Raw genomic sequence first — 72,089 nt, 5'->3', positions numbered from 1 at the left:
ATACTGATTATCAATCCGCATTTCAAAGATTCATAAATATAGAAAATAATTCATTTCAACATTTTAGTAATTCGTATTATTTGGATTCATCGGACTACTGTTCTCATCTTGAGCGTGATTTTCACAATGTTTCGGTCGATATAACCCTCGACCTTCTTCAGGTGTATCTTGTCAAACTCAAGAATGTTTCTGTCGAACTCTGGCATCTGGCATCAATTGTGATGGATGGCTCTCGTCTGGGAGAGGCCCCGTGTTTTGACAAGCTTCTGGGTTTGACCTTTACTCCTGATCTGAAATGGAACACGTACATCAAGTCTGTTGCCATGGTCGCTGGAAAGATGGTGGGATCCTTCTACCGCTCCAGAAGATATCTCACTACTGATGCAATTCTCTATCTATATAAAAGCCAAGTATGTCCAAGGATGGAATACTGCTGCCATATCTGGGCAGGAGCTGCAAAAAACAGCCTATCCTGCCTTGACAGAGTACAAAATAGACTTTGTGGCTTAGTGGGGGATGCCCTTTTCTCTACCCTGCAACCTCTCTCCCACAGAAGAGACGTTGCGAGCCTATCCTTGTTTTATCGTTATTTCCATGGCAGATGCTCATCTGAAGTCCAATCTCTGGTCCCCCCCTCGCCAATCTTTCACGAAAAACACCCGTCTAGCCAAATCCACTGTGAAAAATTTCCCCCGCTCTTTATCTGTGCCTAAATCAAAACGTGGATTCCATGAACAAAGCTTCTTTCTTAGAACTGCACGCCTGTGGAACTCTGTTCCATCTGCCTGCTTCCCACCAGACTACAACTTGGATGTGTTCAAGTCCAATGTTAACAAGTTCCTAATGAACCGCCCCCTTAAGTAAACACTTCATCAAATCTCCACACTAACGTAATGTACTTGCAATAACCCTTATCCCTGAGTGGCTTCCGAGCCTTGATAAGTGGTGATCACTATGTAGAAAAAAAAAAAAAAAAAAACTCGAGAATTTGGACGGAATTTCGAGCAGAACCCTTTACCACCGAAACGTTGTGAAAATCACACTCAAGATGAGAATAGTAGTCCGATGAATTCAAATAATACAAATAACCAATCCTCATCTCAAAAATTCAAAAACGTCAACACTTTCATAGTATAAATATTCAAGATACGTTTCTAAATACTATGTATATATATATATATATATATATATATATATATATATATATATATATATATAAATATATTTTCTAAATACTATAATCCTATTGATCGAATATTTTTTAAAACAGTTGTGAAATTTGAATTTTTCATCTAATTCTTATATATTTGCTGCAGTCGGTCATTCAAATGTGCTTTTCAGTTTATATAATTTCTGAATCGTCTTTTGTCTCTGGTCTATGATATATACACACTGACAGCGAGTAAAACACAACACAGCTGATCTATAAAATAATAACATAAACATCACATGGCCTTGAACCCCTTTTTTCGGGTGAGGATGCTGGCCCCACATCCAACCTTCCCAGAAGGTATATACAGTACCTCGCCTTCCCAAATGGTCACCCATCTGGTACAGACCAGGCTCAACGTTGCTTAACTTTGGTGATCTGACAAGAACCGGTGTGTCAACATGATTGTGCTGTACCTATAATTGTTTTTATTTCACACCAACAAACAATTTTGGATTTAAAATTAAAACTTAAGACATTTAATCCATAGATATGTTTTGCTAATCGTACATTGTGGTGGAAACTGATAACGTACGTATGGGCATAAAATTGTCTTAACATATTATTATGTTATTAGACTTGGGTATTATTTTGGAATACGCAACGAAAGGATTTATTTAATACATCCGATGCCCATCATGCCATAATTGAAATGAATGCCTCTCGGATTGAGGAAGCTCCTTGTCTTGACAAGCTTTTGGGACTGACCTTCACTTCTGATCTGAAATGAAACACATACATCAAATCTGTTGCCAAGATCGCTGAGAAAATGGTTGCATCACTCTATCGCTCCAGTAGGTATCTCACTGGAAAATACTGTTCTGAAACAGGCATGCAAAACGTGCATGACCCTAAGTCTATGTGGCAACTCTTATCTTCAACTGGCCGTTTATCGTCAGATGCTGTGGTTGGGTTCATTCTTCATAGATGTTCTGATGAATGGCTTGTATGCCACTCTTCTCGGCTGCAAGTTGATGTCAGTGCTGTAACAAACTGTGTTACAAACCATGTTACAAACCATGTTTCAAATCAACAATTCAAAAATAACAATTTCTTATGAACAAAAATAATTATTTAAAAGATTTTCGCGGTAAACTTTGTATAAGGAAAGCTAAGTTGTTTGAGTTCTCAACAACTTCCTGATGCAGGTTGTTACAACTAGGTTCGTTTAGACAATCTCCCAGCTAGAAACAAGAGCTTTTCAACTTTTCTGCAGGTATCTGGCCCTTAGGGCCAGGGCCCAGAGCGGTGCATTCTCTCCAACGCCAGTAAGCCAAAGTCTCTTATTTCTAAAAACACAATCGTTTTTATCAAATCAGCTTCTTCCCCCCTCCGTCATTTGAAGATTACTTTTCCTTTCTCTTTATTTCATTTTCTTTTTTCTTGTGAATCTCTTCTTTTTCTTTCGTAACTATATCTCTCTTTTTTCCTTTTCTTTCTTTCCTTTTTCTTTCTTTCTCTTCAACTCAAATTACTCAAAGAAACTGTATTATCTTCCAAGGTTCAATTCTCATCACTTTCTTGATGGTCTAGCACTTAAATATAACAGATGGACCAAATGACAACATTTCCCAGATACTAAAGCAGACTTTTTGAATCTAAGTTACTGTACTTGTCTGCCCTCAATTAGTTATTTAAAATCAATTTTTACCAAACCCAACTAGAAAAGCAATTCCTTATTCCAAAGAATCCCATTATCAGATTCATGTTTTCCTTTCATTGAAACAGATATTATTTTTCTGATGGATAGAATTTCATCTGCTTTTCCTTGACCAAGTGTCAGCATAACCTCCGTTACCATACCTCATCCTCTCTCATCTTCATCTATCTGAGCGGTCCCTGGCTTCATCTTAAACCCTGTTACATATGTATGGTCTGTTCTTTTGTACGAGGAAGAGACTGGAGGCAACTGAAACTTGGTTCCTGAAGAGAATTTTGAAGATATCCTGGACAGAAGAGAAAACAACTCCAGATGTGTTAGAAACGGCAAATACAGAAAGGTCTCTAAGAAGAACAGTACAAAAAAAGACAAATGAAAAGGGCATCCCCCACTAAACTACGAGGTCTATTTTGAACTCTGTCAAGGCAGGATAAACTGCTTCTAGCAGCTCCTGTGGCAACAGAACTCTATCGTTGGTCGTACCTAGCTTTTATATAGGTAGAGAATTGCATCAGGAGTGAGATATCTACTGGAGCCGTAGAAGGATCCGACCATTTTTCTAGCAGTTAACACCTTATGCAGCCTAACATCACAAGTGCATTTGAGAAGTTTTATTACTGCACAAAAAGAAAACATTGCTAGCTACACATGTGCATATATGTTACAGCTGCGATCCCATTCGAAATCAGGCTGATGTCTAAGCAAGTTTTATCCTGAAATGGATCACAGCTGAAACATGCATGCACACGTGTAGCCAATAAAAAAGAACATAAAAGAGAAATAAAAAAAAATATTCATTGCAGCATAATTATACTTTTAACTTTAAACAAGTAAAAATAGTTCAATTTATTTCCAATAAACTGCATAGAAGTTGTCTTGAATTAGCGATTAATGCAAATTTAAATTAAACAATGTAAAGTATTATCTAATTTATCGCTATCAATAAGTAAACTCATATTAAAAGAACATAATTTAATTTTAAACACAGGTTAAATCTCTCACACCATAGACAACACCACCAATAAAAATTAACACATCTAATATATAACAATCAATACAAATAATCAGTCAATAAATTACACGAGAAAAATACACTCATTTCGTTTCGGTCACATTTGAATTGTACCTATTTACTATGCCTCTCCACGGGACAGAGTTAGACACCAGGGTCGTATTTTAACGTGGAGAAAAGGTACAAAAATAAAAAATTGTCTCAGTCGTGAAGGACTGCTCCTCCACCGAAAGAGAACAAGAAATGGAAGTGCAGCATCTGAAGAACAGATACTACACTTTGATCTTGGCTAAAAGGTGTAACGGACATATTTGTTCCAAAAAGAATATAAATTGCATCATAGCTTTTTAAATATATTAACGGCTATGTGACGTCATTAAAAAAAGTTTTACTTTCTTTCACAACGCCGTTATGCCCCCCCCCCCCACCTTCTTGAATTTCTGACTTTTTCGTTTCCGAATTGGAACAATGTCATACATTTCATTACATCAAAAATATATTTTCAAACATTTGTACTGGTGTTTTGTTTTCTTAATTTCATTCATCCTGAGGAAGTCTTAAAATAAAGGCAAAACGTTGATAAATGCATAACTTGGTTCCATTTTTATTTCGCTCTCTCTCTCTCTCTCTCTCTCTCTCTCTCTCTCTTTCTTTCTCTCTCTCTCTCTCTCTCTCTCTCTCATATATATATATATATATATATATATATATATATATATATATATAGTAAGTTATAAAATATATATTTTATAAACTACTAACTAGCTCTACCTATGTATTGAGCACTTTTGAAGTAAATACTTAAAGTTTATGCATAAATTTATACTTTCGTATATTAATTTTATGTGAGTAAATGAAGTAGTTATATATTTTGTTTTTTTAATTTTTATTACATTTTCACCCCAAACAAGGCACATTGCCACTATGGTGTAGGGGGCTACTATCAGGGGTAACAACTACTGGGGTACTATGTAGGGATTTGGGCAGCAAGATGTTGGTTCACATTGCACTTGAACTTCTGCACTTCAGTACAGTTGAGGAAGCAGGGACCTGGAATGGAATTCCAAAGGCTAGCGGTTCTGGGCAAGAAACTACTGGAGTAGAAAGATCTTTTACATCTAGGGATCTCTACAGTGTGGGAGTGGGATTTAGCTGCCTGTCAGGTTTGTCGAGGGTGTTCACGTCGTGGGGGCACAAGTGCTTGCAGTTTGTCAGAGCATTGACCATTAAAATACTTGTAGAATAGGCAGAGGGATGCAACATTTCGTCGATGGGACAGAGGCTGAACCTTAGATGCAAGTTCAGGGCCTATCAGATTTGTGACTCTCTTTTAAACCTTGCAAAGGAGCGAGAGACTAGTAGCAGATGCACCAGCCCAAATATGACAGCAATACTCCATACATGGGCGAATGGTGGCCTTATAGAGGTATAGGATACTTTCGGGTGTTAGTAGTTTTCTAGCACGGTAGAGAGAGCCCACCTTCCTTGCAGCGGCCCTGGCAATGCCTTCAATGTAATTGTTCCAACTCATGTTTCCTGTGAACGTTAGGCCAAGGAGTTTGAAAGATGTACTCTCAGATAAAGGGTCGTTGGCCATTGCTATAGGTGGTAGAGAAGGTTTCTTGTAATTATTGAATGAAACTAGGTTAGTCTTGGCAGCATTGAACGGGATCATCCATTTTTATCCCCATTCCACTACAGATTGGAGGTCATCCTCTAGTGTTTCTGCCATTTCTTTAGATATGTGTTCATTTGTTTTCCTGTCATGCCTGTTATAGAGTGTGGTGTCATCAGCATATATACCCATCTCAGAGGCAATTTTGTCGGGGAGGTCATTTATGAATATCAGGAGCAGTAGAGGTCCAAGGATAGACCCCTAGGGCACTCCCGCATTTATATCATATTGTTTAGATGTACGACCGTCGAGGACAACCTGGATTTAATTATGTTAAACACCTACGCATATGAAAACTGCGTAGGTACATGATGTAGTAATGCGACCACTGCACACATAAAACAAAAGGAACTATGTTATGCTCCCTCACATATAGACACAATAAACAGGCTTGAAAGTTCGAAAACACATGTATATAAAGATTTGCCCGCCAAAAATCCATTTTGTCCAAATTACACTGGACCATACCAAGTTTTGGACAGAAGTGAAAAATATTTTACTGTCCAACGGAAAGATAGGAAAGACAACATCGCGATCGACCAAATTAAACCAGCATACATTGAGGAATACCCTCAGACAATTTCCCCACCAGAACAAATTCCCTTAGAACATGGTCACTGGTCTACGATGTATACACACTGACAGCAAATAAAACACTGAAATGAGATAAACTAATAAATACTAATAAATACACATCAAGTAATATTGTGCTACATAGTTCAATGCAAATAATAAAGCCACATCGTGAGATACAATTTTTAATTTACTCCTTCAGGCAGTGTTCTTTTTATTCTGCCCTATTTTTTTCAAATGTTCCCTTTTTTACATAACGCTTTGATGACTTCATCTTTGAAATATTGTTGAACGTCTATATTACTACGAGTTCTTTTCTTGCACTATTACAACAGTGATCATACATTATTATAATGATATTCAAAAACAAAAAGAGACACCCCTTATATTCTTGTCCAGTTGGCAGATTGGCCCTTTTAAAGCCAAATTTTGCAGAATTTGCCCTTTTTTTTTTTTAAAGCAATTTGGCTTTTTTCAAAATGTAACGTACAAACTAAGGAAGAAACTAACAGAATATTATACTGATTATCAATCCGCATTTCAAAGATTCATAAATATAAAAAATAATTCATTTCAACATTTTAGTAATTCGTATTATTTGGATTCATCGGACTACTGTTCTCATCTTGAGCGTGATTTTCACAATGTTTCGGTCGATATAACCCTCGACCTTCTTCAGGTGTATCTTGTCAAACTCAAGAATGTTTCTGTCGAACTCTGGCATCTGGCATCAATTGTGATGGATGGCTCTCGTCTGGGAGAGGCCCCGTGTTTTGACAAGCTTCTGGGTTTGACCTTTACTCCTGATCTGAAATGGAACACGTACATCAAGTCTGTTGCCAAGGTCGCTGGAAAGATGGTGGGATCCTTCTACCGCTCCAGAAGATATCTCACTACTGATGCAATTCTCTATCTATATAAAAGCCAAGTACGTCAAAGGATGGAATCTGGGCAGGAGCTGCTAAAAATAGCCTATCCTGCCTTGACAGAGTACAAAATAGACTTCGTGGCTTAGTGGGAGATGCCCTTTTCTCTACCCTACAACCTCTCTCCCACAGAAGACGTTGCGAGCCTATCCTTGTTTTATCGTTATTTCCATGGCAGGTGCTCGTCTGAACTCCAATCTATGGTCCCCCCTCGCCAATCTTTCACGAAAAACACCCGTCTAGCCGAATCCACTGTGAAAAATTTCCCCCACTCTATATCTGTGCCTAAATCAAAACGTGGATTCCATGAACAAAGCTTCTTTCTTAGAACTGCACGCCTGTGGAACTCTGTTCCATCTGCCTGCTTCCCACCAGACTACAACTTGGATGTGTTCAAGTCCAATGTTAACAAGTTCCTAATGAACCGCCCCCTTAAGTAAACACTTCATCAAATCTCCACACTAACGTAATGTACTTGCAATAACCCTTATCCCTGAGTGGCTTCCGAGCCTTGATAAGTGGTGATCACTATGTAGAAAAAAAAAAAAAAAAAACTCGAGAATTTGGACGGAATTTCGAGCAGAACCCTTTACCACCGAAACGTTGTGAAAATCACACTCAAGATGAGAATAGTAGTCCGATGAATTCAAATAATACAAATAACCAATCCTCATCTCAAAAATTCAAAAACGTCAACACTTTCATAGTATAAATATTCAAGATACGTTTCTAAATACTATGTATATATATATATATATATATATATATATATATATATATATATATATATATATATAAATATATATATATATATATATAAATATATTTTCTAAATACTATAATCCTATTGATCGAATATTTTTTAAAACAGTTGTGAAATTTGAATTTTTCATCTAATTCTTATATATTTGCTGCAGTCGGTCATTCAAATGTGCTTTTCAGTTTATATAATTTCTGAATCGTCTTTTGTCTCTGGTCTATGATATATACGCACTGACAGCGAGTAAAACACAACACAGCTGATCTATAAAATAATAACATAAACATCACATGGCCTTGAACCCCTTTTTTCGGGTGAGGATGCTGGCCCCACATCCAACCTTCCCAGAAGGTATATACAGTACCTCGCCTTCCCAAATGGTCACCCATCTGGTACAGACCAGGCTCAACGTTGCTTAACTTTGGTGATCTGACAAGAACCGGTGTGTCAACATGATTGTGCTGTACCTATAATTGTTTTTATTTCACACCAACAAACAATTTTGGATTTAAAATTAAAACTTAAGACATTTAATCCATAGATATGTTTTGCTAATCGTACATTGTGGTGGAAACTGATAACGTACGTATGGGCATAAAATTGTCTTAACATATTATTATGTTATTAGACTTGGGTATTATTTTGGAATACGCAACGAAAGGATTTATTTAATACATCCGATGCCCATCATGCCATAATTGAAATGAATGCCTCTCGGATTGAGGAAGCTCCTTGTCTTGACAAGCTTTTGAGACTGACCTTCACTTCTGATCTGAAATGAAACACATACATCAAATCTGTTGCCAAGATCGCTGAGAAAATGGTTGCATCACTCTATCGCTCCAGTAGGTATCTCACTGGAAAATACTGTTCTGAAACAGGCATGCAAAACGTGCATGACCCTAAGTCTATGTGGCAACTCTTATCTTCAACTGGCCGTTTATCGTCAGATGCTGTGGTTGGGTTCATTCTTCATAGATGTTCTGATGAATGGCTTGTATGCCACTCTTCTCGGCTGCAAGTTGATGTCAGTGCTGTAACAAACTGTGTTACAAACCATGTTACAAACCATGTTTCAAATCAACAATTCAAAAATAACAATTTCTTATGAACAAAAATAATTATTTAAAAGATTTTCGCGGTAAACTTTGTATAAGGAAAGCTAAGTTGTTTGAGTTCTCAACAACTTCCTGATGCAGGTTGTTACAACTAGGTTCGTTTAGACAATCTCCCAGCTAGAAACAAGAGCTTTTCAACTTTTCTGCAGGTATCTGGCCCTTAGGGCCAGGGCCCAGAGCGGTGCATTCTCTCCAACGCCAGTAAGCCAAAGTCTCTTATTTCTAAAAACACAATCGTTTTTATCAAATCAGCTTCTTCCCCCCTCCGTCATTTGAAGATTACTTTTCCTTTCTCTTTATTTCATTTTCTTTTTTCTTGTGAATCTCTTCTTTTTCTTTCGTAACTATATCTCTCTTTTTTCCTTTTCTTTCTTTCCTTTTTCTTTCTTTCTCTTCAACTCAAATTACTCAAAGAAACTGTATTATCTTCCAAGGTTCAATTCTCATCACTTTCTTGATGGTCTAGCACTTAAATATAACAGATGGACCAAATGACAACATTTCCCAGATACTAAAGCAGACTTTTTGAATCTAAGTTACTGTACTTGTCTGCCCTCAATTAGTTATTTAAAATCAATTTTTACCAAACCCAACTAGAAAAGCAATTCCTTATTCCAAAGAATCCCATTATCAGATTCATGTTTTCCTTTCATTGAAACAGATATTATTTTTCTGATGGATAGAATTTCATCTGCTTTTCCTTGACCAAGTGTCAGCATAACCTCCGTTACCATACCTCATCCTCTCTCATCTTCATCTATCTGAGCGGTCCCTGGCTTCATCTTAAACCCTGTTACATATGTATGGTCTGTTCTTTTGTACGAGGAAGAGACTGGAGGCAACTGAAACTTGGTTCCTGAAGAGAATTTTGAAGATATCCTGGACAGAAGAGAAAACAACTCCAGATGTGTTAGAAACGGCAAATACAGAAAGGTCTCTAAGAAGAACAGTACAAAAAAAGACAAATGAAAAGGGCATCCCCCACTAAACTACGAGGTCTATTTTGAACTCTGTCAAGGCAGGATAAACTGCTTCTAGCAGCTCCTGTGGCAACAGAACTCTATCGTTGGTCGTACCTAGCTTTTATATAGGTAGAGAATTGCATCAGGAGTGAGATATCTACTGGAGCCGTAGAAGGATCCGACCATTTTTCTAGCAGTTAACACCTTATGCAGCCTAACATCACAAGTGCATTTGAGAAGTTTTATTACTACACAAAAAGAAAACATTGCTAGCTACACATGTGCATATATGTTACAGCTGCGATCCCATTCGAAATCAGGCTGATGTCTAAGCAAGTTTTATCCTGAAATGGATCACAGCTGAAACATGCATGCACACGTGTAGCCAATAAAAAAGAACATAAAAGAGAAATAAAAAAAAATATTCATTGCAGCATAATTATACTTTTAACTTTAAACAAGTAAAAATAGTTCAATTTATTTCCAATAAACTGCATAGAAGTTGTCTTGAATTAGCGATTAATGCAAATTTAAATTAAACAATGTAAAGTATTATCTAATTTATCGCTATCAATAAGTAAACTCATATTAAAAGAACATAATTTAATTTTAAACACAGGTTAAATCTCTCACACCATAGACAACACCACCAATAAAAATTAACACATCTAATATATAACAATCAATACAAATAATCAGTCAATAAATTACACGAGAAAAATACACTCATTTCGTTTCGGTCACATTTGAATTGTACCTATTTACTATGCCTCTCCACGGGACAGAGTTAGACACCAGGGTCGTATTTTAACGTGGAGAAAAGGTACAAAAATAAAAAATTGTCTCAGTCGTGAAGGACTGCTCCTCCACCGAAAGAGAACAAGAAATGGAAGTGCAGCATCTGAAGAACAGATGGTGTTTATTTGCTCCCCCACTGAGCAAATTAGGCACAAGGCCATTTTTAATGTGAGGTAAAAACCAGCTCCCCTAAAAGAGGTCACTCTGGTTACCAAAAATAATAATTGTCCCAGTATAGAGGGTTTCCCCTCCATTGACTGGTACAAATTATCTTAAGTGCAGCATCTGCCGGAACAGATGGTATTTATTTGCTCCCCCACTGAGCAAATTAGGCACAAGGCCGTTTTTAATGTGAGGTAAAAACCAGCTCCCCTAAAAGTGGTCACTCTGGTTACCAAAAATAATAATTGTCCCAGTATAGAGGGTTTCCCCTCCATTGACTGGTACAAATTATCTTAAGTGCAGCATCTGCCGGAACAGATGGTATTTATTTGCTCCCCCACTGAGCAAATTAGGCACAAGGCCGTTTTTAATGTGAGGTAAAAACCAGCTCCCCTAAAAGGGGTCACTCTGGTTACCAAAAATAATAATTGTCCCAGTATAGAGGGTTTCCCCTCCATTGACTGGTACAAATTATCTTAAGTGCAGTATCTGCCGGAACAGATACTACACTTTGATCTTGGCTAAAAGGTGTAACGGACATATTTGTTCCAAAAAGAATATAAATTGCATCATAGCTTTTTAAATATATTAACGGCTATGTGACGTCATTAAAAAAAGTTTTACTTTCTTTCACAACGCCGTTATGCCCCCCCCCCCCCACCTTCTTGAATTTCTGACTTTTTCGTTTCCGAATTGGAACAATGTCATACATTTCATTACATCAAAAATATATTTTCAAACATTTGTACTGGTGTTTTGTTTTCTTAATTTCATTCATCCTGAGGAAGTCTTAAAATAAAGGCAAAACGTTGATAAATGCATAACTTGGTTCCATTTTTATTTCGCTCTCTCTCTCTCTCTCTCTCTTTCTTTCTCTCTCTCTCTCTCTCTCTCTCTCATATATATATATATATATATATATATATATATATATATATATATATAGTAAGTTATAAAATATATATTTTATAAACTACTAACTAGCTCTACCTATGTATTGAGCACTTTTGAAGTAAATACTTAAAGTTTATGCATAAATTTATACTTTCGTATATTAATTTTATGTGAGTAAATGAAGTAGTTATATATATTTTTTTTTTAATTTTTATTACATTTTCACCCCAAACAAGGCACATTGCCACTATGGTGTAGGGGGCTACTATCAGGGGTAACAACTACTGGGGTACTATGTAGGGATTTGGGCAGCAAGATGTTGGTTCACATTGCACTTGAACTTCTGCACTTCAGTACAGTTGAGGAAGCAGGGACCTGGAATGGAATTCCAAAGGCTAGCGGTTCTGGGCAAGAAACTACTGGAGTAGAAAGATCTTTTACATCTAGGGATCTCTACAGTGTGGGAGTGGGATTTAGCTGCCTGTCAGGTTTGTCGAGGGTGTTCATGTCGTGGGGGCACAAGTGCTTGCAGTTTGTCAGAGCATTGACCATTAAAATACTTGTAGAATAGGCAGAGGGATGCAACATTTCGTCGATGGGACAGAGGCTGAACCTTAGATGCAAGTTCAGGGCCTATCAGATTTGTGACTCTCTTTTAAACCTTGCAAAGGAGCGAGAGACTAGTAGCAGATGCACCAGCCCAAATATGACAGCAATACTCCATACATGGGCGAATGGTGGCCTTATAGAGGTATAGGATACTTTCGGGTGTTAGTAGTTTTCTAGCACGGTAGAGAGAGCCCACCTTCCTTGCAGCGGCCCTGGCAATGCCTTCAATGTAATTGTTCCAACTCATGTTTCCTGTGAACGTTAGGCCAAGGAGTTTGAAAGATGTACTCTCAGATAAAGGGTCGTTGGCCATTGCTATAGGTGGTAGAGAAGGTTTCTTGTAATTATTGAATGAAACTAGGTTAGTCTTGGCAGCATTGAACGGGATCATCCATTTTTATCCCCATTCCACTACAGATTGGAGGTCATCCTCTAGTGTTTCTGCCATTTCTTTAGATATGTGTTCATTTGTTTTCCTGTCATGCCTGTTATAGAGTGTGGTGTCATCAGCATATATACCCATCTCAGAGGCAATTTTGTCGGGGAGGTCATTTATGAATATCAGGAGCAGTAGAGGTCCAAGGATAGACCCCTAGGGCACTCCCGCATTTATATCATATTGTTTAGATGTACGACCGTCGAGGACAACCTGGATTTAATTATGTTAAACACCTACGCATATGAAAACTGCGTAGGTACATGATGTAGTAATGCGACCACTGCACACATAAAACAAAAGGAACTATGTTATGCTCCCTCACATATAGACACAATAAACAGGCTTGAAAGTTCGAAAACACATGTATATAAAGATTTGCCCGCCAAAAATCAAATCAGTTTTTTCTTTAATTTCTCAAGTGTTAATACATGTTTAAGTAAACTCCGTCCCGGAAGACGTACAAACCCCGTCATGATTTCCTTTAAACCATTTTATTTCGAACTACTGTTTTTATGATACGAACACACACCCATGTATTCACTTTTATGGACCGTTCTTCCCCAAAATAGACACATTGGCCTTAAGCCCACATGTAGCACTCTGATCATAAAAAATCAGTAATTTCAAGCCTCGTTCTCACAAAATCCTTACTTCATTAATCCTTCATTACGAATATTCCACACAAGAAAACGCTTATGTTGGAACAATATAAATTAATATTCCTAACACGTAAATATATGTTGTTTATTGCAGCGATAGGTGTATCAGGATTTTTGTAGGAATTTTTGACACCTCTAACACGAAACTGCAAATAAAATATAAAAAAAACTCGTAATTTCTCTTTTAAAGGTGGCTTGTTTATTTTCTTTATGGATTATACTTCCAAAATAAACTATTAAAGTTGTTTTAAAAGTAATAGAAATATTTTTTTTTATTTTTTTAAAAAACAGTAATGAATTTTACGAACTCAATATTTTTCAATTTTTAAACTTTAAAAATCTATAAAAATTTTTGTATTGATTCTATTTTTACGATATTTTCAGGGTCAATGTGAAATTTTATGCTCTTTCCAATAAACCGAATATGATATTTTAGACAAACGTTTTTTTTTTAATTCACGCCCCCCCCATTTTCAAATGTCCATTAAAAAGTAAATAATTAATTCATGTACCAAAGTTTTATATATCACAAATTGAAGATAAAAGATCAATATTCAAATTTAAAACAAAAAGAAAGTAGTGTTTTGTAAAGTCCGAAGTTTTAAACCTTTTAAAAAAAAACAAAAAAAAACACGTTGTTTGTTTATTTTGTTTTTTGTTTTTTAATGAAACCTTGGTCCTTGCTCCTTTAATTGAAAAAAAAATTAGGGCTTGAATTACATTTTTCGATAAGTTATAAGCTTCGAAAGAGAGCGTGTGGAATTATTCAATAGTTTTCACGAAATTTCTGACACTGCTAATGCATGCAGCGATTGCAGCGATTTTGTGTTCTTTGTCGAGAGTGTGCCAGTTGGCACAGTTTAATATTCAAATTTAAAATCGTTAAATACAATTTAGGCACGCAGTGCAATTGATTGTTTCGGCGCGTTAAAAAAATGAAAAATGACACCCACGCAAATTCCGGCGTGACCTTTATATACCACAGGTGCGGACCTAGTGTTATATATTCGTTATCATCTAGGTTATCCTTGAGGGGTACCAAATTGAGCTTTCGTTACATTTGAATATGTTATATAGAGTTCTTCATTTAGGGGCACATTTTACGTTTTCTATATAACATAAGAAAGATTCCGTGTGATTGTCTCTAATATAAATGGTTGTGTGTTTGATTATCATAAAGGGAATCGTGTGTGTGACATGTAATTTTTGAACATACCTCTGCTTCTTCTCGCTGTTGAACCATCTGGAAATTTCTCATCCTGGAGGGAGACTTGATACCTGTTTGACGAAGATTTATCACTCCAAGACGATGAAATGGTTTTATAGTTTTTTATTTCACTATCCCCAGAGGTTCTGCAGAAGTGGAAGTGAAATCGCTTGTGCGGGCTCTTCTTCACACACGTCAGCGTTAGTCTCCCCCCTCCCCAGTTAAGAGGGGGAGACCATGGAAAAACGTCCGTCTTCTTCAAAGCTCAAATCAAATCTCACAGATCTAGCCAACCACGTCACACATACGTAATTTGGTTAGCTGACCTTTGGTTCTGGTAAACGTGTCTACCTCCACGTTTACTCACCTCCCTCTCTCTCTCTCTCTCTCTCTCTCTCTCTCCCTCTCTCCTTCTCCATTCTCTTATAGAGACACAGAGAGAGAAAATAGAAAGAGTAAGAAAGCCAGAGAGGGGGGGAGAGATGCTCGTTAACACTAGTTGAAAGCACCCCATGTGATGTCTTCCATCCAATGGAATTCCTCCTAGGACACATTTTAAAACTGATTTTCTAGAGCTCGTTTGGAGCCGATCAAATCGAATATAAACATGCACAAACACAAAATCTCTCTCTTTAGTCTCTTAGCCTTTCGAGCATTCTTTCGCCAAGCATCAGACGACATGTTTTTCTACATTTTCACAATATGTCGCATCCAGGCAAACGAGCCACCGTAAAAATAATAACAGACCGCTTTGTTTGGCCGAATATGAATGCAGATATTCGAAATTGGACCAAGACGTGTGTATCCTGTCAGAAAAATAAAATACACAGGCACACGAAGTCACCGCTGGGCACTTTCAGTACGCCTGATGCCAGGTTCACCAATATCCATGTTGACTTGGTGGGGCCATTACCGCCCTCAAAAGGACACACCCACATTCTCACCATAGTCAACAGGTTCAGCAGATGGCCAACAGCCATACCCGTGAAAGACACATCGGCGGCGACAGTAGCTGGAACAATACTAAAAGACTGGATAGCAATTTTTGGAGTACCGTCAATACTCACAACGGACAGAGGTTCGCAATTTCAATCGAAACTCTTTGCAGAGTTCAACCAATTGTTGGGAACAACCCACATAAAGACTACTGCTTATAACCCTTGCTCAAACGGCCTCGTCGAACGCTTTCACAGACACTAAAAACTTCTTTGGCTACGAGTCTTAACAACGCGGACTGGTCAGATAATTTACCATTAATCCTATTAATGATCCGAAACACAATAAAAGAAGACTTACAAAGCACACCAGCGGAGCTAGTTTTTGGATCCGTAGTCACACTACCTGGACAGTATTTTAATGCATACACAGATATTTCACCCACGGCTATATTTGTGACGGAATTAAAGAACAAAATGTCTTCTCTCAAATTTACCCCCACCAGGAGGGCTGACAAACAAACATATATACCGAACGACCTTCACACATGCAAATTTGTGTTTATCAGGAATGATACGGTCAAAAAGCCATTTTGTCCAAATTACACTGGACCATACCAAGTTTTGGACAGAAGTGAAAAATATTTTACTGTCCAACGGAAAGATAGGAAAGACAACATCACGATCGACCAAATTAAACCAGCATACATTGAGGAATACCCTCAGACAATTTCCCCACCAGAACAAATTCCCTTAGAACATGGGAGTCCAGCAGAAAATGACGAGGACACCAAACCCACGACAAAAACGGGTAGGAAAGTCCACTGGCCGAAACATTTCAAGGAATACATTACATATTGAAAAAAAATTTTTTTTCCAATCTGGGGGAAGTATTTGTGCCAGTTGGCACAGTTTAATATTCAAATTTTAAATCGTTAAATACAATTTAGGCGCGCAGTGCAATTGATTGTTTCGGCGCGTTAAAAAAATGAAAAATGACACCCACGCAAATTCCGGCGTGACCTTTATATACCAAAGGTGTGTACGTAGTTGAAAGCACCCCATGTGATGTCTTCCGTCCAATGGAATTCCTCCTAGGACATATTTTAAAACTGATTTTCTAGAGCTCGTTTGGAGCCGATCAAATCGAATATAAACATGCGCAAACACAAAATCTACCTCTTTAGTCTCTTAGCCTTTCGAGCATTCTTTTGTCTCTTTAAACTCTTCCGACTCATTCAACGCTTTCTCATTAGAATTTAATAAAAAGGTTTCACCAATCCGCATCCTTACATAAAGAAATAAAAATAAAATCGACACTTGTGGGGGTCGCCTGGCCTTTTTTTGGGAACTGACTTCCTCCACAAATAATAAAAATAAAAATAAGAAATCTTATGTGCAACACAAACGGAGGTTTATTTCTGGAATAGAAATAACAAACAATAACAAGTTAAAACATAGTTCTCAATATTTCAGAGTTCCTTTTTTTGAGTTCATATGAAAGATGGAGAGTCTCTTTTTTGTGTTCTTTGAATGTTCAAATATGTAACAGAGACAATATTAATGTTCGTCTGTTAAAAGAGAGTATTAATGCGCAGAGCAGTGGAAATGACATAATTGATGTTTGCACGCGTGGCAAGTCCTAATGAGAAAGCGTTGAATGAGTCGAAAGAGTTTAAAGAGACGAAAGAATGCTCGAAAGGCTAAGAGACTAAAGAGGTAGATTTTGTGTTTGTGCATGTTTATATTCGATTTGATCGGCTCCAAACGAGCTCTAGAAAATCAGTTTTAAAATATGTCCTAGGAGGAATTCCATTGGACGGAAGACATCACATGGGGTGCTTTCAACTACGTACACACCTTTGGTATATAAAGGTCACGCCGGAATTTGCATGGGTGTCATTTTTCATTTTTTTAACGCGCCAAAACAATCAATTGCACTGCGCGCCTAAATTGTATTTAACGATTTTAAATTTGAATATTAAACTGTGCCAACTGTCACACATCCTACAATATGTATATATATATATATATAAAGGTTTTTATGATACAAAATTTTATCAAAGTTTTAAAAAGGGTAAGTGGAATTATTATTAGAAGTATGAGGAAGATTAATGGGGAAAAAAAAATTAAAAAATTAAAAAGAAAGAACCTCGAGGAACCTTTCGACCGCCCCTAACGAAATGTAAATAGCAGGCAATTAAATGATGTCACAGTATTCCGCCATTTTGGATGAGAAATTACAAAATTACCAAATTCGTTTATCTTCATAATCAATTCATTAAACCAATAATTATTTTAATAGGTTAATGAACGATGTGTCAACACTAACGAGGCATATGTTATCAAGTATATTTTAAATATGACTACGACAGAGAACACAATCAGGGAAGATAACTCATGTAGTGAAAAGTTTCATCAAAGGGAGATAATTGTCTATCCCTATTGACACTTATGCCAACAGAAACTCAAATCTAAGGGAGATAACCAGCATAGACATAGCAAAAATATGTATATTTTCCAAAGTATAATTTGGGACGCTGAAAAAAAAAAACCAATGGAACAGTGAAAGAAATGATTACACGAATAATATAGCCGAGTCCCAGAAATTGCCGAAGCAGCAAAAAAAAAAGGTAAATTTATACAAATACCGTGACAGCGAATTAGTAGAAAAAAATGTACCCTAACCCTAACCCAGTTTTCAGATTCGTGTTCAGCACACCGAAACGTAACAGAATACTACGTAAAAGATTTTACTAATTCGCTGTCACGGTGTTTGTATAATAATACCAAAAAAAAAAAAAAAAAAAATACACGAATACTATATCTGCAAGTGCCGGGTGACGTTAGTCCCTGAAATTTCCGAAAGTTTCAAAAAGAAAATAAGTTAATTAGTGAACTTTAAAAAAAAAAAAAAAATGGTAATTAACAAAATAAACTTATTAATTAACGTACACAAAGAAAAAGTAAACAACCTGTTACAACGAAACAATGTTAATTAATCAACAACAAAAATTGTTAATTAATGAAAATAAAAGATCATATCATATATGACATTAATTATGGGGGAAATACTTCTCCTTTTTCACTTAAGAAACTCCATGAGATGAAGCTGCAACATCCTGGATTCGGCTATAATATTCGAGTAATTTTTATTTTTTTTATTTTTTTAATTTACATTCTTTTTTTGTTCCATTAGTTTACTATTAGTTATTTCATTAACTTGTTTCCTTTTCGTAAACTGCTTCGGCAATTTCCGGGACTCGGCTATAATATTCGTGTAATAATTTTTTTATTTATTTATTTTTTTATTATTTAACATTCTTTCATTGTTCCACTAATTATTTCAGCGTCTCAAATTATACTTTGGAAAATATGCTTATTTTTGCTATGTCTATGCTGGTTATCTCCCTTAGATTGGAGTTTCTATCCACATAAGCACCTTTCTATTGATGTGATGTAGCCGGCAATCGTTATTAGTGTTGCCATCAATTTAAAAGCAAGCATTAGTCAAAACAATGTATTCTGCTTTACTTTCTCGTGTATGACCTAATTGTGTTTTAAAATGATATTTAATTGTAAATATAGTATTTTAAGTTCCGTAATTATTGGTCGTGTGAAAGGCGCTTCTTTTCTAGGACGGGTCATTGGTCTGGGGGAGATAACTATTTTTACTAAGTGATTTGTTCGTTTTTGTTTTCTTTTTGTTTGTTTATCTTGTTTGTTTGTCTGTTTTTGTTTTTTTTTTACTCGAATTTATAACGCTAAAACCAACACAACTTCCGGGAATTGTAAGAAAAAGATGCGACTATTTAAAAAAAAAAAAAAAAAAAAAAAAGGAAGGAAAAAAAAAAAAAAAGGAAAAATTACAAAAGGAAAGAATTTTTGGCGGGCATGTACAATAATGCACACCCTTTTAATTTTTTTTTGGGGGGGGGGGCAATTTTTCAGCAGATTATTATCGATTGGACACTAATTTACCAAATTATCAAAAACAAAAAGCAATAAAATTCAATTGTTAAATCTGCTGCGGACCAGAATATAAATACCCTAACTCGCTACAAGAAAAAATAATGAAACGAATTGAATGAAGGAAACAAAGAACTCAAATGCTGGAATAAAATAAACATGTTGTTTATTTTCTGTTGAGAAATGAAAGTCTTGGGTGTACACGTGTTCATTTAGTTGTTGACGACTACGCGCGTGGAAGGAAAGGGGAATGCAATAGAGAAACGCGAAGTGGCAAGCTGGACTGTAGAAAGAGAGGGTTAAGCTCAGTAGAGAGTCGCGCACATGTCTGTGTTGATGGACCAAAGCCGAAAGGGAGATAGAGTGAGAAAGTCAATCGAGTTCATGGAGAGAGAAAGTGTATAAAGTGTACGTACTGTTTCTTAGCTTTTTGTCCCTTGTCCCACATAGTAGCAAGCGGCGTGAGGCACGCTGTCGGTCTGTAGACCGCCCAGCTAGGAAGCTGGTCTGAAAGAGGCTGGAAACAGCTTGTCTCTTGCTTTTATACTTGTTTCCGGTGGTCTTTTGCACATGTGTGGATTTCTTTTGAAAGGGGAAGTGACGTTGTCCTTGTGTGCGTACGTGTGCGCGTGTGTGAGTACATGTGTGTCCGTTAGCGTGCGTGTGTATACACGTGAATGTGAGTGTATATACGTGAATATATGTACATGTGTGGACGTGGGCGCATATGTTTGTGTGCGCGTATGCATATGACAAGTAATATGGCTTGAAATGTAAACGCGTGTTTTTGTGTGAGACTAGAAAAGGCTCGTGCAAACCTCTACGGTTCAAAGTGAGCATTGTCTGAAAATAGAGGCTTCAATCCTACCCAAAGCCCGCCAGAGGCTTAGTTAGTCAAAACGTGGTGAGACAACAACAACTATGAAAGGCAGTAATTGCTGAGGATGAAGTTAGGAGATTCAGTGCTCCTATCCTGTCGTGGTTAACCGCCTGACGAAGGCCAGAGGAATAGTTGGCCAAAACATCGTAAAACAACAACTAAAAGATTGTAGTCCACAATAAATAAATGGATAAATAATACAAATTACTCATCTAAATAATAAATTCCAATTAATTAAATTTTTTTTTTAATTGCAAAATATTTTATTTTAATTAAGTATTTTCCATGTTACAAAAATAAAATGTTCTTTATTGTTTCTTTATTAAATACAGAAAATTTGTTCATTATAAACGAAGTTAACTTTTTTGAAGTAGGTAAACACATTAGTGCTTTTAAGTTAAATTCAAGTTTTACGATATCTATTTTATTTTAAAGAATTGTTAGATGAAAGTACAGAATAATTACAAAACACCCTACTCTCCTCATGTTAAGAATGGCTTTCTAAATAATATTATTTCAGCACAGTAACATAAGTGCATAACTGCCAACATTTTTCATTGGCTAATCGAAAAACAACTTCTACATCATTAACTATTTGATTTGAGCCAAGATCAAAGTGTAGTGTCTGTTCTGATGCAACACTTCAATTTTTTGTTCTCAGTGGAGGAGAAATCTTTCACAACTGAGACAATTTTTTATTTTTGTTCCTTTCTCCACATTAAAAAACGATCTTCGTGCCTAACTCTGCCCATGTGGGGAGGCAAAATAAATAGGAACTATTCAAAAGATAAACTTTATATATATATACTAGCAGTGCAGCCCAGTTTTGCTCAGGCCCTATGTACTGTTCATCACTTTATGTGCACATATATTAAAAAGTTTGACTCATGTCCAGGTAACCTATATCTAAAATTTCAAGTGTTTAGACCCAAAATTGGCGGAAGAGTTTGGTAGAGTCTGCAAAGGTCAACTCTTTCAACTTTGACCCCTTGGCAGCCAAATTTTCCCCAAAAAACTGCTGCGTGTCTGAATACCTTTATGTAAAATTTCAAATGTTTAGACCCAAAATTGGCTGAATAGTTTGCTAGAGACTGTAAAAGTAAAATCTTTTGAAATTTTGACTCCTTGGCAGCCGAATTTTCGGCCAAAAAACGATTAAAAAGCTTGCCCTATGTCTGAATACACTTTATGTAAAATTTCAAATGTTTAGACAAAAAATTGGCTGAGTAATTTGGTAGAGACCACAGAGGTCAAATTTTGAAAAGCTCTGATCCTAATTTTGACCCCTTAATATTTATTGTTTTGGGCTCAAATCAAATTAAAAAGTTTGATCCATGTCCAAGTAACCTACATCTAAAATATCAAGTGTTTAGACCCAAAATTAGCGAAGGAGTTTGGTAGAGTTTTCAAAAGTTAAAATTATTGAACTGGACAGCGAAATTTCTGGCCGAAAACCAATTAAAAAGATTTCCCCAAATCTCAATATATCTTATGTCAAATCTCGAGTCTGTAGACTGAAAATTGACAGAGTAGTTTGGTAGGGAAATGTGCACACACAGATAATTTCACTTTTATAGATATAAGAAATTAATTTGTAAAACATCCTCACAAAATGGAAATTCTTTTGTACAATAAAAAAGAAATTTGTTTTCTTGTTCTACTGATTATTTCAGCGTCCTAAATTATCTGCAACAAAATAACATTTACTTAGTAAATGCTAATTATCTCCCTTAGATAAAAACCGAATCCCAAATAAGCGCCAATTAACTGCACTATTATAAATTTTCCGGAAATCACGAGTTCTTATTTTCTGCGATTCAATACACTTCCTGGTCATTTTGGTAAGCCTTCTTTTAGCTGTGACTATTTAACTCTTACAATTAAGCTTTTGTCTATTTGTACTTGACTTTTGGCAGATGAATTTGCAGAATGCATGCTGCTTTTGTGCAATGTTACGATACGCCTCATCGAGAGAGTCCAACTTGGATTTTATTCCCAAATACGTATGGTGTTAGGAAAAGAAAAATGTAATTGTTGTGGAATATTACAACCTAAATGGAAAGTTAACCCAAGGTTCTTTGATCAGTACTGTCATGAAATAATCCAGAGCACAATTCGGCAAGACAAGAACAAATGACCAGACATAACAATTCGACAAGACAAGAACAAATGACCAGACATAACTATTCGACAAGACAAGAACAAATGACCAGACATAACAATTCGACAAGACAAGAACAAATGACCAGACATAACTATTCGACAAGACAAGAACAAATGACCAGACATAACTATTCGACAAGACAAGAACAAATGACCAGACATAACAATTCGACAAGACAAGAACAAATGACCAGACATAACTATTCGACAAAACAAGAACAAATGACCAGACATAACAATTCGACAAGACAAGAACAAATGACCAGACATAACTATTCGACAAGACAAGAACAAATGACCAGACATAACTACAAGATTACACATATGAATTTATATATTCATCACTTATTTTATTGTGCAATAAAACTTAATAATCATAAAATAAAATGCAATGTTAACAAATGTCTTTCTTTTCTCTCTTTTTCTTTTCTTTATATTATACTAGCGGGGGGGGGGGGGTACCCGGCATTGCCTGGGTGTGTGTAGGTGGTGCAGTAAGCAACCAGGGGGGGGGGGGTCAAACAACAGTAGGTAGCCGGGTGAAGAGAGGTGTTAAAAAAAAAATAAATAAATAAAAAAAAAAATAAAAAAAGCAGAAGTAGGCAGCCAGGCTCAAACCCATAACGCGAAGGAGGAAAGAAAAAAAAAACAAAAAAACCCAAACGCCTTAGCTGATGTATTCATCGCGCAACTGGAAGTTGAGAGCGTTGAAATTAAGCGTAGTCTAGGACAAACCCGAAGCCCTGAGGCGAAGTTTGAAAATAAAACCGGCCAGCCAGAATGAGTTACTGAAAGATGTTTGAATTTATTTAAGAACCAAATTGACAGGTGCACGCACGGAAGTCGTCGAGCGTTACGACGACGACGGAAGCTATTCAGCAAATGAGGTCGATGACCAGGTTTGTTTTTTATAAGCGAAGTAAAAAAAGAAAACAACGTTAAAACTTAAGCTGGGGGGGGGGGCCAAAACATCGCAAAAAAAAACACAAAACACAAAAGGCAAACGAACGATGTTAAATGTAAAAATCGAAAAAACAAAAAAAGAAAAATGGCTTAAATAAGCCTGTTTCGATATTAAAATTTAAAAAATCAGTGGGTACCCAGGTGTTTTTGGGTGTATGGTCGGGGGTGGATAAGCGAAGTAAATAAAAAAAAAAAACAGAAAAACGAACATTACGTGAAAAATGGCTGGTTCAATATTTAAATTTAAAAAATCAAAAAAAAAACAAAAGATATCTCACACCACGATTCGAACTCAAAACATTTAGATAATGAACCAACGCGCTAACCAACTGAGCTAACGCTACGTATACAAAATTTAGTCAGTTTTTCAACTATTTAAAGTAAATTAGATCATGATGTCATCTGACGCATGCGTAGAACAGGTCGTCGTCACGAGAGGACCGTTTTTGTTGCCCCCCCCTGTCGAAAATTGTCGATTTCGGGGTGAAAAAAAGAATGTTTTGGGCCAATTTTTCGAGCGAAGGATGGAGCTTCAATATGATACCGAGTTTGTGAATTTTTGTTCTGTCTGTTGAAAGTTTTTAGCGGACACACAAACACTCATACAAACATACATTTTCGTTTTTACATATATAGATATATAGATAAAATATTTGGTCAACCAAAAACAAACGTCTGGAGATTTTAGTTCGACTATTCATGAGAGTGGACAGGATCAGGATAAAAAAGGGGAGGGGGTAATCACAGAATATCTCTTGGAAAACGTATAATTCGAATAAAGTGAAAGATCCAATAGAAATAAAATATTCAATAGAAGTCATCGTCCAATTCCAAGCTTCCCGGAATTTTAATAGTTCTTTGAGATTTGGGGTAACACGTCCATTCCTTGATTTGCGGTAAGCATGTTTGTTTGTTTTTTTTTGGGGGGGGGGGGTCATCTGCCTTTTTCTATGTTGAGAAATATATATAGGCGTATTTTCCCTAATGCAGCTTTCTCCAAATTGAGTCAATTCAGGCACCTGACAAATTAGATGATTTCTTCGCCACGGATTCTGGCAGCATCTGCATCATATGGCATTTGAACAAGTTGAAGTGAACCATTGGAGAGAGTGGGGTTTGCTATAGTGTTTCCGTGTGAAAACATGTGCTTCAAAGCCCCCACTTTGCACCATTCAGTTGTCTCATTTACGCACTGTTCAGCATTTCAAGAGAAAAGTTATTAGTTTATTAATGGGGCATCTCTGATGTGTTCTATGATGGCTTCCCAATCAACATTTTTGAAGCATCTTGTCATTTGGAGCAGCGGATCCTCAGCTTGAGGTCAAGAACTAAAAGGTGATGTCTACCGATATCACAAGGTGATCAACTTTCTTGAATGAACTATGAAGAGATAATATTCCATGCATCGATTTTCAGTATTTACTTTAACAATGTTCAACACATGAGTATAGCTAGGTAGTAAAATATGAAAATTATATAGCAATTAAGCTACACAGAATTTTTTGTGTTTCATCCTTGTAGGGAATCATTAGGATAAAAATGCATGGAATTCATGTTACCTGGTTTTGTGTGTGTGTATGTGTGTTTAGCTTAGTTAACCAACCAGATTCATTGTTGTTACTGTCCACAGGTTAATGTTTTCATTAGCCAATAGCTGGACTTCATTCGGACAAAGGTTTGGCTGACTTTCACTTCCTATTCTATTTTGTTTTGTACATGGTGACACACAACTTTTTTGTGAATACCTCAAATTAACAGTTAGGCTTAATTTAAAACGGGCATGCTTGGTGTACATTTGTTTTTACAAGAATGAAATGCGGAAACTTCTGTGTAATTTAATTGCCATATATTTTCACATCTTTGTATATGATTACTTCATTTAATCACATAAAATTATATCTTCGTATATTAATTTATGTGTAAAGTTGTAGTATTTGCTTCAACAGTGCTCAACACATCGATAGAGCTAGGTAGTAATCTATGAAAATATATACGGCAATTAAGCTATACAAAATATTCTGCGTTTTATTCTCATGAGAATTCGTCAAGCTTATCCAAACAGTTGTGGTTATCGCATGTTTATATATACGCACATGCTATTGAATTTTCTAGTTAGCCAATCAGCTTACTAGTTTCCACCACACCCATCTAATCAGCCAATGGGCAGGCACAGTTACCCTCCACTTCATCCTTTCTCTTTGCGTGTTTGTAGTAAGCTGACCTACTTTCAGTTTAGGTATAGTTAGATATGTAATTCTGTGTTTTAGTCTATATTTCAGAGATATATATCTGTCTATATATATATATATATATATATCTATATATATATATATATATATATATATATATACGAGAAAGCTGATTGGCTAACTAATAATCCTCTACATATATAAAAACAAGAAGCAACCACAGAATTCGCGCATAAGCCTGACGAATCCTATAGTTGGATGAAACGCAGAATATTCAGTGTAGCTTAATCGCCATATATATTTTATAAATTACTATCTATATATCTATATCTATATAGATATATATATCTATCTATATATATATATATACGAGAAAGCTGATTGGCTAACTAATAATCCTCTACATATATAAAAACAAGAAGCAACCACAGAATTCGCGCATAAGCCTGACGAATCCTATAGTTGGATGAAACGCAAAATATTCAGTGTAGCTTAATCGCCATATCTATTTTATAAATTACTATGTATATATCTATATATATATATATATATATATATCTATATATATATATACATCTTTATCTATCTATATATATATATACATACATACATCTCTATCTATATATATATATATAAAATATATTTTAGTCATCGACATACAGACCTGTTTCGTTGTATCACAACTCATCAGTGCCGCTAGACTAACACCTCTCCCAAGCCGAGGATCGAACCTAGAACCGTCGTGATGACAGTCGGCAGTCCTACCCACATGACTACGGAATCGGTGGCCGAAATTAACCTATCCGAACGATTATTTAAATAAACATTCGTCCGCTACTCGTAGAGGGCTCAAACGTTTGTTTGTAAACAAATCGCGAGCTTAAATATATATATATATATATATATATATATAAGACGAATATTGGCTGAAGAGAGCTTGATAAGGATACCTTAAACGGGCCTTATTATCGGGCTTGAAACCGACGGTACCAATGACCTGTCTCAACTAACAACTTTCTGTACACAAAATATATATATATATATATATACGTAAAAAAAAAAGTATACACCAATATATCGTCAGAAGAAATCCACATTAAAAAATGTAGAAAATCAGTTCTAGTAAATAACAATAACCAATGGATAAAAAACAAAGATGACAAACTCTTAACTGGGCAATGGGCTCTTTAGACTCTGCAGAGGTATCAGATCTTGTGGGAGTGTTCATTCTACATACCCTCACAAACATATTTGCTACTACAAAGGAGATAAGTTTGAAAATATGGAGACAGACAGACATATAGCCTTTTATATATTAGATTAGAAGGGAAAATTTAGAAAGTTTTTGTAAAAGTATATAAAATTTAATAATGAAGAAATTCGCTGTGCCACAGGCTTGGAAGGCACAGTGGATAGAGGTGAGCACTGTCTGAAGATAGAGATTTCAATCCTACCCAAAGCAGACCAGAGGGTTAGTTGGCCAAAAAGTGGTGAGACAACAACTATGGAAGGCAGTAGTTACAAAACTCAGCATTCGTATTCCGTCGTAGTTAATCATCCCGAAGAAAGCCAGAAACATGGTTTGCAAAAAAAAGATAATGTACAAATTATGAAACCTTATCTCAAAGAATTCCAAAAAATAAAACACAAAATGTTACTTAATTATCTTTATTTTTCTCGTGAAATAAAAAATAATACTGAAGTTTAACGAATTACAAAAACATTAAAAAAGTAAAAAAAAAATGAAAAACAATGAAAAATGTGAAATAATTTAAATAAATTAAAAAAAAAAAAAAAAGTGAAAAAAAAAAAAAAAAAACTTTTTTTTTTGTTAAATGTTAGTATATAATTTGACAATGCATGAATACCAGTTTGAAAATATTCAACTAGAAGTCCAACTCAGGAAGAAACAAAGCACATTATTTTAAATGAAAGTTCATTCCTAAAGTTTCCAAACTTTTAAGAGATTAATCATGGGGGAGGGGTAGTTTATAAAAGCAGGATATCAAATATGGCCTTTCATTATCATCCGTAACACTTTTTTTATATTTTTAATTTATAAAAAATGTTTTTTTAATTTATAAAATGATGTGGTTATTGTCAGCTAATGTACTTAACTTCTGGCATGGCTGCTACCGGAAGTGGTGACAAGACAAATCAGTTACTTCACTTTCCTCTCGCGCTTATATCTCCCCTGTGTATATACTTTTTTTTTTTTTTATTACATTTTTCTCATTTTTTTTTTTTTTTATAATCATTGAAAAGTTTTTCAGCCTTATTTTAATTAAGAATTACTGAAATTAGTTTTATCATTTATTTATTTTCTTTATTTTTTTTTTTTAAGAATTATGGAAAATACTTTTAAAAAAATTTTTAAACTATTGTAGGAATATGTCTTGGATACGTTTTTTTATGTTTAGATTTTGGTTTGAATAATTTCATTTATTATTTTGATTTCAATAATTTTATTTTTATACTTTCATAAACACATTTATTATATAAATTCAAATAAATAAAAAAAAAATTATTTTTATAATTTCATAAATATATATTTATTATAAAATTTCAAATAAAATAAAAACTTTAATTTTTTTTAACTAAAAGTGCAAATAAAGATTAATTGTGTTATTTTTATATTTTTATAATTTTGTTAATTTTTATTGTATTCTTTTCAATAATGCTTTTTTTTTTTAATATTTTATTATTTCAATAAATCGCTTCACAATAGAAATACTGAAGAACAATAAAAGTGAAGGAACTGATTTTCCTTGTCACCGCTTCCGGTAGCAGCCGCACCGGAAGTTAGGAAGTACATTAGATGACTATAACCAATGATGTTTCAATACATTTTGAAATAAAAATGTATCAAAGAGTTGAACATTTAAAGAATATTTGAAATACAGTATCAGTCACATTAAAACACTTTTCTCTTATATATGTATATAAAAAAAATAACACACACAGGACAGTTGAATAAATGTCCTTCTGAACAAAAATAGAATAATAGTGCAGGTTTGAATTATTTGGACTATCCAGACTACTGTTCTCATCTTGTTTTGGCTGATATAACCTCAGACCTTCTTCAGGTGTCAAACTTGAGAATCTTTCTGTCAAACTTATGAATCTGCATGAAATTTCAAATGGAAACTCTTTATTTAATTCACGGGGGTAGCATGTTCTCATTCCGTCAGCCATGATACAAGTAGAAATTCTACATAATTCACAGATATATTTTGTTGCCTGCATTGAGGATTGAACTTTCAATCTTCAGAAGAGTGTGTGGGTTTACATGTGAATTTTAACAAATACTTTATCCACTGCAGACAATTCTGGCATGAATTTTACGAACTTTAAACCTAATAGGTTAGTGCAAAAATAATGTTTTTTGATGTTCAACTATATATATATATATATATATATATATATATATATATATATATAAACAACATTATTTTTGCACCAACCTAATATTTTGTTCCGAGATGTACAATCTTACAACTTAGTGTTGTATATCGCTATTTAGTATTACAACTGATCTTACATTCTTCAGGTGTATCTTGTCAAACTGAGAATCTTTCTGTTGAATTTGGGAATCTGCACAAAATTTAGTTTCTCACATTCCATGAGTGACGTTTTTGAAAAAGGGGGAAGAATTGCTGTTTTCTGGGGTGGAATTTATCCTTACAACACTTATCGTTGGCTACATTTTGACCTTGAAGTGTTTTTGTTTCGTAAACTCCTTACATTAAATAGCTTCATGCATTGACTGGAGCAATTTCAATTAAAAATAAATAAATAAAACAAAAAACTATTTAATCCACAGCAGTGGCATGTACTCATTCCGTCAGCCATGACCAAGTAGAAGTTTTAATTCTTCATACCGTCTGCATTAACGATTGAACTTTCAACCCCTCCAGAAGAGTGTCACTTGGAACTGAAACCTAGTACTTTATCCGTTGCGTCATAAATCCTTGTGGACAAAGATAAAATAAAGGGTTCCATCCGAAATTCAATGCGGTTACCAAGTTCAACAGAAAGATTCCCGAATACGACAAGATATGCCTGAAGAAGGTCAAAGGTTACATCGGTTGAAACGTGCAAGCAACACAGAAGATGAGAACAATAGTCTAAATAATGGAGACACAAATTATCCTCATCTCAAAAATTTAGAAAGATGGTGCACGTTTTTTTTTCATTTCCTTTTCCAGATGTCGTAACGTTGCCACTAATAATAAATAGTTGTCTGGCTCGGCAGATGATTGCATTTGAACGATGCGGATGAAAGGAATTGGAATAGTAGTCAGCCTCCTCATCATTAGCTCGACAGATTATCTTATTCCTGTTTCTTCTGGAACTGTGAAGTCGACTGTTGCTGCTGTTTCGCCCTCAGCTGAAGATGGATGATGAGGCGACAACACAGCAGCAAGGCGAAAACAATGGCCGGACTCATCTTCTCCAGCCCTTCATAGAGGGCGTGATGTGTGTAGATGTCATTCAACACTATCAACAACAATAAGACGTTTGCAAGTTGTTGGAGACTACCTGGAAAACAAAAAGCATTGGTTTAAAATCTTATTGCATGAACACGAAACACTAGTGTATGTACGTATGAAAATAATTGTTAATATGTAATTAAAAAAAATATAGTTATAAAGCTCTTTTAAGAAATAAAAATCGAGCCCACTTTATGGAATTAAGAAAAAGCGGTCAACTAAAAAAAAGAATTACCCGAATTTTCTTTTTCTCTCAAAAATCAAAGAATTTATTTCAAGAAGGCATCAAGAAACTAAATGGTTGGACAAAAGTCATAGAAAATGAGAAAAATTATTGTAAAGATTAAAAATGTTGTAATGTGAACGTTTCAGATGAAACAGATACAAAAACAACATTACTTTCTTTCCAACCCGATTATATATATTTCCCTAAAACGTCTGGCCTTGATGAAGGGGAGACTAAAACTTGCTACTATGGTTTCAAAAGATCTGAAATAACAGCAAGAGGAGACTTGATTCCAAATATTTCTCATATGTTATATCTCCCCTCTTTTAGAAATAGGGTACGATTATGAATATCTTCAATATCAAATAATCTTTATACACTGTGAAATTTACTTTATGTCTGAAAACCAAAGAGGAGAGATATAAAATGTATTCCAGGGTTCAAATATCCTATATATATCCAGTTTCAAGACTTTAGACCAAATATTCAGAGAGGAGTTTGGTAGAGATGTGTTTCTCCACACACAAAGTCACTTATATATATATGTCCATGTGCTAGAACATTTTCATCTTAAATTCTACACAATTATGCACAATGTAAAAACTATGCATAAAAAGGAATCAAGCCTAATCATTAAATGAAAACGATCATCTACTAAGAAACCATAAAAAATTAATGTTTTTCAAAAGAATATGCAAATTAGTTAACCTTCATAAAGTCACTCATATATACATGACCGAATATATTAAGTTTGTTTTAATAATTATTAAATAGAAAACGTAGATTTTATAAAATTTAAATCATATGTACAAACTTTTCTGGAAAAACAATGGAAGTGGTCCTTAATCTCTATGTTCCTTTTATGTGCTTAATGAGATGAGGAATTTCCCGAAGTTGATTTTTTTTTTTTTTTTTTTTTTTACATGGGAGGGGGGGGGTCACCACTTATCAAGGCCCGAGGGCCACTCAGGGATAAAGGTTATTGCGTGTACAGTAATCAATGAGATAGTATTGAAGTAATCATTAGTATTGGGGGTTGTGATAGAGTGTCATACTTAAGGGGCGGTTTGTCAGGAGTTTGTTTATGTTGGACTTGAAGACGTCCAAGTTGTAGTCAGGTGGAAAACAGGCAAGCGGCAGAGTTCCACTGGCGTGCAGTTCTAAGAAAGAAGCTTTACTCATGGAATCTACGTTTGGATTTAGATGTGACTTTTGTAGTTTGATTATATATACATACATATATATATATATATATATATATATAATCATGTTGACACACCAGTTCTTGTCAGATCACCGAAGTTAAGCAATGTTGAGTCTGGCTAGTACCAGATGGGTGACCATTTGAGAATTCTAGGTGCTGTATGTGCTGTCCGCTCATCTTAGCATTGTTTCCAGTCGTCCTGAACCTCCACTTGCCACAGGAGAAGCGTGGTTAGAGATTGTGCAACTCTTGCCACAAAAATTTCATGTGCAGGCAGCCTTACAGTGGGTATGCACAGTCTGTCAAGACTGGCACCCTTACAGTGGGTATGCACAGTCTGTCAAGACTGGCACCCTTACAGTGGGTATGCACAGTCTGTCAAGACTGGCACCCTTACAGTGGGTATGCACAGTCTGTCAAGACAGGCACCTTTACAGTGGGCATGCACAGTCTGTCAAGACAGGCAGCCTTACAGTGGGTATGTACAGTCTGTCAAGACTGAAGGAAGCATATATAAGTGCTGATGAGCCATCCAAACTGGAATGAAAATACACACATATGGAGATCTATATATAAAAATATCAGTATGGGCCGAAACCATTATATGCTTATATAACAAGTAAACTGAACTTTTTTGGACGAACATCACATCCTTGCTTCTGATGCATGTTCATGACAGGAGTTGCATTCTTAAAATCTCACACTGTCAATACCTGCAACAGAGAGATGAAACATTCAGGACATGAATGCATAAATTCAGTCATCATAACAATACAATTTGCAATTCACTCTAATTCATTTAAGCAGAATAAAAAAATAGGAGGCATTGCTTTTGAAATGTGCCTCATAAAAATAAAATTAATATGGCTTTAGCATTGCACTATATTTTTTTTTCTACCCAAATGGATCAGAACGGATTGCAAATTGCATTATGATAACAGCATCTATGCATGCATAACTAAGTTTCTCTCTCGCAGATATTGATGGTGTGAGACTAAGAAAGCAACCAGTCATGGGCGTGCATCAGAAACAGATGCATCAGAAACAGATGCATCATTAAATTCTTCCATGCAGAAAAAAAATTGAACCGATCAACATTCACCGGCACCTGTTACGCATTCACAAAGCTGATGCAGTTGATGTCAGCACGGTTAGGAGACGGGTTTATCGATTGCGGAGTGACGACAGATCCAAGTGACAAAGCACGCTTTGTACAGTCAGGCACAGCAACCACCTTATTGCTGGCAAAAGTGCATCAAGAATGCAGATAAAATTAAGCCAATCAACATTCACCGGTGCCTGCTGAACATTTATGATACAAATGCAATTTATGTCAGCATAGTTAAGAGATGGGTTTGTCGATTTCCAAGTGAGGATATAGATGTGAGTGACAAAGCACGCTCCAGACTTTAACGACCAAGGTTTTTTTTTTTTTTTTTTTTTTTACACAGTGATCACCACTTATCAAGGCCCGGAAGCCACTCAGGGATAAGGGTTATTGCAAGTACATGGCATTAGTGTGGAGATTTGATGAAGTGTTTACTTAAGGGGGCGGTTTATTAGGAATTTGTTAACATTGGACTTGAACACATCCAAGTTGTAGTCCGGTGGGAAGCAGGCAGACGGAACAGAGTTCCACAGACGTGCAGTTCTAAGAAAGAAGAGGTTTCAAAAAAGGCTGGCATAAGTGCATTGAGAATGCTGATGATTATGTAGAAAAAATAAATTCTGGAGCATAAAAGGTCACTCATTTTAATGGTACCAGCCCTGTCTTTGTAGCTTTTCAATGTTTTAGTTTTTGAGTTAAAAAAAAAAAAAAAAAAAATAGGAGGTCTTACTTTTGGAACAATCCTAATAACCCTAAAAAGTAACAAATTATTGAAAAAAGATTAACAACAATAAAAAAAAAGTAGTTTGTGTGAAAGACTGTCTTGCTTGTTTACATTGGTGATTATTTAAACCAACGCATTTCAGGTGAAAACATTACATACTTACATGCCCTGGCAAAATAAGTATAAATTTAAAAAATAATCCAGTCAAAAAATAAAATTTATCAAATGATCAAATTTTAATGCGGAAACAATTCTGTATGACCAACAAGGGAGATAACCCTTGATTTAAATCGACAAATCAAGGGTCTGCCATCTTTAAAGTCAACACATTTCAGAACGTAACTGTAGAGGATTGTTAAAAATACATCTAGCACATTTTCTACCGGATCATATTTTATAATTTTTATTAATTTCACCATGACATGCAAGTATGTAATGTTTTCACCTGAAATGCATTTTTGCCAGCTGGTGGCTGTGCATATACGTCTAAAGCATGTTTTGTCACTTGCATCTTTGTCGCCATTCTGAAATGCATTCAGAATGATGGTGACTATGTAGAAAAATAAATTCTGGAGCACAGAAGACGAGGGTCATACCTGGAATAGCTAATAGTATAAGTCCACAGGTTACTTCCAGGGTTCCGATCAATTTTCTGTAATCGTGAGGATTTGGTTTCCATCCCGTTTGCCGCACTAATGGAAAAACCTTGGCACTTCGTATAAATGTTTTTCGCTGTCAAAAAAAAAAAAAAAAAAAAAATTTGTTGAAAAACACTACAAAACAGCACAACAAAAATTAACACTATTCAATATGTGTTGTATATTATTTGGATTATTTGTGTGAATAGATTAAACAACTAGATATAAAACAAATTGCTAAAGAGGGCTAAAAAAAAAAAAAAAAAATAAGGAAAAAAGCTAAAAGGAAAAAAGCTAAAAGGAAAAAAGCTAAAAGGAAAAAAGGCTAAAAGGTAAAAAAGCTATCAAAAAAAAAGCTATTATAATATAAAAAAAGATATAATATAAAAAAAGATATAATATAAAAAAAGATATAATATAAAAAAGATATAATATAAAAAAGATAAAATATAAAAAAGATATAATATAAAAAAGATATAATATAAAAAAGATATAATATAAAAAAGATATAATATAAAAAAAGATATAATATAAAAAAAGATATAATATAAAAAAAGATATAATATAAAAAAAGATATAATATAACAAAAGATATAATATAAAAAAGATATAATATAAAAAAGATATAATATAAAAAAGATATAATATAAAAAAGATATAATATAAAAAAAGATATAATATAAAAAAAGATATAATATAAAAAAGATATAATATAAAAAAAGATATAATATAAAAAAAGATATAATATAAAAAAGATATAATATAAAAAAAGATATAATATAACAAAAGATATAATATAAAAAAGATATAATATAAAAAAAGATATAATATAAAAAAAGATATAATATAAAAAAAGATATAATATAAAAAAAGATATAATATAAAAAAAGATATAATATAAAAAAAGATATAATATAAAAAAGATATAATATAAAAAAGATATAATATAAAAAAGATATAATATAAAAAAGATATAATATAAAAAAGATATAATATAAAAAAGATATAATATAAAAAAGATATAATATAAAAAAGATATAATATAAAAAAGATATAATATAAAAAAAGATATAATATAACAAAAGATATAATATAAAAAAGATATAATATAAAAAAGATATAATATAAAAAAAGATATAATATAAAAAAGATATAATATAAAAAAGATATAATATAAAAAAGATATAATATAAAAAAGATATAATATAAAAAAGATATAATATAAAAAAGATATAATATAAAAAAGATATAATATAAAAAAAGATATAATATAAAAAAGATATAATATAAAAAAAGATATAATATAAAAAAAGATATAATATAAAAAAGATATAATATAAAAAAGATATAATATAAAAAAGATATAATATAAAAAAGATATAATATAAAAAAGATATAATATAAAAAAAGATATAATATAAAAAAAGATATATAAAAAAAGATATAATATAAAAAAGATATAATATAAAAAAGATATAATATAAAAAGATATAATATAAAAAAGATATAATATAAAAAAGATATAATATAAAAAGATATAATATAAAAAAAGATATAATATAAAAAAGATATAATATAAAAAAAGATATAATATAAAAAAAGATATAATATAAAAAAAGATATAATATAAAAAAAGATATAATATAAAAAAAGATATAATATAAAAAAGATATAATATAAAAAAAGATATAATATAACAAAAGATATAATATAAAAAAGATATAATATAAAAAAAGATATAATATAAAAAAAGATATAATATAAAAAAAGATATAATATAAAAAAAGATATAATATAAAAAAAGATATAATATAACAAAAGATATAATATAAAAAAGATATAATATAAAAAAGATATAATATAAAAAAGATATAATATAAAAAAGATATAATATAAAAAAGATATAATATAAAAAAGATATAATATAAAAAAGATATAATATAAAAAAGATATAATATAAAAAAGATATAATATAAAAAAAGATATAATATAACAAAAGATATAATATAAAAAAGATATAATATAAAAAAGATATAATATAAAAAAAGATATAATATAAAAAAGATATAATATAAAAAAAGATATAATATAACAAAAGATATAATATAAAAAAGATATAATATAAAAAAGATATAATATAAAAAAGATATAATATAAAAAAGATATAATATAAAAAAGATATAATATAAAAAAGATATAATATAAAAAAGATATAATATAAAAAAGATATAATATAAAAAAGATATAATATAAAAAAGATATAATATAAAAAAGATATAATATAAAAAAAGATATAATATAAAAAAGATATAATATAAAAAAAGATATAATATAAAAAAAGATATAATATAAAAAAAGATATAATATAAAAAAAGATATAATATAAAAAAGATATAATATAAAAAAAAGATATAATATAAAAAAAGATATATAAAAAAGATATAATATAAAAAAAGATATAATATAAAAAAAGATATAATATAAAAAAAGATATAATATAAAAAAAGATATAATATAAAAAAAAGATATAATATAAAAAAAGATATATAAAAAAAGATATAATATAAAAAAGATATATAAAAAAGATATAATATAAAAAAAGATATAATATAAAAAAAGATATAATATAAAAAAAGATATAATATAAAAAAGATATAATATAAAAAAAGATATAATATAAAAAAGATATAATATAAAAAAAGATATAATATAAAAAAAGATATATAAAAAAGATATAATATAAAAAAAGATTAAAAAAAAGCTATAAAAAAAAAGCTATAAAAAAAAAAGCTATAATATAAAAAGCTATAAAAGGAAAAGAGGTTAAAAAAGGTCATTTGAAAGGAAAGCTAAAAAGAAGTAGTGTTAGAAAAATTTGTAAATAGAAAAAATACATATCTAAATGAGTTACATTTAGCCTGAAACAGAAAATAGCTCAAAATGGAAAAAGATAGCTAGAAATGATTACAAAATATTCAGCTAAAAATTAAAATATAAAGTTTGCAAAAGAATAGCTTCAAAATAGCTAAAGATGAAAAATAGTTTTAAAAAAAAAAAAAAAAAAAAAAAAAAAGACAAATATTAAAAAAAAATTTTTTTTTTTAAAATTTCTTTTTCATTCTTAGAACTATATAGCTAAAATTGTTTAATATGCAACTGAAAATTAATAGAGTTAAAAAAGAAAAAAAATCTTTATATGGCTAAAAACGGAATTTAAAAATATGACAGTTTTCAGTCCAGATTGTCTGTTCTTTTTGATTTCCGGTTTCTGCTCTTCATTTGGATAATCATTAATCAGAAGGGATCATATCTTGCTAGTCACCATCATCTTATTGGACTGAATAATTAGACATTGTCCAGCAGACAAGAAAGCTGTTCTTAACATGAGGTTATCTGAGAGTAACATAATCATTAATCAGAAGGGACCAAATCTTGCTTGTCATCGTCATCCCATTTGTGAAGCAAACACCGGAAGTCAAAAAAGTAGACAATCTTGACTATAACCAAACTAGTTGAAAAAAGAAAAATGGGAATTCCATGGAATAATTCAAATACACCACAACAAAATGAAAAAATAGATATATTAAAACAGGTTGATAATAAACAGAATTTACAATTTAAAATTCCTACTCATTTATAAATAAAAAAAAAAAAAAAAAAAAAAAAAAAAAAGTCTGTGCATGTGTGAACTGCTTCATTTTTCATTTCAAGTTTTGACAGGCTTCTGGGCTTGACCTTTACTCCTGATCTTAAATGGAATACGTACATCAAATCTGTTGCCAAGGCCGCTGGAAAAATGGTCGGATCCTTCTATCGATCCAGTAGATATCTCACTGCTGATGCAATTCTCTATCTATATAAGAGCCAGATACGTCAAGGATGGAATACTGTTACCACATATGGGCAGGAGCTGCTAGAAAAGACTTGTCCTGCCTTATAGGGTTCAAAATAGACTTCGTGGCCTGGTGAGAGATGTCCTTTTCTCTTCCCTGCAACCTCTATCTCACAGAAGAGATGTTGCGAGTTTGTCTCTGCTTTATCATTATTTTCATGGAAAGTGTTCGACTGAGCTTCAATCTATGGTCCCCCTCGCCAAACTTTCACAAGAAACACTAGACTAGCTGAAAACATTATCAATAATTTTCCCCACTCTTTATCTGTGCCTAAACCTAAACATAGATTCCATGATCAAAGCTTCTTTCTTAGAACTGCACGCCTGTGGAATTGTCTTCCGTTTTCCTGCTTTCCAGCTGTCTATAATATGGTTGTCTTCAAGTCCAACGTGAACAAGTTTTTGATGAGCCGTTCCACTTAAGTTAACAAATTTACCGAACTTCCATTACTATCGATTACTATATTGTCCTTTTGACTACTCTACACTCTTTAACCCTTATCCTTGAGTGGCCTATCGGCCTTGATAACTGGTGACGCCTATGTAGAAAAAAAAAAAAATCTCTCAGATACGTTAAATACATAAATTTAAATAGCCGAATAGGTTAGAGAGTTGTTTCAGAATTATTAGTTTTCGTGTTCGCGCCCACCTTATGGCAGACGTTTTTTGTTTTGTTTTTTAAACATCTTTTTTGTAAACATTATTTCAGTAAGCTTTTGCATTTAAACAAGTTTAAAATATTTTTTGTTTTGTACTTTGTATTATTTACTTCAAAACAAATAATTAGAGGGAATTTCTTTTTGTTGGGTTTTTTTTTTTTTGTTTGTTTAAATCAACGGTCGATTTAGCTAAGGGTTGATTTAAAGATTTGAAAATTAATTTTTTTTTTTTAAATCGTAACAGCTGAATTTTTTTTTTTTTCTTTTTTGCTCACATGCCCCTATTCTGAATTCATAGCAGTGAGCCGACATCATTGGACCTTTTTTTTTTTTTTTTCAAAGTCATAAATTATTACAGTAAAAATAATTAAATTAAAATAAAAATCATGTAGGCAAGTGTACTCAAAAGCAACACCATTTTTTTTTATGGCCCGGGCAATGATGGGTAGCTCTGTTAATCTTCAAATAATAAGTAATCTTTAAATAAATATTTATCCATAGTGTTTGGTCGTTTTAGAGGAAAATTGATGTTTTTTGCTTTGTAGAACATGATTGACTTTTATAAAAGGAAGAGAAAAAAAAAAAACGTTTGGTGCATTTTAGGTCAGGGTTAGGGATATATCTTCAGACATCCTTATATGGTAGCACCAGAAAAAAAAGACAGAAAAACGCTAACAGTAAAACAGACAGAAAAACGCTAATAGTAAAAAAGACAGAAAAACGCTAACAGTAAAAAAGACTGAAAAACGCTAATAGTAAAAAAGACAGAAAAACGCTAACAGTAAAAAAGACTGAAAAACGCTAACAGTAAAAAAGACAGAAAAACGCTAATAGTAAAAAAGACAGAAAAACGCTAACAGTAAAAAAGACAGAAAAACGCTAACAGTAAAAAAGACAGAAAAACGCTAACAGTAAAAAAGGAAAAAACCCTAACAGTAAAAAAGAAAAAAAACGCTAACAGTAAAAAAGAAAAAAGGAAAGCCTAACAGTAAAAAAGAAAAAATGAAAGCCTAACAGTAAAAAGAAAAGCTAACAGTAAAAAAGAAAAAAGGAATAAACTAATAGTAAAAAGAAAAAAAGCTAACTGTAAAAAACTAACAGTAAAAAAATGAAAAAGAAAAAGCTAACAGAAAACAAAAAAAAGATGAAAAAAAAGATGAAAAAAAAGATGAAAAAAAAAGATGAAAAAAAAAGATGAAAAAAAAAGATGAAAAAAAAAGATGAAAAAAAAAGAGATTAGCCTTGTTGCATGCAAAAGTTATAAATAAGTTGATTGACCAATATTGCTGCCTCGTTAAATCCAGTCTTATCTTTGCATCTACGTGTAATGGGATAACAACATCATCATCATTTGTATTTACGTGTAATGGGATTCTGATTTACAATGCATCATTATCATGACGATGATGAAGATAAGGATAATAGGATGAGACGTGCACGGATAATCATCATCCAATACAGTCGCCACAACAATTTCCGTATCACTTTTCGTTCGCATCACTCAATATATTGATCGGGGTTTCGTTCAGATGAGATCATTTCGAAAACCCTACTGGGGTGGAGGGATTATTCCTAATTTAATGTTAAGCAATTCAAACTGTAGTCCTAGAAGCAGGAGATACCTAGATGAAATACTTTCCCAATTTCATGAATCTGCACTAAACACACATGAACCCAGTCATTCTAACTATATTTTATTTGCTATATTTTTGCCGGGTTTGTTTTTCCACTTGAGCATTTGCAAAGTTCTCAAGTCGCTGGTCAAAGTGTTTCTTCTTTGGGGTGCTGACTTTTTGATCCCCTTTCTGACCCCCCCCCCCCACACCTTTTTTTTTTTTTTTTACATAGGAGTCACCACACCTTTTGGGAAATCTGACTTTTCCATTTTTTTTTTTTTTTTTAGAGAGCTCGCAACTTATATTTGTGTGTTTTTTTTTTGTTTTTTTTAAACGCTCACTTATTTTTTTCTTTAGCGTCAGATGTTTCAGGGTCGCCTGATGAAGTCTCATTGACTAAAAGATAGCTGTTTGTATCAACCAAATGTAACTATTTACCTTTTAATAAACGATATATATATATAAACTTGGTTACATCTTCAAAAAAATTATTCCACAAATTTTAATTTGAAAATTTAGTACACTGAATAATGTTATATAATTTATTAAAAACAAATTTTTTTCTGAAACTTTCGTTGTTAAAACAAATTATTTATACTTATTTTTTCTCTTCATTTTGTTGGTGGTATTAACCTGAGGAGTCGGCCACTCCTCGAGAGAAAAAAGGATGTTCAATGCTATTGACAGTTGCTGTAAAGTCTAAAAATCGATGTAGCTTGCGAGGTTAATATGAATTTTGAATATAGAAAATTAGTCACATTTTGAAAACATTATTTCACGAGTTTTGATTTGAACATTTAGAAAACCTGAATATTAATATAATTTGTTTTTATAAAATGATTTATAATGATAATAGAAAAAGCAAGTGAAACATGCCTGGTTCCCTGTGAACGAGGCATTAAAAATAAAAAATTTAAAAAATGAACATTTAGCACCAAAAGTCCCTAGGGGACATCAAATCCTCATGAAAATGAACAAACGGTACAGTTTTAGGCCTTAACATATGTAAATTTGAGTTCTGTACCATATAAAAGAAATGACCACGTCCATCATTTAACCCCCCCCCCGCCCACATTCAGCCCCAAAAGTCGTTATGTCCGAGCATGTGAGCAAACATAACAACCTACTGAGCAAACCAAGCATAGAGCTGAATGCAATTTGGACACCTTTGATAGAGAGAGAAAACCTTGAATAACAACATAGGTTTAACATTAACAAAAACCAACTAAGAATTGTCCTAGTGACATATGGACGAGTGGTCCTAGACGTTGTATCAAAGTTTACAGTTACCCAAAAGGTGCTGAGTTCAATCCTGAACGAAGGCAGTGAAAAAAAGTAATATTGAAAACAGAGAATCAGCAACTATGTCCCAAAGCCTAGCTGAAGTCCGAACACGGTACCCCCGTAATAATAATAAAGGGTTGGGTTCGAGACTCCTAACAAACCGTTCCCCAGTTCGATACAAAATACCTGACGAAGGCCGGAGGGCAAAACAGCCGAAACGTTGTGACAATAACAACCAAGATGAGGAAGTCAGTCCGACAATCTCAATCAATGAAAACACCTCATCTCAAAAATACAGACAATTACTAATAATGAAGACATTTTCGTCTTGGATTATTGACAATTGTTTTTCACGTATCTTTGCTAAGTTCGCGTTATGCCATGCCGTTTTTTTTTTTTTTTTACTATGCAAAGTCTAAAAAACAACCACAAATTATCAATACTTGTGTGATAATATATATCTACAGAAATGTACAAGCGGGTGGATAGTTATTGGCATTGATTCTCAGATCAGCACGCAGTGTGGAAGATGGACTGAAAAAAAAAAAATTCTTTAGTCTCTCTTGAGAATGGTAGGCACAAGGTCAAGTGGGAGTTTGATGAAAGTGCTTCTGTGAAACGAACAGGATTTGAACTTGGAATGCCTAGGTTTCCAGTCCATATTGTTACGAATGAATCACATGCACTCATACATCTCTTCAACGATTTCTAATCTATAGGTTGACTACTATAGTAGACTGGCCCCTCAAACCTTTTGAAGTGAGAAAAAGACACAAACTTTAAAATAACTTGGAGAGAGTGGAGGACGGGGGTAATGTTTACAAGTTACAACATTTGGCATAACCATATTAACACACCCATTCTCGTAAGATTACCAAAGTTAAGCAACATTAACCTGGTCAGTATCAGATTGGTGACCATTTAGGAATACCAGATGCTGTATGTGGAAGGATGTCAACATTTCCGGCAACTCCTGCATTCCACTAACCTCCAGTTATCTCAACCGAGTCCTGCTACTGGGTGAGGCTGATTAGGATGAGAGAGAGGGAGGCTGGCAATGTGAAAACCAGTTTCACTTTAAACAAACACCCAGCACACATCAGCCAGCATCGCTAGGATGATCAGATGGCCTTCATCGTTCCGACGGACAAACAGTACAACATTCTCTGCCGCTGCTTTTTCCAACCAGCGTTGCAATTAAGATTACCTACCTCCTCTCCAGATCATAAACAATGGTTGCATCTTTTTTCTAAATTAGATATCAGACAGGCAGTACATCAGTACAAAGGGTGTTCAATAAGTAATGCCCCTAATGCACTTCCTGTTTGATCTAGCTGAATTTTTGTATACACAATGATTTGTATCTCTATGGGTTATGTGGCAAATTCCAGCTCTGAACAAATTGTGGTTTCTGATTTGCAGGTGTTTGAATTAAATCAGGTGTGAAATAGAGCCTGTTGAGTGTCACAGTGATCTGTTTTTTTTTTTTTTGTATTTGAAAGGATGCACGCCACAGGGAAACTTTCAATGAAATTAAAGAAACATATGATGTCCCAGTATATGAACTTGTAAAACGTTGGCATTGTTAATTCAAACATGACTGAAAATCTATGAAAACAGCTCACAGACATGGATCCAGGGCCACAAAAAAAAAAGTGTCGTCGCCCAACGCTAGTGAAATGTTTTATTTTTTTTCTCCGATAGAGCGTGTATTAAATGTTATTATTTTAGCACAAGTTTTTTGTTGTTAGTATTAGTTAATGCAATGTAATGGCCTCCATTCTGTCTCTGGAGACAATGGATACCCTTTGTAAGAATGCCTGCATATGTAATCATTAAGCAAGAGTTGTGTAATCCTAAATTTCACCTCTCCTAAGTCGGCACTGCATAATTCCAGTGACAAAAAGAAACCCAGAACAACTGGAAACAATACCGAGGTAAACGGAGAGCACAAACAGCAGCTGATATTACCAAATGGTTGAACGCTGCTTAACTTCGGTGATCCAATGAGAACCAGTATGTCAGTCTGATTATGCTGTATTAGTTATTATTGTTAATACTCGGCACCAATTCTGACAGAGCCTCTGTAACAGCGCATATGAGAAAATAGCAGCAGCAGCGAAAGATGGCTGCCTTCTGAAGATATTAGCAGCAGCAGTAACCGAGAAACACGCATATGCAAATTAGGAAGTGCATGAATTGTTGCAACAAGAAAAAGGCACCACGTGCTCAGAGAAAAAGAAAGTTAACGTCAAAGCAAATGGACGTGTAAAGTTGAGAACAAGAATGGGCCGGCTGTAGCTGGCATGCGGTCAGAGGAAGAAGAAAAATGCACACCAGGCGAGATGGATGATGGCGAGACTTTTAAATGGTGTCGAGACAAGAACTTAATGGTAATAAAAACTTTTGTTAAAAAGACAAAATGATTTTTATTTATTTCTTTCCTCTTGTTTGTAACGGCTGCATTACACCTTGGCCATTTTGAGACCGCTTTTTCCCTGTTGACTAAGCTATGTTCCTGGTCTTGTGCAGTTCTAGGAGGTCCACTCTCCCAGAATTTGCCTTCTTCCTTTAAATGATTGATTTATTGCTAATCACCTGAGGCACTCCTCCCAGGCAATACTAATAGAACAGCCCAAGCATTTTTTGTAAGCCAGAGTGCTCTTTCTCTAGGACGTTGGTTTTTAAATCCTACTTTCCAACCCTTGTGTCACATCATCTCGGTGTGAGAGAGAGATATGGGCGACATACACTGTTTTTTTGTGACCCTGGATCCAGTTTGTGTTTAATAATTTGTGGGACCAAGTGTTAGAGAATGGACCAAGAGAGAGAGAGGGAGGTGTTTAAATTATATAGTTAGACACGTAGACCGGAAGTCAAGATCAGCTGATTGGATTGCGTGCGAGTCACATGATCAGGTTAGCTGAATCGTGAAGATTTGGTTGGGACTTGGAAGAGAGCGGACGGCTTCGCCGTTCTCCTCCCCTTGACAGGGGGAGGGGCGAACACTGACGTGGTAGAAATAAGACCTAGAAGAAACCACACAGGCAAATTCACTTTCCATTCTTCTGCGATCGATCTGGAAGGTGAATAAAAAAACTATAGAACCAATTTCTTGTCTTGGAGTGAAATAAATCTTTGTCCCCAAAAACAGGTGCCAGTTTCCCTCTCAGACGAGATGTTCCAGATGGACCAACAAAATGGCAGAAGGTATGTTCAAATGCATGTCGCACACACAACGACATAAACTCTGATAAGATAATCAAACACTCAATCCTTTATGATACGACAACGTAACAATCCTTTATGATACGACAATACAACACAAGTTCCTTCCTCTGAAATCCAGAAATTCCATCACCTCCGTGTGGCTGCTACTGGAAGCGGTTACAAGGCAAATCAGCTTCTTCGCTTTTATTGTGAAGTGATTTATTGAAAAAAAATATGACCCTGATCGTAGGGGGGGGGGTTAAGTGGGTTCTCCATCATGCCCAAGAGTCTCCCATAGACTAGCAGAGGGAAGGAGGCGCCTTACTTTTCTTTTGACAATAATGCTGTCCCATAATGCATGGTTCAAGCATTATATTAAAAATTTTTGAGAACTGATGAGCATCAATATAATGTTTGAATCATTAAAATAAATAAAAGTTCTTGAAATTTTTCAGTATGACCATTTCTGTTTAGCTTGTCTCGTATCCAACAGTTTTTTAACCAAACTACAGCAAGGTCTCCAATAATAAATGTGTATCTATTTGGCACACTCCAAACTTCAAGAGGTCACTCTGCCCATCTCATCAGCGGCTTTCTCTCTATTTTGCTATCCGTCAACTTTAAATTTGAAAGAGACTTTATGTCAACAACTCACAACACATGTCCACCATTCTCAACAACCGTGGATTGCCGTGACAAATAACATCCTACTGGAGAGCTTATCATTCAAACTCCATGGTAACATGAATTGGAACAAATACATAGAAGACATTGCCAAGGCTGCTGCAAATCAGATGGGCTCCCCTCCTACCATGCTAGAAAACTATTCACACCCGAGAGTATCCTATACCTCTACAAAACTACTGTTTGCCCATGCATAGAGTATTATTGCCATATATGGGCTGGTGCATCTTTTCCTCTTAGACAAATTTTAAAAAAAAGTCTCAAATCTAATAGGTCTCACACTATCGACCAAGTTCCAATCTCTGTCCCATCATCGCGGTGTTGTATTCACGTGCCTATTTTACAGATACTTTAATGGAATGTGCTCTGATGAACTCCTGGTATTTGTGCCACCTCAACAAGTAACAAAATCCCACCCCTTCACTCTTGAAAGCCTTCTACTCTAATAGTTTGTTTCCTCAAACTGCTAGACTTTGGAATTCCTTCCCTATTTCTTGCTTCCCTGACTGTACTAACTTGCAGAAGTTTACATGTAATGTGAAAGACATCTTATCACTCAACTCCCCACAATCCCCTGTTAGACATCGTAGCCAATTACTTACATGTAACAATACACCTTTTCTGGGATGAAAAAAAAAAAGTATTTAAAAAAAATTCTTTTTAAGTTGTCCTCGATGAGCACAAAGTCATATCAACACGTTTGAATGTCATTATTACAAATTCTCTTGATGACAAAATCTTTTTTTTTTCCTTTCACTGCCAATAACCATTGTCCAGATTTCAAAACTTGCCCTCACATTTTTTTTCATATTTACTAACAAGTCCTAAGTACCCAAGGCTCAAAGGCCACTCGAGGACAAGGGTTAATGGTCTTGTGTAAGATGGACGGTGAGACAAACATCTTAACAATTGTAGAAGATAATTGAATTTGAACTCAAGAAATTGTTAGGGAAATGCTATAGTTTGCTTGAAGCATTATGTGTAATGTATAAGGAGTTGTGATTCAAAACTATGACAATGCAGTTTTGTAAAAGAAAACGTTGTTGGACACGAGACAAGGTGAACAAAATAAATGACAATATTGAAATATTTCCATAAGTTTTGATTAATTATAATGCGTTCAACTAAGATGGTAAGTTCTTTGAATTTTCGAGGCAAACCTCATCTTAAAGAAGCAAAAACATTTCTATTTACTTTTAAAAGAGTTTTAGAAGCAAATTTAAGAAGTAGGTCAGTTAATAGTTTTTTTTTAGAATGCATCAATTTGCTTCTTTATCTTTTTTTTAAAACTTCTGCTTTCTTTATTTTGTAGATATATTTTAAGAAAAACATTGGATACGAAACAAAGCAAACAGAATAAATGACAAAATTTCAAGATTTCAATAATTTTCGATTATTAATTATTTAATTAGCAACAACATGTGTCAAACCAGGACTGTGTTATTTTTTTTTTTTGTTTTTTTTTAATTTGAGGTAAAATTCATTTTCAGAAAGAAGAAAAGAATTTTATTCGTCCTTTTGTATAAGTTTTTCAAAAATACAAAAACACAATTATGACACAAGGTAAAAAAAAGAAAAATACTAAGAATTTGTTAACATTGAACTTGAAAACAACCAGGTAGTAGTCAGCTGGGAAGCAGCCCTGTAGTATTACATTTCATAGACAGGCAGTCGTGGAGAGGCAAGTAACGACTCGCCCAACACACCATTAATTTTTCAACACACCATTAATTTTTCAACACACCATTAATTTTTCATACTTTTTCAGGCTAAGATCCAAGTGTAGTATTTGCTCTAATTCTGCGCTTAATTTGTTCTTGGTCAATGGAGGGGAAACCCTTCTATACTAAGACAATTTTTATTCTTGCCTACTGCCTTTTTTTTGGGGGGGGGGCTGGTTTTTCTTCCACATTAAAAACGACCTTGTGTCACATTTTGCTTTTATGGCGAAGCAAATAAATACCACTTTTTAAGATAGAAAGCAAGAGTCAGAGTTGGTTTTATTTTCAGATGATTCCTCACTAAGGAATAAACATTGCTGCCAATCCGTCGCGTTCTCTTGTAGGATTTGCGATAAATTTAAACAAACAATTCAAGAATGAAGTTGAAACATACAAATGCTTTCCAGATGAGCGAACTTTTTTAAGATCAAGAACAGATGCCGTATTCCAACGCGCATTGGTAGCTTCCATTAAACCAGATGCCATTAATATCTATTAACGTCACTTAACATTTGAGATAAAGATAATCCGTCGAGAGCAGGTGACCTTGTTTTTCAATTGTTTCTGCAAAAATTGCACAGAAAAGGAATATAAAAAGAAAAAAATCATATCCTTATTGACGAACCTGCATATTGATATTCTCGGAGCCATTTCCGCCCCCATTTTGAACGTTACAGGAAGTAAATGATGTTGGTTAATTTGCCGACCCTGCCCAATTACATTTTATGCTTTCGTTTCATTTTTGTAAAATTTTTTGATAAAAAATATTGTTTTTAAATAATATAAATACTTGTAAGCTAATTCTTTGATAAAAGTAGTTTTTAAATGAAATAATATTTGTAAACTGATTTTTTGATAAAAAATATTGTTTTTAAATAAAATAAATATTTGTTAACCGATTTCATTTTTCAAATAAATGTTTATTTACACACATTTCCACACAAAAAAAATAAATATAACATACTAGCAAGCTGCCCAGCGTTGCCTGGTCATTACACATAAAAGATTATATTTTAATTAATGCAAAATTCATATTTATTATAAACAGAAATACCTTTGGTATTAAACATAACGTTAAATTCCTTAAAAATGAAAGAAATGGAGATATGTGCATGCATGTATTATGATTTTTTTGTGAAACAGTTCATTTCTTGTAAACAAAAACAAAAAATAAAAAAAATAAAATAAAAAAAAATACTCAAGCTGAAACCGAAACCAAAATTAAAGCCTGTGAATCAAGCACAACCAACTTGATATGATTTTTAAATAGTGTTTTCAAACCTACTCATACTTAACATAAGGAAGCTGTCATATTTAACAACCGTGCATGCACAATTGTGAAATAGTTGAAAACAGATATAAAATTTGGTGGCCTTCCACATACTAATTTTGACCCCTTGGCAGCAGTTTTTTTCTGGATGAAAACCAATTAAAAAGTTTTCCACATATCTGAATACTCTATATACCAACTTTCAAGTCTATAGATCAAAAATTTGTTGAGTATATAGGTTGAGAAGTGTCGTCTCTCTCACAAACACACACTTTTATAAATATAAATAGACTACAAACTTTTCCCATGTAATAACTTTAAATATTACAAAGTAAATGAATGTTAACAATTCCAAAACATGAATTTGACATTTTTTTTTTTAAATAAACGGTTATTTACGTAATTTTTACAACGTTTATTTACGTAATTTTTTAACGTTTATTTCCATATTTTTAATGTTTATTCTTATTTCAAGAACAAGAAGCAACCAATTTTAGTTTAGACAAAACTGGCATGTTTTTCATGTAGCAGGGAAGGGGTGGTGTCGCTAAAAATATTTGTAAAAGATAAACAAATTGCCCCCCCACACACACACCGACTGATGGGCCGAAATTGGAGAGAATCAAATAATTTGGAGATAGATCTTTTTTAAGTAAATATAAAAAAAAAAACATTTATTTATATAATTATAAAATCTGTGGACCGTGTAACCTTGCTTGCATCTTGTCTTCAACGAACAGGTGAATTATATAGGAGAATATGTGTGTGAGGATACTTCTCAACCTATATATGAAATGAATTTTTGATTTACAGACTTGAAAATTGGTATATAGTGTATTCAGACATGTGGAAAATTTTTTAATCAGTTTTCATCAAGAAAAAAGAGCTGTTAAGTGGTCAAAATTGAAAAATTGATAAGTGGGGGGGTCATATTTTTATCTGTTTGCTAACTAATTCATAAATGCGCATTACAAATTCCTTATGTTAAGTATAAATAGGTTTGAAAACACTTTTTAAAGATCGTGTCAAGCCGGCCTATGGTTATCGTACTTGACTCCGTTTTAAGCTTTTGGTTTTGATCTCAGCTCGAGCATTTTTTTTTTTTTTTTTTTTTACTTATACAGAGAACTGTTTAAAAAAAAACATAATACTTACATACACGTCTCAGTTTCTGTCCGTTTTTTGCATTTTTTTTTTTTTTACTTTATTTTTTTTTTAAACGGAATTTAACGTTACGTATCTACGGTATTTTTGTTTATAATCAATAAGAATCCTGCATTAATTAAAATATAATATTTATGCATATTTTACAATCGGGCAACACCAGGCGGCCTACTAGTAATATATATATATATGCGCATGGGTGTGGCTCAGAGGTTAAGAAACGAGGGTGGAGAGTTGTAGTTTTGGTTTCAATTCTAGTTGATGGCACTCAAGTAATAAATTATTTTTAGTTTTGATCTCACTATATATTAGGTACAATATAATAACCAATAGAGAATTGTCTGTATAATAATAAATACGAAATCTGCATGAATTAAAATATATTAAGCGCATCTTACGACTGGGCAATGTCGGGTGTCCTGCTAATGATTTTTATAAAAGTAAACCACCAATATTTTTTTTTTCTTTTTAACTTTTTATTTATGTTTGCTGTCATATAATTTTAATATCAGGTAAACAAGAAAGTTCTTTGTATTATTTGGATTTGTCGAATTACTGTTCAAGAAAGTTCTTGCAGTTTTTAACTTTTAAATTCAGATGAACATATCTCGGCTCAAACAAAAATTTATTGATCAAAATAAACACCATCAGAGTCAACAAACTTTTGCCGATGCAAAACAAGTCTATTTATTTTAGTAACAGAAAAATCTGGCATTCTGGTGGCAATGAAGCCACTGAATGCGTTTTTGATATTTCTTAGGGTTTTGAAGCATTTCTCAAGCAGAAAGTTGTTGAGATGCTTGAAAAAGTGGTAGTTGGTAGGCGAGAGGTTTGGAGAGTATGATGGATGAGGCAGAATTTGTAGCCCAATTTGTTCAACTTTTGCAAAGTTGGTTTAGCAACGTGCAGTCAGGCATTGTCGTGAAAGAGAATTGAGCATTTACTGTTGACTAATGCTGGGTGTTGTTGTCGAAGTTTCTGATGCATTTCATCCATTTGTTGACAGTACTTTGCCGCTGTAATGGTTTCGATTGCTTTGCAAAAAACTATAATGGCTGAGACTGGTTGCAGACCATTAAACAGTCAGCATGACCTCCTTTTGGTGCAACTCTGGCTTCGAGAAGCGTCGTGGAGCTTCATCGGCATCTAATCACCGAGTTTGAGCGACACTGGTTGTTGTAAAGAACCCATTTTTCATCTCAAGTCACAACCCAGTCGAAAAACGGGCCCTTCTTGCGTAAAAGAAGAGAAGACACTTCATAACAGCCTTTCCAATGGTTGTCATTCAATTCGTGAGGCACCCATTTATCAAGTTTTTTTGTCTTTCCAATCTCTTTCAAGTGGTTGAAAATCGTTGTACATGTTACGTCTAATTCCGAAGCAAGTTCTCGAACAGTTATGCGTGGATTGGCTTTGACTAATTGATCGTTGTCAACATCCGATGGCCAACCACTACGCTCATCATCTCCAAGACTTTCATTGCTGAGATTTCTTAAACCACCATTGTGCTGTGCATTCAGCAGTGGTTCCTGGGCCAAACGCTTCATTGATATTGCAAGCTGTTTCAGCAGCTTTTCGACCTAGCTTGAATTGAAATAAGAAAATTGTACGAATTTGCTCTTTTCCATCTGCTGATCAACGTTCTGAAAAGATAAGTGTTCTAAAACGGTTCTAATCGAAACAATTAGAGCAAAAAAAAAAACGCTCTTTATAATGATATGCAATAAAGTACAGGTATTACAACAAAAACTTATTTGAAATCAAAATTTTAAAAAAATTTTCTTAACCTATATACTCACCGAATTTTTGATCTACAGAAATTTGGTATATAGAGTATTCAGACATGTTAAAAACTTTTAATTGGTTTTCATCCGGAAAATAGGGCTGCTGAGGGGTCAAAATTTAAAAATTGGTGCTTGAAAAGCATCGGATTTTTATGTTTGTCAACTGTTTCACAATTGCATATGTGCGAATTGTTCACATTATGTTAAGAATAAGTAGGTTTGAAAACACGTTAAATATGTGTCAAGCTGGCCTAATGGTTATTGTACTTGACTCACTGGCTTTAGGTTTCGATCTCAGCTCGAATACCCCCCCCTCGACGTAAATACCCTTGACAAACCCGACAAGCAGCTAAATTCCACCCCTTCACAGTAGAGATCCCTAGATGTAAGAGAGCCTTCTACTCCAGTAGTTTCTTCCCCAGAACCGCTAGACTTTGGAATTCCCTTCCGGGTTCTTGCTTCCCCAACTGTACTAACATGCAGAAGTTCAAGTGTAACATGAACCGACATCTTGCTGCCCAACTCCCTACATAGTACCCCTGTAGATTATGTCCCTGATAGTAGCCTCCTACATCAAAGTGGCAACGTGCCTTGTTTGGGGTGAAAATGTAATAAAAAAAATGAATATAATACAGTAGAACCCTAAGATACGATGGCCCTAGGATGCAGGTTTTTCAGGTTACGATGTGGAATATGTTTTTCCGGCCCCTGATTATTTGCCCCACCTTATAGTGTTATTTATAATGTTATTTGATTATATACATGTGTATTATATATTTATTATAATGTTATTTGATTATATACATGTGTATTATATATTTATTATGTTATTTGATTATATACATGTGTATTATATATTATATTATTATAATTTTATTTGATTATATACATGTGTATTATATTATATTATTATAATGTTATTTGATTATATACATGTGTATTATATATTATATTATTATGTACTGTATTTTGTAACTAATTTTTAATGCCATATCCGCGGTTCTACTGTACTCATATGCACAGGTTTTACTTTTTTTTTTTCTTTTTTTAAAGAAATTTAACATTACATTTAATACCAGAAAACACAGGGTACATCTAGTATATATACATAAACTTAGAAACATGGGGATAGAATAATAATTGAAAATAAGCAGATCAATAGAGTAGACGTTCATCATTTTCCAAGTGTGGGGAAGGGGGTCCTGATGTAAGAATAAATAAAAAAAAAATAAAATAAATAAAAATAAAAAATAGGAAAGGAACAATACTTAATTCAAGGGAGACAATGCATCACTTAAAGATTCACCTTGCAGCAGCCGGTGGGAGGGGGGGGTGCAAGTTAATCGATTTTTGCAATAGTCATTGTTCACTGGTATCTTTAAAGGAGGTCATTGCTCAGGGGGGGGGGGGGTTCATCTCTTGTCTACAAAAAAAAACCCTACCCGTGATCCCTGACACTATTCAATTTTGAGAAAATTCATAAATGATATATTTGTAAAGACATTATTTCTGTATAACTAAAAATAAGTTTCTTTACTTCTTTGGCTTTTTTGTTTTTCTTTTTCATTATTATTGCTTTGGTGGTTTTGTTTTGTGGCATATCAACCCTTTTTTGGTTGTTTAATGCTGAATCTGGCCATTTTGGTGAAAGTATTTTATGCTTCAAGTTTTTTATGCCTTTATTAAATATTTATTTATGGTGTTTGATTTGTTTGTTTCCTTTTACGGCATATCAATCCTTTTTGTTTTATTTAATGCAGAATTTAATAACTTTGTTAAGTTTTTATGTTATTTCATGTCTTCAAATATTTGTTCATGGTGTTTCGTTGTTTGAGGAAAATTGTTATTCTTGCTTTTGACTTTACAGAACATGATAGTTTTGCATAAGAAAAGGTTTTAAAAAAATCCAATAACATCAACGCTTTTGTCAGAAAGCCAAACGTGATGGCACCAATTATCTATATATTAAAATCTACCGCTCCAGAAGATATCTCACTACTGATGCAATTCTCTATCTATATAAAAGCCAAGTACGTCCAAGGATGGAATACTGTTGCCATATCTGGGCAGGAGCTGCTAAAAACAGCCTATCCTGCCTTGACAGAGTACAAAATAGACTTCGTGGCTTAGTGGGGGATGCCCTTTTCTCTCCCACAGAAGAGACGTTGCGAGCCTTTCCTTGTTTTATCGTTATTTCCATGGCAGGTGCTCGTCTGAACTCCAATCTCTGGTCCCCCCCCACTCGCCAATCTTTCACGAAAAACACCCGTCTAGCAGAATCCACTGTGAAAAATTTCCCCCACTCTTTATCTGTGCCTAAATCAAAACGTGGATTCCATGAACAAAGCTTCTTTCTTAGAACTGCACGCCTGTGGAACTCTGTTCCGTCTGCCTGCTTCCCACCTGACTACAACTTGGATGTGTTCAAGTCAAACGTTAACAAATTCCTAATGAACCGCCCCCTTAAGTAAACACTTCATCAAATCTCCACACTAACGTAATGTACTTGCAATAACCCTTATCCCTGAGCGGCTTCCGGGCCTTGATAAGTGGTGACCACTGTGTAAAAAAAAAAAAAATAAAAAATATCACGTCTGATTGAACACGACAGAGTTCTTTTTTTCCGATTTTGTTTGATATCTTTTCAATTTGCCAAGCAGTCTTTTTTATTTCAGCTGACATGTTGTATATTATGGCGCCCAAAAGTTGTTCAACCATATTCTTCTCAAGCAACAACCGCTCTTGATGACGATTAGATGCACCAAGAGAAAGCGCTTAAGAAGAATATGGCTGAACAACAACATTTGGGTGCCATTTTGTACAACATGCCAGCCAAAATAAAAAAAGACCGCTCAGCAAATTGAAAAGATATCCACCAAAATCGGAAAAAAAGAACTCCGTCGTGTTCAATCACACGTGCTTGAATAATGACTTGCTGCCAAAATATACAAATATATATTTTCACCTATCATCCTTTTTTTTTTTAAAAAGTGAAATCACCCGATTGTTGAAGACAAGATTCAAGCAGGCATATTTATATATTCACCTGTCATCCCTTTTTTAAGATAGAATCTAGAATCACCCATCTCGGACACAATATTATCCAGGAGATCGTTTATGAATATCAGGAATAATAGTGGTCCAAGGATCGACCCCTACAGCATTCCCGCATTAATGTTATGCTGTGTGGATGAACGTCCATCAATGACAACCTATATGGTTCTATTGTCTAAGAAGGATCTAATTATATTTATTATACGTCCAGTTGTACTGTATGATTTAATTTTGATTAACAACCCTTTATGCCAGATCTTGTAAAATGCCTTGGATATATCAAGGGTTATAGCCCTGGATTCATCTGCCTTATCCAGAGATGACCATTAAAATATCTGAAGTAAAACAACATTGCCTAAATCCATACTGTTTGTCAGAGAGATTTGCTTTTTAAAAGATGGTGGAATAGTGCTTGATTGGTTAAGGCTTCAAAGATTTTAGCGAAGAGGGGGAGGAGACTAATAGGATGGGAAACAAGATTCAATAAGGCATTTATTGTAGAGCTAGTCTCTCGCTCCTAGACAAGGTTCAAAAGAGAGTCGCAAATCTGATAGGCCCTGAACTGGCATCTAAGCTTCAGCTTCTGTCCCATCGACAAAACGTTGCATCCCTCTGCCTGTTCTACAAGTATTTTAATGGTGAATGCTCTGACAAACTGCAGACACTTGTGCCCCCACAACGTAGACACCCTCGACAAACCCGACAGGCAGCTAAATCCCACCCCCACACAGTAGAGATCCCTAGATGTAAAAACTTCTTTCTACTCCAGTAGTTTCTTCCCCAGAACCGCTAGACTCTGGAATTCCCTTCCAGGTCCCTGCTTCCCTAACTGTACTGACATACAGAAGTTCAAGTGTAACGTGAACCGACATCTTGCTGCCCAAATCCCAACATAGTGCCCCAGTAGTTGCTGCCCCTGATAGTAGCCCCCTACACCAAAGTGGCAATGTGCCTTGTTTGGGGTGAAAATGTAATAAAAAAAAAAAAAAAAAAAAAAAAAGAGTTTGAATAGTACGGGGGCTAGCTTAGTTGAGCATTTCTTAATTAGCATAGTAAGGATGAGATCAGGCCCACGCGCCTTGGAAGTGTCTAAGTTTCTTATGATGTTACAGACATGAGAAGAGGTGCTTTTCACATCATCTAGTGTGGCTTCCGTTCGCATAGGAAATTTGGAAGGGAGTTATTTGTTGGCTTTAAGGTGGAGTTGGAGGCGAATCGTTGAGCAAGCAGCCCCACCTTCTCCATTGCCGTGCGTGCGACCTTCTGGTTGTTAGATAGTGGAGGAATTACTGACTGCCTTTTATTCACTAAACTATTATAGATTTTCTAGAAATCACGAGTTCCGATCTTTTGCGATTCTATGCGTTCCCTGATTATTTCAGCATGCTTTTTTTTGGCTGTCACTATTATTTCCTCTTACAATGATTTCTAGCATCTCTGAATTTTTGCCAATTTGTATTTGACTTATTAAGTTTCTGTATATCAGTACAGCCAGGGAAGCAGGTAGCAGGAAGGGATTTTCAAAATCTAGCTTTTCAAGGGAAGAAATTATTAGAATAGAAAGTTTTCTGGTATTTAGGGTACTCTCGTAAAAAAATACCAAAAAAATTCTAATTCTTTGAACTGTTGAATTAAAAAGAAAAAAAATATATAATCCTAAAATGTTGTCTATAGTAATAAATGTTCAAAAATTCTTTGAACTGCTTCTTCCTTTACTTCTTTAAATTGCTTCGTGTTATTTATTTAGTTTTTGGGGGGTACTAGTGTACTTATTTATCCGTGCTGAAATAACGTTATTTAAAAAGCCATTCTTAACATGGGGAGGGGAGAGTGTTTTGCACCTATTCTGTACTTTAACCTTACAATTGAATAAAAAAAAAAACATATAAAACTTTAATTAAACTTGGAAATACGATTTTTAAAAAATAGCGCGGATCAATAAGTGCATTAGCGCCTTTTTTTGTTTTTTTAACTCATCTTGCCTTTGGTAGAATTTATTAGTTATATATTACACGTTTTCCATTTTCCTGTTGTGATAAAGTTAACAACTTGGCACTTTCAAAGGGGGCTTAGGTTCTGCCTCGACACCGGTGACAGAGTACCACGTAACCCACCTTTCCCCGAACTCAGAACAAGGCTGGATTTTCGGACCCCCCATCTGTGTACCTTAAACTATTTTTTAAATTATTTACTAATGGGTTTTTTTTTTTTTTTTATGCAACTAGTGCAGTTTAACACTGCAAGCAAATGGTTTTCATTTTATGCAAACTCCGTTTGCACAAAATGAGAGTTAACAAAGCCCTCACTCTACCATGTTAAGAATGGCTTTCTAAATTTGTAAATATTAAACTGCAGAAGTGCCGTTTTGTTTGCTTGTTTCTTTAAAACTAAAAACTTCAATATAAAACACACACACACACACAAAATAAATAAATAAATAAATAAAATAAACTGGCCGTGTCATTGGAATAAATAACACCAGAAAAAGAATTAGAAACAAATTACAAGAAATCGGTTATCTTGAACTTGTCAGCTTTAAGATGGCCGCCACTGAAATATCTTCAATTAAATTCTAGTTTTAATTATGGTATTGTTTGGTCATCGAACCAAATTGTTACAAAACTAAGTTGGTTAATTTTGTTTCAGTAACAATATTAAAGCTAAAAAGTTCAAGATGACCACAAATATAATGCATAGTTATAATTAAATTGTTTTTGTACTTATGCATTGCATTATGTTACCGTGTTGAAATAACGTTATTTTAACGTTATTTAGAAAGCCATTCTTAACATAGAGATGGGTGTTCTTTGTAATTATTTTGTACTTTCACCTAACAATTTAATAAACAAAAATATCGTAAAATAAAATTCAATTTAACTTGAAAATACTATTTTTTAAAAATCAGCGTAGTAATATAGATGCATAAGCACACTTTTTTTGGTAAATTTATACAAACACCGTGACAGCGAATTAACCCTAACCCTAACCCTAAACCCTAACCCTAACGCTGTCACGGTGTTTGTATAATAATACCCTTTTTTCTGTATTTTGTTTCAGGAACCCAAGTTTAACTTTGTATAGTCGCATTTCGGCTGTTATAACTCGTTGACAGATTTCACCGAGCAGCCATGGGGACCAATCTATATATGTGTCGTGAGTGATTAGCGGTTGATAAGCTTTTCTTATTGATCGTTGGTATTCGAACATTAGTTTTTGTTTGTTTGTTTTTTGAAAGATTGTAGTAGCAGATTTATATATATATATATATATATATATATCGAACGAACTTTATATTTCTCCACATGCAAAAAAAAAAAAAAAAAATCGAATACTTTATGCATGACGTCAGACGATTGGTACTTAGTTTCGTAATCAATTAATAAATCCGTTTAACTTTGACACATTTTCTTTTTTTAAGTAAAAAAAAAAATATTTAAAAAAGGGGTGGGGGATATTGTTGTGATTATCGTAATTTTGTTGATCTGTACCCACCAGACACTAACCGACGATAACAGATCAATTATAGATTTTATATCATCATCATCAACAACAACAAAAGCATTGGCCCGGAAATCTTGTCTCTTTCTCATCAAAAAAAGAAAGAAAAAAAAAACGATACATTCAAAGGGTAGTCACTATTTCTTACCATTTCCCTGTAGATCTCCGTGTTCAGCGATGGCGTCAGCTTGAGGGTGCCGATAAATATGAAGAAAATCCCTATCGTCATAGAAAGGACCGTCAATACGAAGGAACCCATCTTTGTCGCCGAGAAGAAAACGCACACTTTGCGTGGTGACTTCTTTTCTTCCTCTTTTCCTTTGCAGACGCGAAGGAAACTCCGGATCGAATTTTTCGACGATTCTGATTGGTTGAAAATAAATATTTCTTGTTGTGTGAGACGACGACACGTGACGTGATCTACCAGATCAATAACGGGAGAAAAAGGGAGTACTATGTTGGAATTATTGGAGCCCTGCCACGAACTCCTCTATCTTAATTCGGCACTCAAAAAAAAAAAAAAAATATTAGATTCCCTATTTGGTTTCTTGCCTATTACATATAAAAAGCGTGAACATTTTGACGGTAAAAATAAATGGTGTTTATGTAGAAGAGTGATGTTTTTAACCCAACGCATTTCAGGTGAAAACATTATTACATATTTACATATCATGTCGAAATTAGTACAGAATGGAACGATAAAAGTGTCGCCCTAAAAAACACAGTACAGCTTTATTTAAAAACTATTATTGAAAAAAAAATCAATTCAGGTAACTTGATTATGTAGAAGAGCTGATATCTATTCAATATAACCACCTTCAGCCTCAATCATCGGCGCGCCGCCGCGCCGCCGCGCGGCGCATACGGGTTCTGAACTTGAAGCCTGCCTTTTTCACAAGCACCGGTGGAAACTTGGTGAATACTCGGCGGATGGCAGTGATCAGACTGGCTTTGGTGCTTATGCATCTATTTTACAGCGCTGTCTTTTAAATAGTATTTTCAAGTTAAATTGAATTTTATTTGAGAATATTTTTGTTTATTAAATTGTTAGGTACAGAATTGTTGTACAGAATAATTACAAAGCACCCTCCTCTCGATGTTAAGAATGGCTTTCTAAATAATAATGTTATTTCAGCATGGTAACATAAGTGCATAAGTACCAAAACAATTTATTTATAACTATGCATTATATTTTTGGTTATCTTGAACTTTTTAGCTTTAATATTGTTGCCATTAATCATGCTGATGATGTTCTCGACATATGACCAAACGAAGTAGTCCAATGGGTTCAGGTTGGAGGAGGAGGGGCGGGGGTGTCAGTAAGAAAAGCATACAAAGTCATAGCACCTTTTCTGAAGCCAAGCTTAGGTCTCTTTGGACTTGTGGGCCGGCGCCAAGTCCTGTTGCCACACCCAGGATCTGCCAGCGGCCACCTGATTGCACCAGGGAATCACCTCACTCTTCAGCACATCCAAGTACATTTTGGTGTTGACTTTCAAGCCGACTTCGAAGATGTGAGGTGGCATGATGTGGCCCTCACTTGAAACCACACCAAAGACCGTAACTGTGACCGGAAACTTTGTTTTCATCATCCTGGGCACATCCCTGTTATTCGATCAGTCCAGCGATGCATTTTGAGGGTGCTGGCAATGGTCCTGTTTTCATAACTTGGATCGGTAGAGAGCATGAGTTATACAGCGGTGCATCTCCAATCTCGCCCGTTGAACATTCTATCACTTTCAGACATGATAGAAAGCTCCTATTACTCTTGGCCAACTAGTTTATCTAGGTTATCTACAATAAAAAAAAAAACGGTTTTCATCAAATGGAAATGGAATCATGTTGTCTTTTCTAGGGCAATAATGTTAACGTTCCATCATGTAATTGTCAAAGACAACAACAGAGTAATAACAATATTTTCTTTCATTTCTTGCACTGATAGATCCGTCTTATTCATTAAACTGATGGATCCGTCTCAGTAACTGGAAATTTGAAAATTATGATTTTTCTCTTTTTGTAACGTCGTCGTGTGTGTGTGTACCAATTTTGTCAGTGTACGCGGTGCCTTCAATAAGTTTCTAGACTTATTTCGTATGGGCATTTTCATTGATCGTACACACATGAAACTAGTCCTCTTCAAAGTAATCTTCTCTGGCTGCAATGCACTTGTTGTACCGTTCCAACAACTTCTGGAAGGTCTCATAGAAGTTGTCTTGTGTGAGCATGTCAATGACCATCGTCGCAGCCTCTTTCATCTCCTCACTTGTCTCATAACGACAGCCTCTAAGGTTTTCCTTGAGCTAAACTTTGCGCAAATCTTCCGCATCTTCAGTTCCTCACGAATAATTGTGTGTACAGTTCCCACACTGACATCAAACTGTGCACTTATTATCTCTATAGACAGCCTTATCCATGAAATTTTTTATTTGGTCAATCAACTCTGGTGTTCTGACTTCCTTACTCCTCCCACACCTCTCATCATCCCTCATAGATTTCCTTGAATCTCTTATGCCACTCAAAAACTGATGCACAATTCATGCAAGATGGTCCAAAAGCAGTCTGAAGCATTACATACATTTCTGTGGTTCCAAGTTTAAAACAGAATTTTATTGCATATCATTTTTCTAAAGTGTCCTCACGTCCAGATTGCATTTTTTGAAATTCACCAGTTGTGACAATAAGGCTTTAGTAGGGTGTATTCCAATTCCTGCTGTAGCTGTTCATTTGAACCTGAAATCATAATAATTGCTCAGTCATCTCATAAGATGTATAGCAATAACATATTGAATTTTCAAGAGTCTACAACAATTTTAAATGCCTGTCTGGAAAAAAGTCTGGAAATTTATTGAAGGCACCTCATAGATATAACGAGCCTGTTAACTTATGAGTTGTTCTCTCGCCATAAACCAAAATGGAATTTTGCAATTGATTTTCTCAAAGATTTGAGAAATTTTATTTATTCCATAGTAAAATCATTTTTTGAGGATTCATGATAACTGAATAATGGTTCTTTGTTCAGGCTATATCGAGTGCTCTTCAACCCGGGTTGTCTCCATAGACTTAGCTGTCTTAATTTTTTAAAATGAAAAAAAAAAATTTTTTATAATTTAAAAAAAATTTTTCATTTCTTATTTCTTTTAAATTATTTTTTTTTTTATTATTGGTTGTCTCCATAGACTTAGCTGTCTGTTTTTTTTTTGTTTTTTTTTTATTATTATTATTATTATTATTATTATTATTATTATTATTATTATTATTATTATTATTATTTCTTAATTTTTTTAAATTTAAAAAAAAATTGTTTATAATTTTTAAAAAAATTTCATTCTTTATTTTATTTTTTTTTTTTTTAATTATTTTTTTTTATTATTTTAAAAATTAAAAAATAAATTGTTTTTTGTTATCATAAACCGAATTATGAACTCGACTAATATCAGGAATAAGATGCCATTGGAGACTGCTTGTGAATTTGATATTCTCTAGACACTTCCTCCTTTGGGGTAAGCTAGTTCAATCCATCTAATACCACTGGCTGGCTATTATAAAGATATAAAGTCCAGCCCATATGCCATAATCGTTAGGGTGTTCACTGATGGACCGGGAGATCAGGGTTCAATCTATGTAATGTAGCCGGTGTGTGTATAACAATTGTTGGCATCCTTTAGTCTTAATAGACAATGGAGAATCACACCTGAAGGTTATCATGTTGAGTGATGGCAGCTGCTGTAACTGAGCAGATCAATGTGGAGCAGCAGATTCTGTTGCACTTTCTGCAGGGATACCCTCCATCAGGCTCTGCTGATGCTGCTGCTGCTGCTGCTGATAGTGCCCTTTTGCGTCAGCATCTCCTCATCTCCACTGTTCATTTCTTCTCTCCTCACTCAGTAGGACACACTTCTTGACTTTGACCCTCTAGCAGTCACGGTCGTTAGCTGAGGATTCGAGGTCAGCACGGCTGATGTTGCCCTTTTGCACACATCCTTAAATCTGAGGAGTATCTACCAGTTGGTCTGCTGCTGGCTGAGAGCTCACCATACAGGATGTCTTGGGAGATTTGACCATCCTGCATGCAAATGACATGCTCCAGCCAGCGCAGACGTCTCTGGGAGAGGAAGGCAAACATGCTTGAGAGATTTGCTTTGGCAAGAACGTCTTTGTTTGGAACGCAGTCCTGCCATGTAATGCCTAAGATCTTTCTTAGATTGCGCAGGTGGAAGGTGTTTAGTCTGCGCTCTTGACACGTGTAGAGGGTCCATTTCTCACTGCAGTAGAGTAAGATGCTGAGGACGCAGACTTGATATATCCTTATCTTGGTGTTCATGGTCAGTATGTTGTTATTCCATGTTCTTTTGGTCAGGTGGGCCATAGCTGCTGCTGCTGCTTTCCTGATGCGAGTGTTAAGCTCAGCATCCAGTGAGAGGTTGTTGGAACTAATGGAGCCTAGATAGGTGAAGCCATTCACCACCTCCAGTGTGTGATCGCCAATGGATATGAAAGGGACGTTGCTGACATCTTGGGCCATGACATTTGTTTTCTTGAGGCTTATTGTCAGAACAAACTCATTGCAAGAAGCGGTTTAAGAACTATTGGAGGGCTTCTTCAGAATGGGCAGCTAACGCTGTATCACCTGTGAACAACATTTCCCTGATGAGAACCATGTGTACTTTAGTTTTGGTGCATAGACGGGCCAGGTTGAAAAGGCTTCCATCTCCTCTTGTGCAAATATAAGCGTCAACTTCAGTTTCATTAAAAGTGTATAGTATCAGAAGTGAGAAAAATATGCGAAAAAGAGTTAGGCCAAGAACACAGCCCTGTTTCACACCATTGAGGATGGGGAAAGATTCCGAAAGTGATCTATTTAACTTGACGGGACCCTTCATCTCTTCCTCAGGAGCCTGATTCTGACTTCAGTGGTGTAGTCTTAACTACACTTGGGCTGAAGACCACCTTCAGTCCCTCATACATCCTACGAACGTTTCCATAGTCAGCAGAAAGTTGGATGCTACATAGGTTCAGCCAGTATTCATTAGCACAGCATCTGGCAGTCTTCTGGGCATCACTTTTGGCCTTCCTGAGTGCAGCGAGTGTCTTCTCGGAAGGGTCTCTCTCGTACTCAAACAGTGCAACACATTTAGCTGAGATAATTGGCTCTAGTTCAGTGATCCCTGCCTCAAACCAGTCTGTATTCTTCTTACCCTGCTTGCCAAAGGTATCCATAGCAGAGTTGTAGATGGCCTCATGAATGTGTCCTCATCTCTTTTCTGCCGTATTGGTTGGACAGTCTTCTAAGGTTTCCTGGAGTGAATCTGTGAAGTGTGTGCATGCGTTGGGAAAAGTGATAAAGGCTACATTTATGTAGGTTCATCGTTTTTTGTTGTGGATTCTCTTAGGTTTGAGACAGACTTTAGCTGCAACTAGGGTGTAGTCGGTATCGCAGTCTGCACTGTGGTAGCTGCAAGTATTCTAGACACCTCCTCCTTAAACTACCCTAAGAGCATGGACAAAGAAGATATATAAAAAGGTAAATAAAGGCTTGTGAGTCAGTTACACGGTGAGCATGCTGTTGTTAATACCTATCTGTGTTCTGTTCTCTTTTCTTGCAACCTGACATCTGATGTGATGTTGCTAATCTCAGTCTTTTTTTTATATGTTCTTCAGAATTGTTTGATCTATTCCCGCCTTCCTTTTGTTCCAACTCGTTTGACTTGTTAGTCTAGTGGTCTCCATCAATTCACTGTTTTTATACCTCATTGTAATACAGCCTCCTATTCCAGTACCTTCATCCCATGAACTTCATGCTTGAGGAACTCTCTTCCTCCTGATTGTTTTCTTCCTACCTATTGTCTTGGTCTTTTTGGGCCTTTCACCATGCAAACGAGAATAATTAGAAAATAATCTGAGTAGAATGTTACCTAGAGTCTGTGTCCATCTTTCCTTAAGTTAGAAAGTTGAGTTTAAGAAGTAAATAACTAACTATGATAACATTAGTCTCTCTCACTTAAATAAATTCTTTCCAAATAAAACCTTGAAGAAACTCTCAGTGAACGTCTCCTTGTATTTTTCTTCATGAAAATAGTTTTATTTGTCTTAATTTAACAGACAAGACTATCGATAGCCACTCATGAAGCAGTGACACGATTCAGAGAAGTAAAAAGCACATAAAAATCCAGCATGTAAAAACACCCTGCATGTATTGTGAGAAATTCCATATGCAGTAGCCGTCTTTCTTTTTGTTCAGCTGCTCACGCATTAGTGGACGGCCGTCATTGGTTTGAATTTGAATATGTCAGGGGATTCACTTGGCGTGCTTTTTGTATCATGTTTCCTTTTTCAGTATACACAGAACTCGGTATGGGGATAGACTCAAATCCAGCAGCTCCCACTGGAGGGAGCTAAGACAATTCCTTCATGAACACCAAACATTTGGTGAACGAGGGACCACGTCTCTACAAGCAGAGACAACTTATCCTGCTGAATCTATCCAAATTAAGAATGACATTCAAGAACTGTTCTTCATGTTTATTTACCAAATATTGGATCATATCTCAATTCATCTTGAGTCCTAAGTGGCTCACATTGTGCCTAATTATAGGCACCAACATTCCCGCCGTGTTCTCCATGATTTTCATGGATCCTTCCAAGGAATAACGAACTAACATTCCGACAATAGGAATTCATACTAAAGGCTCCATGCGTATGGAGGCAAATCGGGCCACCGTTTTGCAAAGGGACAATACCGGAACCAATAAACTTTCATTGCTGTTACATTTGAATAAATTTTGAGTTTGAAAGGATTTTGTATTTGTGGATTCTTTTGCTTCTGCAGGAAATTGAGATGTGCGAAATAAAATTCTCACAGTTGAGAGGCTGCAGAAGCGTTTTCTTAAAGAGGCTTTATATGATTGCACATAGTTTGTTTTTTTTGTTTACTGGAAAGATATGATATATAATTACAGGTGTAAAGATATGATATATAATTACAGGTGTAAAGATATGATATATAATTACAGGTGTAAAGATATGATATATAATTACAGGTGTAAAGATATGATATATAATTACAGGTGTAAAGATATGATATATAATTACAGGTGTAAAGATATGATATATAATTACATGTGTAAAGATATGATATATAATTACAGGTGTAAAGATATGATATATAATTACATGTGTAAAGATATGATATATAATTACAGGTGTAAAGATATGATATATAATTACAGGTGTAAAGATATAATATATAATTACAGGTGTAAAGATATAATATATAATTACAGGTGTAAAGATATGATATATAATTACAGGTGTAAAGATATGATATATAATTACAGGTGTAAAGATATGATATATAATTACATGTGTAAAGATATGATATATAATTACAGGTGTAAAGATATGATATATAATTACATGTGTAAAGATATGATATATAATTACAGGTGTAAAGATATGATATATAATTACATGTGTAAAGATATGATATATAATTACATGTGTAAAGATATGATATATAATTACAGGTGTAAAGATATAATATATAATTACAGGTGTAAAGATATAATATATAATTACAGGTGTAAAGATATGATATATAATTACAGGTGTAAAGATATGATATATAATTACAGGTGTAAAGATATGATATATAATTACATGTGTAAAGATATGATATATAATTACAGGTGTAAAGATATGATATATAATTACATGTGTAAAGATATGATATATAATTACAGGTGTAAAGATATGATATATAATTACATGTGTAAAGATATGATATATAATTACATGTGTAAAGATATGATATATAATTACAGGTGTAAAGATATAATATATAATTACAGGTGTAAAGATATGATATATAATTACATGTGTAAAGATATGATATATAATTACAGGTGTAAAGATATGATATATAATTACATGTGTAAAGATATGATATATAATTACAGGTGTAAAGATATGATATATAATTACATGTGTAAAGATATGATATATAATTACATGTGTAAAGATATGATATATAATTACAGGTGTAAAGATATAATATATAATTACAGGTGTAAAGATATAATATATAATTACAGGTGTAAAGATATGATATATAATTACAGGTGTAAAGATATGATATATAATTACAGGTGTAAAGATATGATATATAATTACATGTGTAAAGATATGATATATAATTACATGTGTAAAGATATGATATATAATTACAGGTGTAAAGATATAATATATAATTACAGGTGTAAAGATATGATATATAATTACAGGTGTAAAGATATGATATATAATTACAGGTGTAAAGATATGATATATAATTACATGTGTAAAGATATGATATATAATTACAGGTGTAAAGATATGATATATAATTACATGTGTAAAGATATGATATATAATTACAGGTGTAAAGATATGATATATAATTACATGTGTAAAGATATGATATATAATTACATGTGTAAAGATATGATATATAATTACAGGTGTAAAGATATAATATATAATTACAGGTGTAAAGATATAATATATAATTACAGGTGTAAAGATATGATATATAATTACAGGTGTAAAAATATGATATATAATTACAGGTGTAAAGATATGATATATAATTACATGTGTAAAGATATGATATATAATTACAGGTGTAAAGATATGATATATAATTACATGTGTAAAGATATGATATATAATTACAGGTGTAAAGATATGATATATAATTACATGTGTAAAGATATGATATATAATTACATGTGTAAAGATATGATATATAATTACAGGTGTAAAGATATAATATATAATTACAGGTGTAAAGATATAATATATAATTACAGGTGTAAAGATATGATATATAATTACAGGTGTAAAGATATGATATATAATTACAGGTGTAAAGATATGATATATAATTACATGTGTAAAGATATGATATATAATTACATGTGTAAAGATATGATATATAATTACAGGTGTAAAGATATAATATATAATTACAGGTGTAAAGATATAATATATAATTACAGGTGTAAAGATATGATATATAATTACAGGTGTAAAGATATGATATATAATTACAGGTGTAAAGATATGATATATAATTACAGGTGTAAAGATATAATATATAATTACAGGTGTAAAGATATGATATATAATTACAGGTGTAAAGATATGATATATAATTACATGTGTAAAGATATGATATATAATTACAGGTGTAAAGATATAATATATAATTACAGGTGTAAAGATATAATATATAATTACAGGTGTAAAGATATGATATATAATTACATGTGTAAAGATATGATATATAATTACATGTGTAAAGATATAATATATAATTACAGGTGTAAAGATATAATATATAATTACAGGTGTAAAGATATGATATATAATTACAGGTGTAAAGATATGATATATAATTACATGTGTAAAGATATGATATATAATTACAGGTGTAAAGATATGATATATAATTACAGGTGTAAAGATATGATATATAATTACATGTGTAAAGATATGATATATAATTACATGTGTAAAGATATGATATATAATTACATGTGTAAAGATATGATATATAATTACAGGTGTAAAGATATGATATATAATTACAGGTGTAAAGATATGATATATAATTACAGGTGTAAAGATATGATATATAATTACATGTGTAAAGATATGATATATAATTACAGGTGTAAAGATATGATATATAATTACAGGTGTAAAGATATGATATATAATTACAGGTGTAAAGATATGATATATAATTACAGGTGTAAAGATATGATATATAATTACAGGTGTAAAGATATGATATATAATTACATGTGTAAAGATATGATATATAATTACATGTGTAAAGATATGATATATAATTACAGGTGTAAAGATATGATATATAATTACAGGTGTAAAGATATGATATATAATTACATGTGTAAAGATATGATATATAATTACAGGTGTAAAGATATGATATATAATTACAGGTGTAAAGATATGATATATAATTACAGGTGTAAAGATATGATATATAATTACAGGTGTAAAGATATGATATATAATTACAGGTGTAAAGATATGATATATAATTACAGGTGTAAAGATATGATATATAATTACAGGTGTAAAGATATGATATATAATTACATGTGTAAAGATATGATATATAATTACAGGTGTAAAGATATGATATATAATTACAGGTGTAAAGATATGATATATAATTACAGGTGTAAAGATATGATATATAATTACAGGTGTAAAGATATGATATATAATTACATGTGTAAAGATATGATATATAATTACAGGTGTAAAGATATGATATATAATTACAGGTGTAAAGATATGATATATAATTACAGGTGTAAAGATATGATATATAATTACAGGTGTAAAGATATGATATATAATTACAGGTGTAAAGATATGATATATAATTACAGGTGTAAAGATATGATATATAATTACAGGTGTAAAGATATGATATATAATTACAGGTGTAAAGATATGATATATAATTACAGGTGTAAAGATATGATATATAATTACATGTGTAAAGATATGATATATAATTACAGGTGTAAAGATATAATATATAATTACAGGTGTAAAGATATGATATATAATTACATGTGTAAAGATATAATATATAATTACATGTGTAAAGATATAATATATAATTACATGTGTAAAGATATAATATATAATTACATGTGTAAAGATATAATATATAATTACATGTGTAAAGATATAATATATAATTACATGTGTAAAGATATAATATATAATTACATGTGTAAAGATATAATATATAATTACATGTGTAAAGATATAATATATAATTACAGGTGTAAAGATATGATATATAATTACATGTGTAAAGATATAATATATAATTACATGTGTAAAGATATAATATATAATTACATGTGTAAAGATATAATATATAATTACAGGTGTAAAGATATGATATATAATTACAGGTGTAAAGATATAATATATAATTACAGGTGTAAAGATATAATATATAATTACAGGTGTAAAGATATGATATATAATTACAGGTGTAAAGATATGATATATAATTACAGGTGTAAAGATATGATATATAATTACAGGTGTAAAGATATGATATATAATTACATGTGTAAAGATATAATATATAATTACAGGTGTAAAGATATGATATATAATTACAGGTGTAAAGATATGATATATAATTACAGGTGTAAAGATATATATAATTACAGGTGTAAAGATATGATATATAATTACATGTGTAAAGATATGATATATAATTACAGGTGTAAAGATATGATATATAATTACAGGTGTAAAGATATGATATATAATTACATGTGTAAAGATATGATATATAATTACAGGTGTAAAGATATGATATATAATTACAGGTGTAAAGATATGATATATAATTACAGGTGTAAAGATATGATATATAATTACAGGTGTAAAGATATGATATATAATTACAGGTGTAAAGATATGATATATAATTACAGGTGTAAAGATATGATATATAATTACAGGTGTAAAGATATGATATATAATTACAGGTGTAAAGATATGATATATAATTACATGTGTAAAGATATGATATATAATTACAGGTGTAAAGAGTTTCATGAATAAGAAAATAAAAAAGTCGTACTTGTGCAGTTTAATCAAGACATTAAAAAATGGAAATATCATTGAATAAATTTTGAGTTTGAAAGGTATGGCTTTTGCATTTGTGGATTTTTTTGCTTCTGCCAGGAGGAAATTGGGATGTGAGAATTAATTTCTTACAGTATGTATAAAGTGCGTGTGTTTTAGAGACAAATTGCTCTTAGAGCTAACTAACTCAAAACCTCTGAATTTATCTATCTTATATTCAAATATCACACTCCAATACGCTATTAAAACTATGCACTACAGATCTGTAACAATCATCTCCAAACACAAACAAAAAGAAGCCCTCGGCTGAACAGGTTAGGGTTAGGGTTCGGTGCATGACTGTGATAACCCAGAAACTTATGATATTTAATGTCAAAATCAGCAGAATACCAGCCAATGTTTCTATATCACAACATTCATCATTGTAAACAAGGTATACTGGTATATAATCACTTTTAAGTATAATTATACCAACTGGACAGCTCATCAGCAGGAACTGCAAAGAAAGTGGGCTCTCTCTACCGTGCTATAAAACTACTTACACCTGAAAGTATCCTGTACCTCTATAAGGCCACCATTCGCCTATGTATGGAGTACTGTTGTCACATCTGGGCTGGTGCATCTGCTGCTTGTCTCTCGCTCCTGGACAGGGTTCAAAAGAGAGTTGCCAACCTGATGGGTCCTGAACTGTCATCTAGTCTTCAGCCTCTGTCTCATCGATGAAATGTTGCATTCCTCTGCCTGTTTTACAAGTATTTTAATAGTGGATGCTCTGATGAACTACAAGCCCTTGTACCCCCTCGACGTAAATACCCCCTGACAAACCCAACAAGCAGCTAAATCCCACCCCTTCACAGTAGAGATCTCTAGGTGTAAGAAAGCCTTCTACTCCAATAGTTTCTCCCCAGAACTGCTAGACTTTGGAACTCCCTTCTGGGATTCTGCTTTCCCAACTGTACTGAGATGCAAAAGTTCAAGTGTAATGTGAACAAACATCTTGCTACTCATCTCCCTTCATAATACCCCTACAACTTATGTCCCCGATAGTAGCCCTCTACTTCAAAGTGGTATTGTGCCTTGTTTGGGGTGAAAATTGAATTTTTTAAAAAAAGTGTGTATATAACAGTCTATGGAAAAGCTTGCATAATAAACAGTCAACGGTTATTTTGATGATTATTTTCTCTTGTTGTATCTATATACCAGCTATGGGCTCAAAACAATAACCCAGAAACTTGTGATATTAAACATCGAAATCAGCTGAATACCCGCCTACGTTTTCATCCTGCCACATTCATCGTTGCAAACAGGGTGCATTTCACAAGCAAAAACACACTTACCGTAACCCTAACCCTAACCTACCCTACCCTAACCCTAACCCTAACCTACCCTAACCCTAACCTACCCTAACCTTAACCCTAACCTACACTAACCCTAACCCTAACCTACCCTAACCCTAACCCTAACCTACCCTAACCCTAACCTACCCTAACCCTAACCCTAACTCTAACCTACCGTGACCCTAACCCTAACCTAACCTACCCTAACCCTAACCCTAACTTACACTAACCCTAACCCTAACCCTAACCTACCCTAACCCTAACCCTAACCTACACTAACCCTAACCCTAACCTACCGTAACCGTAACCCTAACCTACCCTAACCCAAACCCTAACCCTAACCTACCCTAACCCTAACCCTAACCTACTGTAACCGTAACCCTAACCTACCCTAACCCTAACCTACCCTAACCCTAACCCTAACCTACACTAACCCTAACCCTAACCTACCCTAACCCTAACCCTAACCTACCCTAACCCTAACCTACCCTAACTCTAACCCTAACCTACCGTAACCCTAACCCTAACCTAACCTACCCTAACCCTAACCCTAACCCTAACCTACACTAACCCTAACACTAAACTACCCTAACCCTAACCTTAACCTACCCTTACCCTAACCCTAACCTACACTAACCCTAACCCTAACCTACCGTAACCGTAACCCTAACCTACCCTAACCCAAACCTACCCTAACCCTAACCTACCCTAACCCTCACCCTAACCTACCGTAACCGTCCTACCCTTACCCTAACCCAAACCTACCCTAACCCTAACCCTAACCTACACTAACCCTAACTCTAACCTACCGTAACCCTAACCCTACCCTAACCCTAACCCTAACCTACCGTAACCCTAATCCTAACCTAACATACCCTAACCCTAACCCTAACCTACACTAACCCTAACCCTAACCTACACTAACCCTAACCCTAACCTACCCTAACCCTAACCCTAACTCTAACCTACCCTAACCCTAACTTACCCTAACCTTAATCCTAGCCCTAACCTACCCTGACCCTACCACTCTGAGGATTCCCATATGCTGAGATGTCGTTAGTCA

The 72,089-nt window shown here is 33.7% G+C and overlaps 1 protein-coding gene across 1 annotated transcript; it reads right to left on the bottom strand.

The window, feature by feature from the left end:
• Window positions 1-29,950: 29,950 nt before the first annotated feature.
• On the bottom strand, window positions 29,951-58,333 carry LOC145287746 (putative acetylcholine receptor chaperone). The gene is made up of 3 exons (XM_080135513.1): window positions 58,141-58,333; window positions 34,115-34,250; window positions 29,951-30,305 (listed from the first exon to the last, which is right to left on the bottom strand). Exons 1-3 carry the CDS (start codon window positions 58,249-58,251, stop codon window positions 30,097-30,099), a joined length of 456 nt encoding a protein of 151 aa, XP_079991639.1. The 5' UTR covers window positions 58,252-58,333; the 3' UTR covers window positions 29,951-30,096.
• Window positions 58,334-72,089: the final 13,756 nt, after the last annotated feature.

This window comes from Euprymna scolopes, chromosome 11 (assembly GCF_053919585.1).
Source record: "Euprymna scolopes isolate OS-2025 chromosome 11, ASM5391958v1, whole genome shotgun sequence".
Classification (NCBI taxonomy): Eukaryota; Metazoa; Mollusca; class Cephalopoda; order Sepiida; family Sepiolidae; genus Euprymna; species Euprymna scolopes.
The sequence above is the reverse complement of the archived record's forward strand: the minus strand, read 5'-3'. Positions and strand labels throughout refer to the sequence as shown.

Coding starts and splice junctions, on each gene's coding strand:
- LOC145287746 (XM_080135513.1), bottom strand. CDS start 58,251: ATGGGTTCCTTCGTATTGACGGTCCTTTCTATGACGATAGGGATTTTC. Junction 34,251..58,140: donor CGGAGATCTACAGGGAAATG/GTAAGAAATAGT, acceptor TTTTTTTGACAG/CGAAAAACATTTATACGAAG. Junction 30,306..34,114: donor TATACTATTAGCTATTCCAG/GTATGACCCTCG, acceptor TTTGTTTTCCAG/GTAGTCTCCAACAACTTGCA.